Source organism: Eptesicus fuscus, chromosome 14 (assembly GCF_027574615.1).
Source record: "Eptesicus fuscus isolate TK198812 chromosome 14, DD_ASM_mEF_20220401, whole genome shotgun sequence".
Taxonomy (NCBI): domain Eukaryota; kingdom Metazoa; phylum Chordata; class Mammalia; order Chiroptera; family Vespertilionidae; genus Eptesicus; species Eptesicus fuscus.
In genome coordinates, this window is record NC_072486.1 from 5,851,933 (window position 1) to 5,905,020 (window position 53,088).

The window sequence follows — 53,088 nt, forward strand, 5'->3', positions numbered from 1 at the left end:
TGTGAGTAGTAGCATGATATAATTAACCACGTGCACTATTGATGAGGACTTGGCTTCCCTCTGTACCACTTGATATTCAGCGAAATAAATAATGGTGATAATTGTCAGATTCCTAACAAAGACATCTGCTAAACCAGACAACTCAGGCAAAGCTGTTTGCTACTGACAGCTTGCTTCAAATGTGAATGTTGCCATTAAGAAAAAATAGAGTTTCTGTATTTATCACATTACCTAATCTGTTGTGTCGGCGGTGTTTCATCTGGGGACCGAAAGACCTGATAATTAAATTCAACATTTAAACCTCTACATTTGCTTAAGGGACTATTAGAAGATCTTTCCTTTTGTTGTTGTTTCAGTATAAATGCAATATATCTACATGATAAAAATAAAATCTAACAATGAAGTATGGTAGCAACTGAAGAGTAAAAGTCTTAAACCATTCTCCCTACTACCATTCCTCCACTCTAGAGATTATCTTTTGAATCATATGCTATGTAAAAATCACATGATAAAATCCTATCTAATAAAAGAGAAACATGCCGAAACCGGTTTGGCTCAGTGGATAGAGCGTCAGTCTGCGGACTGGAAGGTCCCAGGTTCGATTCCGGTCAAGGGCATGTACATTGGTTGCGGGCACATCCCCCGGTGGGGGGGGTGCAGGAGGCAGCTGGTCGATGTCTCTCTCTCATCGATGTTTCTAGCTCTCTATCCCTCTCCCTTCCTCTCTGTGAAAAATCAATAAAATATATATTAAAAAAAAGAGAAACATGCAAATTGGCTGTACCTCCGCTACGCCCACAAGCCACACCCACCAGCCAATCAGGAGTGAGTATGCAAATTAACCCAACAAATATGGCGGCAGCCACAGAGCTGGAGAGAGCAGGAGGCTTGGGTTGCCTCTGGCAATGGAGGAAGCCAAGCTTCCCGCCTGCCCTGGCCTGCCCTGGCCTCCACTCAAAGCTACAAAGTTTCAATTATAGAAGATAAATAAATCCCAGATACCAGGGCCTCCGCTTGGGTCGCCAGGGGGCGTGGCCAGCCTGCAAACCACCAAAGGCCTCTTGCCCAAGGGAACCCCCACCCTGATCTGGGACACGCTTCAGGGCAAACCAGCTGCCCCCACCAGGACACCAGGCCTCTATCCTATCTAACAAAAGAGTAATATGCAAATTAACCATCACTCCAACACACAAGATGGCTGCCCCCATGTTGTCAAAGATGGCTGCCCCCATGTGGACACAAGATGGCTGCCACAAAATGGGTAGCAGGGGAGGGCAGTTGGGAGGGACCAGGCCTGCAAGGTAGGGCAGTTAGGGGTGACCAGGCTGGCAGAGGAGGGAAGTTGGGGGTGACCAGGCCTGCAAGGGGAGGCAGTTAGGGGTGACCAGGCCTTCAGGGGAGGACAGTTAGGGGTGACTAGGCCTGCAGAGGAGGGCAGTTAGGGGCAATCAGGCTGGCAGGGGAGTAGTTAGGCATCAATCAAGCTGGCAGGGGAGTGGTTAGGGGGTGATCAGGCTGGCAGGCAGGCGAGCAGTTGGGATCCAGCAGTCCTGGATTGTGAGAGGGGTCCCAGATTGGAGAGGGTGCAGGCTGGGCTGAGGGACATACACCCTCGTGCACAAATTTTGTGCACTGAGCCTCTAGAAAAAATAATAAAAATCAACCAATGCCACCTTATTTTATATATGGCCTTGAATTTCAGAAAACTCCAATGGAGCATAAAGACTAAGACAGATCATTACATCTTTAGATTTTTCTCTACTTGTCAATCTCATCATTGAAAAGGTCTCCATGTCAAAGTGTTATTTCAAAGGACCAGAAGAAAGGAAAGGCTTACTTACTCTCTCTTTCCTCATCTGATGATCAATCACTGAGAAGTAGCTGAAACAGGTTCATCCTCAGACCAGATGAGAAAGGTCCTTCATCCTGGGCTGGAAATTGTTGAGGATCCTCCTCTTGCCTTCCTTTGGCCCAGCCCCTCCCATGGATGAGATAACATGCCCACTCAGAGCCTGTGCCCTCTACCAGACTATATTTGGGGTCACCTGGATAGAAGAATGAATTCCTAACTCACATGGTCCAAGCAACTTCCATGGCTTCTTCCCACCTCTTTCCTCACAAGGATGGGGAGACCATGGGCAGGGGGCCAAGTCCCCGTCCCCTCCTCCTCCTCTTCCTCCTCCTTGCTATTTTTTGGTATGGATCGAACTCTGAAGACTCTGAGAAATCTAAATTCAGCCCTAAGCTTTTAGGTTGTTATGAAGATGTCAAGGGAGGAGGATTTGAATATTTATTTAACAATTTTTTAGCTTGACCTATAGCTTTAAAGTATTGAGTTCATTATATTCTTTTGAACTGGGGCTGCCTTTAATGTTAGGAGGTGGGCCTGATTTGAAGATAATAGCATTGTGAAGCTCACGTAGTTAAATGCCTTACCATTTGAGTTGTGCTTCTAACAGTTCTTTGAAATGAAGGCAAAATAAATCTAACTCATTTTTTTTTAATGAATAACTTTCAATTTCAAATTATTCAGCCCCTCTTATATATCTACAGTTGAAATATTCAGTGAAGGGATATTCTACTAGAGGTAGAACATAAAATGACTTTGTTAATCTTTTTAGAAAGTAACAAACATTCATAGTTTGCACTTCATTTCAAATAGTTATTTATGGATCTCTCATTTTTCCTCCTATCCATTAATTATATTTCTTTCAATCAATAATAAGAGTTTTTGAAAACAGAAAATTTTATTTAGACCTACCCTCATTTTACTGAAAAAGAAAAGGGCAATACTATGGAAGGGTCACATGATTTTTTTAAGCAAAGCCATTTAGGAGTTTTGGTTCATAAAAAGTTTGGCAGGCTGAAATCAGCTGGATTTTCACTTTGTACTTATTTTTTAAATGAATCCATAGAGATGTAAGGGGTGGAAAGATTAATCATTTGGGGAAGGGACTTGTTTTTTTAACAATAATCACATTTATCCAGGGATCCATTTCTTTGCTTATTCATAGAGGGTTCAATAGGCAGGGTTTGTGTTTTTTTTCCTCCTCATGCTGTTCTCCATCACCCTGCTATTCCCACTCTAGCCCTGACATATGACCACAATTGCTAGGTACTTGTGTGTGCATGCAGGTTTCTTTAGGCAAATACAAGGTCTTACAGTATATGACTGCTTTTTTTCACTTAACAGCCTTGCAGATCTTTCCTTATCAGTTCAGAGAGCTTCCTATTCTTTCTTGAAGAGTGCATAGAATTTATTCCATTATATGACTATTCAATAATTTATTTTTATTAATAACTTTGATTTCTTAAGAACTGTTTTACATTTACAAAAAAATTATGAAGACAGTACAGAGAATTTCCCTCTTTTATTAACATTTTATTTTAGCATGGTATTCATTACAATTATTGACACATTATTATTAACTAAAGTTTGTACTTTGTTCGGATTGCTTTAGTTTTACTATTATTATTAACTAAAGTTTATACTGTGTTCTAATTGCTTTAGCATACCATTTTCTGTTCCAGAAGCTTATATTACATTAGTCATCATGTCTCCATAGGCTCCTCTCGGCTGTGACAGTTTCTTAGACTTTCTTTGGTTTTCTTGGCCTTGACAGTTTTAAGGAGTAACTGGTCATGTATTTTGTAAAGAGTCCCTCAGTTGAGATTTATTTTTATACAAATGTATTTTCCACAAAGAAGTCTTTGGATGAATGCTTGATTTTTTTTCTAATCGTTTGCTATTACCAACAGTGCTTCCTCAGTAGCAGCACACCTCACACGTTGCCCCTGCAGTGTTGCGTCAGCCACTTCGCATATCTCAGGTAGAGGAGATAAATTCCCAAGGTGGCATTCAGGTTAAACGGGAAATGCTTTTGTAATTCTGACACTATTGTCAAATTGTCTTTCATTAGGACTGTGCTGGTTTATACTGTATGCCCATTTCTTGACAGCTTTGCCAACAGAGTATGTTGTAAAACTTTCAGAGTTTTGCCTGTCTGATGGGGAGAGTTGGTATCTCAGCATGTTTTTTTTTTAACGTTTATTATAAATGAGGATGGAGTATTTTTATACATATTATTGCTTATTGTCAATAGATTTTCTTCCATTATATTTGCTAAGCATCTTTTCCTCGTGAATATAAAAGCTATTGATTTCTGTATAATAATTTCACAAGTTAGATATTTCAGTTGAAGGATGCTTGTCATGCACCCCATGTTCAATCTTGTACTCATATTAAACATATGGAAATTCTAAGACACAAAATTTTAATTTAAAAATAAGACTTTAATTTAAAAAATTAATAAGATAAGGTTGAACATAGATGAAGGTGGCAGAATGTTTTCCCCCTTAAAATTTGGCTGCTATTGGAATTAGTAGTTCTCTCAGTGCTAGGTTGATAGCACGTAGTCATCAGATGATCACATTATATCATTGAGCAGTAGAGGCATGTTACATTTCAGGTGAATAATAATACAATTCACGGCATAAAGGTCAATAGCGTATACTCTAGAGGCAGATTGACTGGGCTCAAATTCTAGCTTAATGTCACTCACTAGCAATGTGACATTAGGCAAGTTAATTAATGTCTCTGAGTTCTTGGCACCTACTAAGTATAAAAATGTACCACTACTTTACAGTGCTCTTTAAATCTTACCAAGGACTTTCATTAATTCACTTATATCACCAATAGCACTTGGTATATGACTGCTTCAATTCATTGTCCCTAATGTGGGCTATGAGATTAGGGGATGTGTTACTGTCCTGTACCCACTGCTGGGCCATGTTGCTCTCTCATACTACCTCTAAGCACTAACCTGGAAATGTATAAGCCATCCATTCCTTCCTTAGCCATCTGTAGGCCGTAAGTGTCTATAGACACAAGTGGCGGACCTTTTTTAATTAAGTTCAAAATATCGTGGCAGTTAACTGGTTAAATATAAGGGTGATCGGGGGCATTTTGTCACATTTCTATTTATCATAAGTAGAATTATGAATAATTATTGATATTATAGAATGTTCTCAAAACATGATTCATAATGAATTCAACTTTGGCCCTTTTTATTGTTTGTTTAGTTTGTTTGTTTTCTCAACTTTGGCCTTTTATAGACAATGGCTATTCTTCTGTCAGGAATGTCCTCTTGATTAGCACGGATGTCCCTCTGGAGCGGCTGTGGCCTGGGGAGGCTGCCCTGAGATAACGCTGGCTTGGGATGCAGCGCTCCCTGAATTCATCTTCCTCTTGAAGGCACTTCAAATTTTCACTTTCCCCATGAAGGTACTTTCCCCCACATTTGATCTATGCTCTGCATTTCTCGACTTCATCGCTTAATTCAATGGCAATTCAAAAAATCTTCCCAGGTTGGTAAGTTTGATCTTTGGGTGAAAGATAAACATATATGCTTTTCCTCTCTCTGGCTGGGCCTCGCTCTTCAGCTAAGACACAGAGCATATGTCTTACATTAGAGAATCTTATCAGGCTCAGAAGATGCACTCCCATTTCCTGTTCATACCACGCTTACGTGCTGCAGAGCTAAAGTATAATCATAGCCGCTGTGCTATTTTTAAAGTGCAGTTACAGTTGGAGTCATTGGCTTCCTTCTAAAACCATGACCATACTGCCACTCTCCTCGCAGGCACTATTGTACAGTGTCTCTGTGCTGAAATAAGAAACATTTTAGTGCTAACATCCAATAACCCTTGCTGCCTTGCTGAGAAGCTTATTTGATAAATGAGATGTACAAGAAGTCTCTTCGAAAACTGAGTAACGTGCTTCCATGTCTAAGTTGCATTCACTTGTCCAACTGAGGGACGGGGTGGGGGTGGGTAGTTAATCTGACAAACTAATAAAAAAAACAAACCTTGTTCTGGAATGAAGCAACAACCTTGATGTATCCTTTAAGCCAAGCAAAGCCGAGGTTTGCCATTTATCTGGGGAAAAAAAGGAGCTTGCAAAGTCGAGACTGCTTACTTATTGTTGTGGGAGTTGGTGTTGGCTGGTTTTTGTTTGCTTGCTTGAAATATCTGGCTTGCTGATTACAGCGTTTAAATAAGCTAGATAATGCTGTGCCGTGTAGGTTCCACTGTGACCTGTTGCTGGTTTTCACATGTGAGAGTCTGGGCATAAATCATGCTCAGAAGAGTCCTCCTCCTGGTTTCATAATTCAGCTGAGAGACAGAGTGCTCAAAGGGGAGAGGAAGGAGATTGAAGTCAGACCCAGAACAGAGACCTGCATTTTCGTTATTAATATTTCCATTTGACAGAAATTTTTATCGCTTAGAATATAAATGGGCACAGATCAAAGGATAGGTCAGCCAGCCACAGAATCAATCTCTTTCAACTCAGCCTGGAGCAGAGTCACTGAAGTTGTTCCTCATATGTTGCGCTCTGACGTTCCTCTTCAGAGTCCTAATTTTGGCATCAGAAGTTGGATCATTTGGGTTCAAACATCTGTTGTTTCTGGATGGCTTTAAAATTCCATTGCGAGCTCAAAAATGCTCAAATTGCAAGGCATATCCTTCTGAGAAGTATCTTTTGGTGTATGTCTGCTCTTCTCTCTCACGGATCTTCCGCGAACACTTCATCTGGGCCTCCAATTTCTGCTCTTTTTCTATGTGGGATAGTAACATAAAGTGTTTGTTTCTTGCACTTGGATCTCATGGAATGCCTTTCCCTGCTAAGTTTATTCTTTATATGTTTGGAATGCTCTGGAATGTATGCTAATACTTTTCAGAGTCATCACTTGCTGTTTTTCCCTTTCCTGCTTGCCATTGCCTGACTGCGCCATACCAATTTCTGTTAGAACATTGCAAGTTCTAGCAAGATATTTTGTTTTTTAGAGAAAGATAAATGCAATCAGATAACCCTTAAAGGGCAAATGTAGTACAACTCTTTTTTCTGAGAAAGCCTTATAGCTTTTTCCCATTCCATGAAGCACCCCAACTAAGAGGTATGATTACAGGCAGAAACTGAGTTAGCACAATAAATGTCCTCATGTTGGAAAAACATATTTGATGAACAGATATTGAAGAGGGTCAAGTTCTTGTGACTTTCCCACCAAGCCACTGAACTCCCTAGCTCTGCATTCTTCCAAAACTGTTGGATACGTCTTAAAGACAAAATGCAGAGTAGCATTTCAGTTGGGGAGACCACACCATTGCTGATCTGACTGGGGTTCAGAGTCATTTAAAAACAGCTGGAGCTAGGACGACCCTTCACGAGTGAGTCTTGGCTCCCTGGCTGGTTTGTTCAGTGGTTAGAGCATTGGCCCACCGACCCAACAGTGGAGGATTCCATTCCTGGTCAGGACATGTATCTTGGTTGTGGGCTTTACCCCTGGCCCCCATCAGGGTGTGAATGGGAGGCAACCAATCGATGTGTCTCTCTCACTTTGATGTTTCTCTCTCTCTCTCTCCCCCCCTCTGTCTTCCGCTCCCTTCTCTCTAAAAAAAATCAATGGGAAAAATATTCTTAGGTGAGGATTAAAAAAAAAAAGAGTGAATCTTGGCGTTGGTCTCCCACACGAAGTCAGATATCTAAAGAAAACAATTTGGGAGATTTTTTTATTTATTTTGTATACAAACTTCGTGTTTTCTCTCTCAACTCTCTAATCGTCATAAATTATTATAGGATGTACTATCCTAAGAACGACAGTTTATTAAGTAAGTGATTTATAGGAAAACTAAATAAACCCAGGGAAGGTCTCAGCGTTGGAGGGCCCTCTGGTCTTAGCGGCTAATTCTTGACTTCTCAGTATCCGTGCCATTCCCATGGTAGCAGCTGCTCCTCCAGGGCCGGGGTGACTGCCACGTGGGCCATTAATCTTGGCTTGGCCCCTCTGACTCCTTTATCTCTAGATGCACATAACACACTTTAAACCCACTCGGCCACTGACTTCTTGGACTCCCCGCCCTCCTCACCCCCCCTCAGTCTCAGCTCTGCTTTTTCACAGAGTAATTGTGATATCTGGAAGGCTGCCTGCCCATCAGAGAATGCAGTATGGTTTCCACTTTCCTCCAAGCTCTTTTAGAAAACATCGCACACACATTAAAGGGGTAATCTTCTTAAGCAATTTACTGTTGGACCTGAGAATGTCCTATCAGGTTCGCATCCCGCCTGTTTTTGTTACGTGTAAAAATACTGCCTACTGGATCCCGAGTACCTTGCTGAGCTGTTTCATCTTAGTCTTTGGCAGGAATGGCCAGGCGCTGGTCACCAGGAGCAGAAGGGTTGAGAGCTTACGCCCTGACGTGAGGCCCACCTGTACTGGAGAGCTGGCTCTGCCACGTCCTCGTAAGTGACAGGTGGCCCTTGATTAGCCCTAGAAGCTTTGGTCAAACAAGATACTGTGTCTAAACCACTTAGCATGTGTTTTGTGCAGAGTCCTTACTCACAGTGCTAGCCAGTGGAAGTTGTGTGGATCTCTGCGTGGAACCGAAGGGAGGAGGGAGAATCTGACCTTCACCATTTCTGGAGCAGGAAGAGTGTTTCTACAGAAGAGCCCAAGCAAACCTCTGATGTAAATTATTTACACTGATAGCACATGTTTATACAGACCAGCCCACAAAATCTACGGGGCAGCTGTTTCTTAACACTGCTCCTAAAATTAATAACTGCTCTTTTCAAATCCAAGTGACCATGTGCACGGACAGCCCCAGCTCAGGTGGAGCCTGTGAGTCTGTGACGTGGTCAGTGGCTGCACAGTGACCTCAGGCAGCGGCCGGGTGGCCGGGATATCAGCCACCTGCTTGGCCTTTGAATCTGGGGCTGGCAAATCTGTGTGGCAAGGAAACTTTTCTAAAGCATGGACCCTTGAAGAATGTGGAGAAAGCTATGCCTAGATAAACATATGTGGTAGGAGGCAGGCGATGGGGGAGAGAGAAGGGAGACAGAGACTCTGGTAAAGACACTGAGAGAAAAGAGAAGGAAGAGATGAGCCACGAAGCCAGAGTGGGAGCAAACACCAGAGAGGCAACAAAATACCAGGCTCTGGATTCAGACAGACTTGGTTTTAAGTCCTCGTTTGCAAGCTGTGTGATCGTGGGCAAGTTACTTAACTTTCCTACGGCGCAGTGTCCTTCTCTCCAAAAAGACACAACAACACCCACTTCCGGAGGCTGCCGTGAGGCTCAGGTGAGGGCGTGCACTGGAAAGCATGGGGCCCAGTGGGCGTACTGTTTTCTAACTTTCTCACCTCATGGCACATGGAAGACCCTGCCTCATATACGGCATTTATGTTTATCTATTTACTTAGGTGTTAGTTTTATTAGCAAGAGGCATCCCTAGAACCAAATGCACATGGTCCTGTCAATCTGGACAGGTTCTTATTGCTGTTTTCGCAGGAACAATTGCAGATACGTGATGCTAGGCAGCTTGTATCTCCTCTAAGGGCTGGCTGTTCCTTTTTAAAAAATGTTGATGAATTGGTTCAAACACCAAAACAGGAGTCACGAGGCATTCATGTATTCATTCATTTATCCTGAGGTCAGAAAGAAATTCGGTTTTTAGCATCTGGTGATTTTAGACTAGTAAAGATTTCTGAATACAAGGTACAGCCAACAGAAAGTGGGGTCCTCATTTATCCTATTTGCTAGCTAATACCTAGGATGAAATGGGAGAGGGAGAAAGAATGTGGAGAGAGGGATGCCTGTGGACACATCAGCAAGAACTCGGTCACTTCTCACCTTCTTACCTCCCCTCTGCTGTGGGATCACCCACGCCTCTGCGGGGATTTGAAGCATGGCCTGTTATTTATAGGTTGGAACCAGGGTAGCAGGGTGAGGCGCCAGGTCTACTTTCAGCCTCAGTCTCTAACGAAGTAGAAGTTGTGTCCCATTTGCTGCCTTCCCATCACTTCAGAGTACGCATGAGGTTCACAGACCTGTTCTCTCCGGCTCCGGCTTCCTCTGGGGCAGATAAAGCTGAGACTGCACCATCACAAGCAGTTCAACCAATCGTTACGTATAAACCGCAGCCCTTTTACAACAGACAGGGAAGCTCACAGCCTGTTGTAGTCCCAACTCGTCTGCGGCATCAGGGCCAAGGGCCCCTCTCTCCTTGGAAGTACAATCTCTGCTCTGGTGGTAAGCCAGTGCCCTCCTTCGGGAAAGTATTTCCTGAAGGTGGAGTGTGCAGGTGATGTACAAACACCTATAATCACTTTAGAAGGGAACTGTCGACTGCACGCTGGGAAGCTGGAGCGCGGGAAGACTGAATGTCTAGATCGCGCCACAGTCTCAGGAGAAGCAGTGCGTGCTCGGGCCTGGGATCCTGTATCCCGGCCATGAGGAGCAGAGCCCCTGTGAAGAAAAGACCGGCGAGTTTTCCAGCAGGACATGGTGTTTTGTTTCACCATAGCCGGCGGCTGGGAAATCCCTGGAGGCCCTGGCAGCTGCGTCTTGTCTTTAGTATGAAGCCCTGGGTGGGGGCAGAGACTCATAACTCACAAGAGGCACAGCCTCAGGAAAGCCATTCTGAGTAACTGAATCAGACAGAGGGGGAGCCGCCAGTCCATTCCTAAGTCAAGAATGCTTTTTGTCTTTCCTTCTCTCCCTACGGGCTGTGTCCTCATGAAAAGATCATTTATGGCTGTGGGAACGAGGGCATCAGAGCCAGCTTCTGGTTCTCCCTTTTTCTTCTCCCATCGCACTGTCCTGCTCAAAAGACCTTTTGTTAAAGACAAACAGCAGATGCAGCTCAGATATCATCAATAATTTGGGGTGGGGGGCTCTAATACCATTTAGACCAATTCAAGATACCTTATCTTGAATTGGTCTAATACCATTTTTGTGTTGAAAGTATAAATATTCTAGGAAGTTGAGAGACCCATACCAAAGTAGTATTTTTTATATGTATCTCTTTAAAATGATGTAATTCAGGAAGAACTGATCATGTCACTTCAATGATATACAGAAAAAATGGACATACAAGGGCATCACAGGCTGGAGTGAATCAGGGAGGCCTTGTGGAAGAGGTAAGACTAATAGGAAGTGCTGGGTAAACATGAGTAGAGGCATGTAGCTATGAATGGGCTTAGCGGGTGCAAAAGTAAGGCTTGTTGATTAGGAACCTTGAGTTAGAAGTCAGGTAGAAGAAAAAGGTGGTCAGGTGCTGCAGAGACTAGAAATTAGGTTTAAGATTTGAGACTGTTTCAGTAATCAATTAGTTGTTATCCAATGAGTCCCTATTCACATATATGTGAAAAATATTTTAAATATAGGTCATAAAAAGTGCAATCATTTACAATCTCACCAGGCTTAGGACAATGGCGGTGAACATTCTGGTGCATTTTCTTTCACAGATTTGTTAGTAAAATTCCTGTCCTAGTTTAGGTGCCCCAGAGGCAGATCCTGAGACTAGGATTGAAGTGCAAGTAGTCTGTTTAGGAGCTGATTCCAGGAAAGGCCAGCAGAGGAGTGAGTGTAATAAGACAGGGAAGGCAAGGAAGCCCCAAAAGTGCATGTTCTCAAATGCATCAGTTGGAATGCAGTCGTGTGGGGAGCTCAGAATTATCCCACTGGGGGACCAGGCAGCTGGAGTATTTATTCACTAACTCCTGTCAGTTGAGAGTTGATTTTGGGGGGCATTAACTCTGAAAGGGTCTCCCTTGTTTAGAAAAAGAACCCTAAGCAGAGAGTTGCAGGTTTTTGCAGCCAAGAGCCCTCAGTGTGTTGTGGGGATATGGGTGCTACATGAATATACCCAATTTATATTTTACTTATAAAAAAATAAGCTTTCTGTGCACCAGGCTTTGTACTATTTGTTTTACTTGTGTTAGCTCATCTAATTCTCATAGAAGCCCTGTAAGGTAGACGCTGCTCTTTCCCCCTGAAGGTTTGAGTCTGGGATTCCAGGCTGGTAGTAGATAGGAATGTCATACTCCCAGAGAGTAAACATCCGAAATCACAAACATGACGCACAGAAGAGCTTTAATGACGGCCTTATTCACTCAGCTCCTTTCTTCTGCATATTTTTTCGTCCTTCTGTCAACACAGAGTTTTTCCTTTGCAACTGTAATGTCTCCTCTGTTTTTAGAGACATTTGTTGGAAAACAAAACAAAACCTTGAGACATAAAGGACTGTAATGAATGCCTGTCAATGGTGTCTGTTCAGCATCTCCTTTCCCATCTTCTTCTGGCACAGCACCTTCTTTCATTGGGGAGAAATGATCCACTCCTTTTCCTTGTGGTTTTAAGGGCTGCCAAGCCAGTCTTCAGTCTACAGGGGTGAACTTGAGGTCCAGACTTGGCCAACTATAGTCTCCATCAACTTGGCCACAGTGTTAAGCTAGAAATGTGTTTGTGCATCAAGCTGAACTAACTGGAGTCTTTCCCTGGGACTTTGTATCAGGCTTTCAGAGAAGAAAGCTGATGTCACTGGACTGAGATGATAGAACCAGGAATTGTCTGAACCATGCTCCACTTCCTCTCCACAGCAAGGGTAGAACAAGCCTATCTGCAATAGGAGAAAATGTAAACAGAGCAGAAAGATGGGAATAGAGGTAGGTAAGTAGATAGGTAGGTAGGTAGGTAGGTAGATAGATAGATAGATAGATAGATCTATCGATCTGACTGTTGGCTAAGTCCCTGCAAACCCCTGGGGTCTACTCCTCCTGGACTCCCCATTGCATGAACAAAATAAACAATAACCTTCTTTCTTCCATTCTTCTTTCTTTCCTTCATGCTTGTTTACTTACTTGTTCATTTGTTTGCTTGTTTAAGCTGGTTTGACGTGGATTTCTGTTTCTTGCAACCACAGAATCTTGACTAATTCAGGACCTAGTGCATTCTGACCAGGAAGTGTGTTTGTGGCCCATCAGTTATAAATTGGTGTAAGAAAGCAGGGATGTGGAGAGAATCAAGTTAAGATAGGACAAGAGTGAATTTTTTCCATCCTTCATAATGTTATTTGTCTCCATGATTCCCAGGTCAATTCCAACTCTCTGAGGCATGAAGGAGGCATCTGCCCCTGGGAAGTTTTGAATTGCAATAGCATCATGAAGCACAGTTTTGTATCGACTGCTGCCTTTGCCTGCAGCTAGTGATGGCATTCATCAATTCAAAGTTAACCAATTTGTTTGTTCCCTTCTACTCTTGCCACTCAAGGACATGGAGAACTCTGGTTTTAGGAGCATAAACTGGTGGTTCTATGAGTTCTAACCTTGCCTCAAGCAGTCTTTGGCTTGTGTGATCCTCCAAAGATTCAGCAGATCTAAGGTCTCAGCATGCTGTTATTCCTCTGGAAGCTAGAAGACATACTTGAAGTAATAGCTGTCCTTTATTAAGCACTTACTATATTCTGGCCCTGTGCACTTGATCCTGCAAAGTGAGTGTTAACCCACAAGGTATCTGCGAGACCAATAGGGGAGCTCCAGAGCCCAGATGGCTGGCCCCTTAGAGTTCTTGTGCTGGTGGAAATAGCTGGGCTTTGTCCGCCAGCCTTGCTCAGTCATTGGCTGGGGTTGTCCTGAAAGGAATGTACCCTTTGCTGGAAAGCTAAGGAAGACCCTAAGGAATCTCAGCTGCCACATTCCTCCCCGCTGGGCAGCCAGTACTTTCTTGAAGGAGGTATTTGAGCAGCACTTTTCTAAGTCAACCACCTCACTCAGCCCATTGTACAAAAGGGTATTATTGCCTTAGGCCAGTGGTCGGCAAACTCATTAGTCAACAGAGCCAAATATCAACAGTACAACCATTGAAATTTCTTTTGAGAGCCAATTTTTTTAAACTTAAACTTCTTCTAACACCACTTCTTCAAAATAGACTCACCCAGGCCGTGGTATTTTGTGGAAGAGCCACACTCAAGGGGCCAAAGAGCCACATGTGGCTTGTGAGCCACGGTTTGCCCACCACTGCCTTAGGCCATGAAAATCTCCCCTTGGACCAAACAAGGGCATACACTGAAATATTGGTTTGGTCAAGAAAGAGAGGTTGCTCTAGATCAGTGTTTTTCAACCATTTAAAAAAACTAATATTGCTCATTGCCCCAACCCCAGGAGCAATTTTAGACATTTTTTTCCTAATTGTTTTTCCACCATGAAAATTTAATATCAGAGGTATACTATTATCGACATAAGAAACATCCAAACCTGTAGAGAATTTTTGTAAGCATTTATTTGAGCCAAACTGATGACATTGCCAGGAAGCAAGATCTCAAATGCTCTGGAGAACGACAGTTTTTATGCATTTGAAATTAAGGAGGGAATGTAAGGAAGATTACATGATGGTGGGAGAGAGCAAGGTGAGGATTGGGTTATAGAATAGTTAACAAGATTATGTGCTCACTTGAGGGTGGTTTCAGACCTGGGGGTCTGAAAAAGAGGCATTTTGCCGAAACCGGTTTGGCTCAATGGATAGAGCGTCGGCCTGCGGACTCAAGGGTCCCAGGTTCGATTCCGGTCAAGGGCATGTACCTTGGTTGCAGGCACATCCCCAGTAGGGGGTGTGCAAGAGGCAGCTGATCGATGTTTCTCTCTCATCGATGTTTCTAACTCTCTATCCCTCTCTCTTCCTCTCTGTAAAAAAATCAATAAAATGTATTTTTTAAAAAAGAATATATAAAAGAGGCATTTTAAAGGTGTGTTAATCTAGATGCACAAGAACAATGGACAGGGCTTGCTGAAGTAAAAGATAAACCTTTTTCTCAGCAAGTCATAGGCCTGGGCATGGCTATCCACAATGAACTGCCCAGTTAGAAATTTATGATCACATCGGCCTGTGAGGTTAATTTTGGTTAAATTTATTATAATAAATCTAACTGTGTGTATATGTTTATGTACTATATGGATATCTGTGCTTTGTGTATAAAAAGAGTTAAATTTTTTTCATTTCCCAAGAACCAATTTTCACTTCCTTGGAGACAATATCACCCTTCTAAGAATGCATGTTCTAGATTAAAAGAGACTCAAGGGCTATAACTATCAAATATAATGTATGGCCCAGAGTTGGACCCTGGGTTGGATAAGCCAGCTATAATGGGAATTTTGGGGATATGTGGGAACTTTTAATATGGACCAGATACTTTTGTTAGGTGTGACAGTGCTCTATTTTGGATGTGTAGGAAAACATTATTATCCTATATAATAAAAGGCTAATATGCAAATTGACCAGACAGTGGAACGACTGGTCGCTATAACACGCACTGATTACCAGAGGGCAGATGCTCAACACAGGAGCTGCCCTCTGGTGGTCAGTGCACTCCCACAGGGGGAGCGCCACTCAGCCAGAAGCCAGGCTCATGGCTGTTGTGCGCAGCAGCGGTGGTTGGAGCCTCTCCTGCCTCCACAGCAGCGTTAAGGATGTGCAATTGACGGCTTAGGCCCACTCCCTGCGGGAAGCCATCAGTCAGACATCCCCTGAGGGCTCCTGGACTGCAAGAGAGTGCAGGCCGGGCTGAGGGACCCCCCCACCCCAAGTGCACAAATTTTGTGCACCAGGCCTCTGGCATATATATAAAAGGCTAATATGCTAATGTCTGCCTAACCAGTAGCTATGAAATGCACTGACCAGTAGGGGGCAGATGCTCAACACAGGAACTGCTGAGCTGCAATAACTTGGCAGTGGCAGTTCTCAGGTGACTCACCCTGAAATCAGAGAGGAGGGAGCCCGATTCCTTGCGGGGCCAAGCAATTCCACATTCAGCCGTGGGTTATGTTGTTGCTAGGGCACTGTTGGCCCCAAATCTGGTTTACTGCACACTTGCTTTTGGGTTCCACATCCTGTACGACAGCAACTTTGCAGAGTGCCCTCTCGCACTCCGGGACCCCTCAGGGGATGTCGGAGAGACGATTTCAGCCCCATCCCCGCAGGCCAGGCCGAGGGACCCCACCTGCCAAAGGGACCCCACTCACACAGCAAATGCCCTTCGAGCCACAGCGCCACCCCAGGTGCGGTCTGCTAGGGAGAGACCGCACGGGAGGTTGGCTCCAGGGCATGTCTGGCCCATCTTATCCAATCACACCCCACCAGCCACCTTCTAATTAATTTCCTTTCAATGTACACGAATTCATGCACCGGGTCACTAGTTTTTTATATATGCATATGGAAGTAAAAAACAAGAAAGAAATATTGGCTTTTGAAGACACCTGTATTTGTTATTAATCAAGTTCCCTTACATGCATGGGACTTCCTTCCTTGCCGATCTTATACATATTTCTGTTACCAGTGAAGTTTGGCATCAGAAGTGGAATAATTGGCCTTTGTGGATTTGGAATATCTGAGTATTGTAAGTTAGTGATGCTGGTTCTCTTAAAGTGAACTGAAATGTCTTGTAAGAAAAACGGTCTTTTTGCAAAACACTGGATAAAACTGGTTTATAAAACTTTTCCATGCTTTCTTTAAGATTTGGGTGTTTTAGTCATTAGGAAGTTAAAACCTATTTTATCAAATAGTGTCATGAAATATTTATCCCAATTATCATCCATCATCATCTTATCTTATGATGAAAACTTTTAGATGACAACATAACATATGTGAGGAATTACAGGGGTTTAAAAAATTCTTTTGTGCGTTATGTAAGCAACATGCTTAAAGATTCCTGGACTAAAATCATACATTTCCAGGAAAGGAGGCTCTCTCTTTTTGCATCCTTCCAGTCTCTTTCCTTCCCAGGAGCCAGTCGCTAATTATAGGCACACAACCCACCTGGTCAGGACTCCAGGCAAAATGGCAGCCCTTTGCTTTTGTCAGTGAGAACCATTTTTATTTCAATAACATTTCTCATTCTTTTCTCTCAGTGGTCGATATCCATGGTGACACAGCTCTAAGCACATCAGCAGAACTCAAGCAGCTCACCTAAAGCTGTGACTGCTTCCTGCAACTTTTCTCACTGTGGTTTACAAACCTCACGCTCAGTGTTCACAGACCCGCTTCCCATGTGCTGCTGGGTGCATGAAAAATCATTCCAAATGGCAAAGAGATGACTCTTATTCCTTCCAATCAGTGTTACGTCGAACAGTCAAATGTGAAGGGCTGTACATTTTCTCAGGCAGGATGAACCGTGGGCATGCTGCTTCTGAAGGGTGTCTAAATCATCTCACACGTTTAAACAAAAGCCCGAGCATCTGGCGGAAAAATGCACGTTCTCCCAGATCTCCTGAGAGTCTGAGCTTCTCAAGGCACGCCGTGACCCACCTTTCTGGGTTCCTCTCCTACTTAATTGGTTGGCGTGTCTCCCTGTCAGGTCTTGCATATAATTCTCCTTACTGCTGACTTTGATTGTCTAGTCTTGGCCTAAGCTTGGAAAATTCCAAAGAGGAATGCTCTACCAGTTTGAGGCCAGAAGTAAAATTCTAACAAGATCTGTTTATTGCTCACAGAGTCTGCGATTCCTGGAAGATGATTACAATCAGCTGTCGGGGTTTAGACAGGCTACACCCCCCAAATCTCAAGCCCTCACCCATCTCTTAACTCCAACTGTTCGCTGAGCATGTTCCTTGAGAAGACCCACAGTGATGTCAAACTCAGGCTGTCGGGGCTAGAACTGCCATCCCTCCCTTTAATGCTTCCTGCCTGGGCTGCTCTGAGACCAAGCTTCCTGTAGTGCTGTTTTGATCTTGTCACCTCTTGCGCAGAAGCCTTCAGTTGTTCACATTGTCTGCAACATGAAATACAAACTCTTTTCCTCATATTCTAGGGCCTGTTACTCAGGTTAGACGGAGCCCAAGCAAGCTTTCTATCTCATGCTCCAGATTTTTTGGTCAAATGTTCCCACATTCTGGAATGTTCTGTCTACTTTTTTCCATTTATTTTTCCTACAAATATTTATATTGCTCTTCAAATTTAACTCAGATAGCTGCATGTGGCTTTTCCCTCATTTCCTTGAAGTCTGCTCAAATGTCACATCTTGCCGCCACTCCCCCCACTTCCTATCCCCATTCCCTGCTTTATTTTACTCCGTGGCACTTATCACCATACATAATTTATTCATGTGTTGTCCATAGGCCTCCCTGGGGGACAGGGATTTTGTTAATGCTGTTCCTTGTTGTATCCTCATCAGCTAGAAGGGGGCCTGGCACAGAACAGGGAGACAATCAGTATTTATGAATTAAGTGAATGGATGAAGGAACTCTGAGAATATTTAAGGGCATTTAACATGTGGCTGGCACTCTCCTGGGCCCTATAGAGAGGGATATAAATGAAAATGGGGTTCTTCTATTTTATTTATTTATTTATTTTTAAATATATTTTTATTGATTTCAGAGAGAGGAAGGGACAGGGAGAGATAGAAACATCAGTGATGAAAGAGAATCATTGATCTGTTGCCTCCTGCATGCCCCCTGCTGGGGATCAAGTGGCGACCTGGGCATGTGCCCTGATCGGGAATTGAACTGTGACCTCCTGGTTCATAGGTCAACTCTTAACCAATGAGCCACACTGGTCGGGCTATTTTACTTTATTTTTAAAAAACACTCGCCCAAGGATAGTTTTTTTTTTTTTTTTTTTTTTCATTGATTTTAGAGAGAGGAAGGGTAGGGGGAGAGAGACATATGGATGTGAAAGAGAAACATTGATTGGTTGCTTCCCGTATGTGCCTGCACCAGGGATCAAACCCACAACCTATGTAAGTGCCCTGACCAGGAATTGAACCTCCAACCGTTTTGTTGTACAGAACAATGCTCCAATCAACTGAGCCACTCAGCTGTGCCAAATGGAGTTCTTTTAGAAATCCACAATCTTGTGGGGGTGGGAAATGAGAATTGCAAAAATGAAACTGAGGCAGGATAGTAAGAAGCCAGGAAAATTTCTTGACAAGTAGAATGGGGAAACTGAGACAAATAGCTCATTCAAACTCTGGCCTCAGCCAGCTCCTTGACTCACCTGCCTCCTTCTCCCTTGTACAAACCACTCCTTTAAGCATTAAGCCCTCAGGACGACGAGGTCCTGATCAGCATCAAATAATCTTAGGAACAAAGCTTCAGGATTGTTGACCACAGAGACAGAGTTTTGGTCAAAATAGAGATAGCATCTAGGCCTCCTTTGTGTTTCAGCTCCAGGCTCAGAAAAGCAGAAAAACCAGATGAAGCCATACCATGGCTGACATCAAGACCAGATGCACTGATCAGCTACCCAGTAGCCTAATGCTGACCAATTAGTAGAGACCATGACCCTGATTCTATCCCCTTATTTTTATGAATCAGCATATTAAAGAACACACCTAGAAAGCTGATGAATATTCTATTGAGATCCTCCCTTGAGGCCTCCCCTAAAATCCCTGCCTTTAGAAAATGGACAAATACTCTTAAGACAAAGGACCCAGGGCCTGCTCTGTCTCTAGAGCACACCCACATCACCTTTGATTTCTTCCTCCTAAGCTCGAAAGGTTCCCACGAGGTTTGCAACCAGGGGAGCAGTGGGCAGGGGCAGCTCATCCCGGGCTACCCCTCTAAACCTGTCTTCAAGGGGCCTTCTTTTGCCTCTGTAACTTGTTTGCTGAGTCCACACAGCCCAGCTGGCTCACTTCTTCCTCTGTGACTTCCTTTCTAAAAGGCCAAGGCAGCTTTCTCGAATCTTCTCTTTGGGTGAACTTTTGCTTTGCAAGCTAAATGAAGTTTCTCTTGTGCTAGAGCTCTTGGCTCTGAATTCTTTCTTTGCCAAACTCAAGAACCGAAAGCCGAAATCACCAATAACAAAACCAAGTTGAAGTGGAACATGGTGTAGGAAAGAGAAAGGAATTAACGTTATAGAACTCCTATGTGCAAGGTATGTATGTATCTGGTCTCATTTAAGCCTCACAGTGATGCAGTCTGGTAGGTTTTATTTCCAATTTTGAAGATAAGAATACTGAAACTCAGGAGAGTTAAGTAATTTTTCCCAAAGTTTTATTCTAATAGGTGGTTAAAATAAGGGATTTACACCCAGGTCTTCTCATGCAAATATGAGTACACTTTGCATTATATTAGATTGCCTCTCAAGTCATTAAGGAGCAGATATATTTAGTTTAGCCTGAGGATGGCATAAAGAGTATATGCTGCCGAAACCGGTTTGGCTCAGTGGATAGAGCGTCGGCCTGCGGACTCAAGGGTCCCAGATTCGATTCCGGTCAAGGGCATGTACCTTGGTTGCAGGCACATCCCCAGTAGGGGGTGTGCAAGAGGCAGCTGATCGATGTTTCTCTCTCATCGATGTTTCTGACTCTCTATCCCTCTCTCTTCCTCTCTGTAAAAAATCAATAAAATGTATTAAAAAAAAAAAAGAAAATACATGGAAGAAATGTAAATAAAAAATTAAAAAAAAGAGTATATGCTATTTGAGTGATTAATGAGAAGTGCATCAAAGCAGATAAGAGATGGCAAGATAGTCATAAACTTCCCACCTCACTACATCCCATGGGCCTTCCCCTCTGACCTTTTATTCTCTTCTGTAATATTCATTCATTCAGTAAATATTTATTAAATACTTGCTGTGTGCCAAGCAATGTTCTATACCCTGGTGCTATAGTAGTGAATAAAACAAAGTCCCTGTCTCCAAGGAGATTTCATTCTCTAAATATTTTATGTGACATTGGGAGAAAACAGAATATTTCAAATTTAGAGAGCTCTCAGATTAAAGTTATGACTTCATCATAGTCTAGCTGAGGACTTTGGAGAAGGAGCACATTTAAACTTTCTGAACCTCAGTTTTATATTTGGAATAGGAATAACTACCCATCTCACCAAAATATGATATTGTGAGGCCCAAATAAGATGAAAATAGTTTGAACCATGAAGCACTAGATATTGTGTTTTATTAAATCTAACATGCCATTGATTTTAAGAAACACTCTTCATTTATGTTCCATTGAGAAAAGAAATTCCACCAATTATGATATGCCATAGATTATAAAGCCCATTCTAATTTCAGAATACCAAAATGTGGGAAAAAATTATGCATCTTAGTTAAAATATGGTATAAGAGAGCTATTATTATCATTCTGTATGGTGCATGGCATATGGTACATGTTCAGAGAGGAATGGATTTAGCAAGATACATTAAAGTAGATCAATAAGACAAGTGATAGAATATTTCTTATAGATATTCAAGGGTCTATCTGTCTTTGGATACCATTTTTTCCAACGTTTCACTATAAAAATTTTTAAGTACCTAGAAAAGATGAAATAATTTTATAGTTAACACTCATATACCCACCATCTGGATTCCATAGTTAACCTTTTCCTGTACTTTCATTACTAGACAGTTATATCAATTATTTTTTTTATATATTTCAAAGTAAGTTGCAAATATCTATACACTTTACCCCTAAACATTTTAGTATGCACATCATTAAAGTTCAATATTTGGTTATATTTTTGTTTGTTTTTTTGAGGTAAATTTTACGTTTAACAAAGTGCACACACCTCACATGTACCATTCAATTGACAAATGGATACACTTGTGTAACACAAATCCTTACCAAGATACAGAATATTCCCATCAACCCAGCAAGTTCCTTCATGGTTCTTATTCCTTCCCCACGACTTCAGAGGCAACTACTGTTCTGATTTTTTTTTTCCGCACCATAATTAGTTTTGCCTATTTTAGAACTTCATATAAATGGAGTCACACATGTACTCTTATATAATCTTTTACTCAGCATAATGTTTTAAAGGTTTATCCACACTCTTATGTGTTTCAGAATTTGTTCTTTATTTTGTTGGTGAGTATTCTATTGTATGAATATACCTCAGTTTGTTGAGCAATCAGGGCTGCCATGGATGTTTTGTAGAAGTCTCTTTGTGGCAATGCTCTCAGAGCTCTTGGCTACATACCTAGGAGTGGAATTTCTGGGCCAGAGGGTACGTGCATGTTTAGTTTTACTAGAAACTGTCAGACCTTTTCCCAAAGTGATTGTATCATCAACCCCCGTGTATGAGAGTGTAGGTTGTTCTGTGCCCTCCAAACATTTAATGCCGTCAGTCTGTTTTAAATTTTAGCCACTCATGTGGGTAGCAGTATCTCATAGTTGCGTTAATTTGTAACTCCCTGATGAATAATGATATTGAGCATCTTTAAACAACTCTTCCTTTGTGAAATGTCTGTTCAAGTCAATCCACATTGAGGTGTTGTTGTTTTTTAAAATTCTTGAGGTAGGGGAGTTCTTTACATATCCTAGGTACTAATTTTTTGACAGATATATGTTTGTCAAATATTGTATATCAGTTTGTGGATTTCTTCTGTATTTCATGAACATTGTCTTTTTATGAGCAAGAACTTTACTTTTGGTATAATCTAGTTATTCAATTTTGAAATGGTAATTGCTCCTTTTATCCTAAGAAGCTGTTGCTTACCCTAAATTGTGAAGATTCCCTTCCTTTTTATTCCAGAAGATTTATGTTTTCCTTTTTACATTTAGGCCTGTGATCCCTCTTAAATTATCATGGGAATCAGGGCATCATGGTTTTTCCATTTGGGTACCCAGTTCTAGTACCTAGTCTATTTATAAATGTATTATATACATTTTTGTAAGGTCCCTCAAATGTTTTTTGGAACAAGCAATAAATGGATTCTGCCTAACGGCCAGAGGATGGCCTCATGAGTCCCCTTGAGCACTGTGATGAGTAATATTCCCTCAGCATAGCCGCGTCCAAATGTGATCCCCTCCTCCCAGTAAAAAGTGCTCTGTGTTCCCTTTCGCCTTGGCCTTGTTATTCACATCGCTGCCTCTCAGAAGTGGGGAGAGGCCGCTGTGTACTCACTTGCCTGTGATGGTTAGCTTGCTCCTACCTGGTGTTTGGGGATGGAGATGAGGCAGGAAGAGGCTTAGGACTGCCGGGGAAGGGGAGGAGGGAGTTAAGGGAGGGTCTGGAGCAATCTCTGTGGGTGTCTATAGGCCTCCAGGGCTATCTTTTTGAAGGTAGAGATGTTAGACTCTGATGCGCTCTGGAGACAGAGCAAAGCTGTGCTCTGGCTCTTTTGGTGAATTTGGTTTCTCGTTTCTGAATGGATACCAGTGGCTAAGAGGAGCCTTTCCTTTATCCCCTTCTAAACCTTTTTTTTCCTATTTTTCTCCCCTTTGCTCAGCAAAGAGCTTTGAAAACAGATGTTGTATATATGTGTGTATGTATGTAGTATGTACTTATATATTTACTTACATATTTTCATAAAAGTAGTATAAATTCATTGTTGAAAACCTTGCTAGTACAAATAATGTATAAAGAAGAAAGCACAAACTAGCTATAATCTAACATCCCGAGGTAAGCCATGGTGACATTTTTTGTCAACTTGGATTTTGAATCTGTGCTCTGCCTCTTACCAGCCTGATACCTGTTTGAGTGTCTTCCCCACCTGGGAAATGGGGAAGCCTTCTTCGTGGACAAGCTGAAAAAAATCAAAGAAGATATACGTAAAAGATTTGGCAAATAGTAGATACTTATATATATTAAGGATGGTATTCAAGGATGTAGGAAGTGAGTGGGAGGTAGGAAAAAAATCTCAGTTCCTCCCTCCTCCCCATTTTAAGTTTCGTTATTAAATTAAATACCTTTAAAGCAGGCAAAACTAGAGGAACAGGAAACAGAATAGTGGTTGCCAGGAGCTCAGGGTGAGGGAGGAGTTGATTACCAAGGGGCCAGAGGGCACGTGGGGGATGATGACACTGTTCTATATCTTTGTCATGGTAGCTACACAACTGGATGTGATGTTTAAAATGCATAGAGCTCTCCACTAAGAGGGTACGTTTTATTGTGGAAGTTATAATCCTGTAAACCTGACTTAAAAAAATACTCTTTAAACCAACATCTTCGAACCTTCATTAAGATTGGTCTTTTCTCTCCTTTCAGGCTTCCTTCTCCGGTTCACCTCTTCTCTAGCCTCTTCCTGACGGTGGTCTGAAAGGGTGTTCAGCTCCCCTGTTCATTGTCATACTGGATTCTTTGTTCCTTGCCTCCCAACTCGGCTGCATATTTTATTTCCCTCTTTTGAATTGACACTCTGTTGAGCTGGGCTCAGCTGCGCTTGACAAACAAAATGTATGGCTGTTTCACTTGCTCTTTTTGTGCCAGTAGATGTCTGATCAGGGCAACGCATTCATTATACCGAGTGAGATAAGAGAAAAGCTGATCCAGGGTCCTTGTGGCAGTGGTTGAACAGAAATCCTTTAAAATCCTCTAGATTGTTCTTTCTACTATGAGCAAAGGACTTGGAACAGTTTTTATGCTGAAAAAACCAGCATCACCCAAGGTCACAGTGGAACTCGTTATAGCTACTTGTCGTAGCTCCTTTAAAACAGACACAGTTATTTTGAGGTATATGCTGATTATCTATCCTGAACTTTCCAGGTCGGTCTGGATTTCAAGTAGTTCATGCCGAGTCTCTCTAGGACACTCATATTCTGTAGAACAGACAGTGTGTCTTGATTTTGGCTCATAAAATACAGATGTCAGACTCAGAAGTTAGATACATTCATTCATTTTTCCTTTCTGTAAGTATTTAATGAGCACCTACTACTGAGTGCCAGGCTCTCGGGTAGGCTCTGGAGAAACAGATAAGTAAAATCATCCTTAAGAAACTAGTGCTGTGCAGTCCGGAGGATGGACAAGCTAACAAATGCATTCAGTTTCTCCAGAGAGCAACTGCGTACAGGAAAAGGCAGAGACTAGGCAGTTCATATACGATATAGCTTATTGAGACAAATTTTAAACTGTATTGTATGTATCTAAATTGCATAAGTTATCTAGACTTGTTTTCCAACACCAGTATTAGCACGATTTCATTAGACAGCTGTCTATAAAAATGCGTCCACATGTATAATATTGCGTGTACTTATATATTTTTCATAGGCGAGCTTGTGCTCTGTGCGCTGGTATGACTTTTGGTTAGAAATCTTCCTCTGACTGGCTTAACTACATGGCAGTTACTTCCAATAACAGCTGGTGTGTCCTGTGTTCTGCCAGGTAGTTTGCAACACTCTTTTTGCTCATTCAATGCAGTGGAGGATGCATCGCTCTCCCTATTTCACAGACTGGGTGGAAAGTGGGTGCTAGAGAGGGTGAGTGGCCCCTGCGTGCGCCCGGCCGACAGGAGGTGGAGGGAGATGTGATCTGCCCGCCTGACTGGGGCAGTGTGCTCTCCTCCAAGCACACAGCCCTCCATTGTTGGGGCGCTTTTAACTGCCTATCGGGCACCCATTTACTCAGATCTCCGTGGCTACCGGAAAGGAGGGTGAGAAAGGGGAAGTCACTCGGATGCAGCCCGGGTAACCCAATATTCTCACAGCAGCCGGAGCAATCTGTGTAAAATGCCATTTGCACGATTTCTTTCCCCTCCTCAGAACCTTCTGGGGCTCCCATTGGTTTTAGGTCCGACAGCCTGTTCCTATCATTCCAGCCCCGACCTGCCCGGGAGCTGCCCCAGCACCCAGCCTCTTTTTATTTTTCTCCCCCTACAGCTCTGCCTGTCCTGGGCCTTTGTCCTGCAGCTCCTTTTGCCGAGAACCGTGGTCGGCAAACTGCAGCTCGCGAGCCACATGTGGCTCTTTGGCCCCTTGAGTGTGGCTCTTCCACAAAATACCATGGCCTGGGCGAGTCTATTTTGAAGAAGTGGTGTTAGAAGAAGTTTAAGTTTAAAAAATTTGGCTCTCAAAAGAAATTTCAGTGGTTGTGCTGTTGATATTTGGCTCTGTTGACTAATGAGTTTGCCGACCACTGGCCTAGACGATTCCCCCTAGCCCTCCCCCTTGTCACCCACTGGTTAGCACTGCCTCTGGTCCTCAGTGCCCTGGGCCTCTTCTGACACCTGTCCTATCTGCCAGCCCTCCTGCATACTCCCTGCCCTCTAGGCACCTGCACTGCCCTCCCTGGAGGCCACCATCAGGTTGTCATTGACAGACCGATGCAGTCGGAATCTGTGACCCCGGCTCCCCCAGCAGACAGCTTCTGCTCATCGTTAGCTTAGTGGCAGCGCCTGTGGGCAAAGAATAGTCCCATAAATAACTGCTGGGAGAATGAATCCTTGTGTCTTTCCTGTCACCTTCACTAGTTTAGGACCCCTCCTCCCATACCCTTAGCAGGACCTGAATTTTTTCTCGCTAGCCCAGTAACTACAGACTTGGCTAATTGCTGGGTTATGTGTCTCTTCCCCTGAGGGCCCATAAAAGTAGGGTTGGGGCTTACTTGTGAGCTTAGCAGTGCCCACATAGAGTATGCGCTCAGTACATTTTTGTACTGAGGACAAACTTGGGGCCTGTTTACTTAAAAAGGAGTGATTCCATGTCTTAGTGTTCAGGCTACACGAAGTGGCTCATTATCTACTAATTCAAATTTGTATGCATTTAATAAATTACCTAGTAATGCTATGAGCAGCTTCCAAGCTGAATGAAGCGTTATGGTCACAACAGTGGCCCCAGGGAACCCTGCACACTGGCCTGAAGCCCCCTCCTCAGCTGGGACAGCTCTCTGGCCAGTGAAGTTCAAGTCCCTCTGTTCTAGGCAGAGGCAGATTTTCCATGGGAGGCTTACGCTTCAGGAGCCTTCACCTATAACACCACCCAGGGCCTGGGAGAGGTCTAGCAATTGTGCACAGAATCATGGGTTCTAGTAAAATTAGCAATAGAGATTTAAAATTACAATCAGTCAAGGCCCTGTCTCTCTCTTCTCTGACGTCCCTTCTGTCACCTGATCAGGGGGACTAGAATGGCCATGATATCTTAGGGCTCTCTCTATGGGAAAGTTGAGCTGGGGACACATTGAGTTAAGCTTTAATGGGATGCATTCTTGTGATTTTTGAGACACTTCTATGTCTAGTTAAGTCATGGCTGGTAGTCCTATTGTCAGAGTGGCTTCTGGGAATACCCCTCCTGCCCTCTGTGACAATTTACCCCATATTGTGACACCAAATGGCAGCTAGTACCAATGAGGTTCCTTCTGAGAATCTTTTGCTTTGGTGCTGAAGGTTGTAGGGTTACTGGCATGGTTTGCCTATACTTCCTGATTTCCTGCAAATGGCCTTTTGATCTTTGCTCTCCTGGTCTATCCAGTGATCGTGTCAGCCTCGAACTCCCTGCCTCAGCAACCTTTCAGGAATCCCCTGAAACACCCATTGGGGCTCCCTTTCTGGCTGACCTCTGGGCAGGCTATTCTGCTGTGGCACCAGCGCAACCCTCTTGCAAAGCCCTCTCTTGGGCACCTTCCGTTCCTGCCTCCCTCATCCTTCTGATGTGCCCTGTGGAACCAACAAGCCAAGAGGTACACTGCTGTCTCCCCAAGACTCAAGACCACCCCCCAGGACTGTGCCCTGGAAGAACAGACCATTCCTAGGAGTAAAGAAGGGCAGACAGAAGACTGAGCAGGAGGCAGAGGAAGAGGGAAAGGGGGAGAAGATTAGGAGCAGAGTGGTAGGAGGACAGTGATGATGGCAGCAGACGGAGGGCTGAGAAAGTTGCAGGAAAGAACCAAGCCGAGGTCTTCCCTGCCAGATCTTCCCTCTGTGTAGATTCAGGTCACAGACTTGGTTCATGTCAGGCACCACATTAAGGACATCCCATACTTCATCTCTCACCTTGCTCACTGCAGTGGTTTCCACCCTGGTTTCCCAGTGTCCTCCCTCGCCCTCCTAAACCTGTCCTCAACCCAGCAGCCCAGTGATCCCATTCAAATGTGAGTCAGAGATGCCACTCCCTGGCTCTCTCACTCTCTGACCTCATTTCCCTCCACATGTCCCCACCCTCCGAGGCAGACACACTGTTCCTCAAACATACTTGGTCTGCTCCTGCCTCAGGGTGTCCCTCTGTCTGGAAGGCTGCCCCTCTGCATGTCCACCTACTGCTACATCACAATCACCTAGTCACCTCCTCACTCGGCTCTTCTGGTCAGTCCATCTAAAACAGCAACGCTGCCAACACTGCCTAGCCCCTTTCCTTTCTAACATAATATACTAATATAATCTATTTGTTCATTTTTGTTGTCTATCTTCTTCCACTGGAATGTAGCTCTGTGTAAGGACAGGAATCTTTGTTCCCTGTTATAGCTCTCTCTTCAAGAATAGTGCCTGGCACTTGGTAGGAGTATATCTGATGTTGGTGGAAAGAATGACCTCTGTAGAATGTCCACATTCTGTAGAGGATAAAGCTTGGGCTCAGCAGTGTAAAGTAACTTGCCCAAGATCATGTGGCCAAATGAAAGGCCACAAGTCGAACCAGCCACGTCTATTTCAAAAGCCTGTGTTCATCAGCACTCTGCCGTAATACGGTCTTCCTCTTGCCACGAGCTGCTGAAGCCAGTACAAGGAAATCATTCCTCACGTCAGCCTTCCTTTACGGTTAACCAGACCTTCAGGCCTTCAGATGACCTTCCTGAGTTGCAAGGTGAGCGTATTGACAGAAAGAGATAAAGATCAGAATCGCAGTGCATGTGCTGTGTGGGGAAGTGAAGGGACAGGTCTGAGTCCACTTGGTTAAAAATAGGAACATGAACTTGTTGAGGACAGCCTCCGCTGGGTGTCTTGGCGTGTGCAAAGGGGCTGCCCCCTCGGGGCAGGATCACCTGCAGGCCGCCAACACGTGTGTGGGGCACCCCCAATGCTAGGGCACCCAAAGGATGAGAAAAACATTATGTGGGTAATGGTCGGCTCTTTGAAAGTTGCAAAAACATATAAAAGGAGGTGTGTGGGAAGAGACGAGACTTTGCTGGACTCAGAGGCATTTGAGGGCACGGCTCTCATATTAAAGTACACGTGGGGAGCAATATACAGATGGTGTAGACTTGCACACCTGAAACCTATATAGTTTTCTTAACCAATGTCATCCCAATAAATTCAATCAAAAACTACGCGTGGGGATCATCATACCTTTTCGGTCTCTGAAGGTCAATCTGGCCCTGCTGATCCTGATCGATGGGGCCAGTGGACTCATTTTATCTGTCACTTTAAAAAAAATGTTAGGTATGTGTGGTTTCCATTGCACAACGGGAGGTAAGTAGGGCAAGAACGGTTGCTTTGTAAATCCTTGAGGAGTAACAGTGGTGTTTCAGGCAAGGTTGGTTAATGCTGCTGTTTTAAAATTGGAGTTGGAGCTCCTAGTCCTCCTTCTACACCTTCTCTGATGTCGCCCTTGTGCAGCCTTCTCTGTGCCCACACCTGAGCTGCCCTCCCCAGCAATGACTCACTCCTCCTCCGTGCCACCGATCTCATTATATTTACCACATTGCAGCAGCATCATCTGAATCGCTCCTGATCCCCCGTGAGACTGAGAACTCCTGGAGGCCCAGGCTCGTTCCTTAATGCATTTTATTCATCTTTGCGTCTAGCACATGCTGAAGGTTCCACAGTTTTGCCAAAGGCCATTAAATGCAGACTCTGGAGGCTGGAGGCGCTTCTAAGGAAAAGGTCTCCTTTGGCGCTTCCCTCTGTAAGACATGCCAGGTGCCCAGACACTACAAACCAGGTTGTGTGGAGCAGCTGCTTCCAGAGCCCCTCCTTTCTCGCCAGAGCTTCTCTGCGGGGCTGCTCGGTGCTCAACTGTCTTCCAGCGCCTCCCCGCCATGCCCCATGAAGCAAAAGATGTCAAGAAACAGGCGTTTGTCCTTTGGGCTGCTGGGGCCTCCCCCATCACTTCTCTGCGTTTTGGTTCCTCATTTGGCAGAAGTCATGAGTTGAAACCTGAGTTCTCTGAGGTCTAAAATCTCTGACTCCTTGACCATGACCCCGCCTCCTTCCCACTCTCTGCTGAGCAGGCCTGGCCTGGCTGCCTTGGAACCAGACCTGCACCCACACCTGTCCTCTGAGCTACCACTGTGACCTGCCTTTCCCTCCGCTGGGAGTGCATTTCTCCTGCACACACCTCCCTGCTGCCGCCTCGCTCTGTGCTCCGCTGCTGTACCCGATTCGGTGAATCAAGCTGCTCCCCACGGCATTTTAGCTAGATTTCATCCCTGTAAAAATGATGTGATACATTTAGAACATTGCAGACATCCTGATGCTATTTATGTATTTTATTTTAAACTGCACCTGCTGGGGTTTTGTCCGTTTGCTCTCAGATCTATTCTCTGCTCCCTCAATCTGGGCTTTGCATCCCTGGGAGCTATTTTCCTAGATGCCCTTACAGAACTGGCCTGTGGTGGAACACTGAGAATGAGGAGGGGAGAAGCCAGGCTCTTTCTCCCCCTCTGCTTCTGATGGTGTCAGGCAGCATCTTGTCCATGTCCCCAGCCCCTGCTGTACAGCGTCAGCACTGGGCTCCAGTAACACTGCCTTCTCCTTCAGCCCTTGAGCCTCAGGTGGATGGTGGGCTATCTCTGGCCTCTCACCTCGTCCATCACCTGTATTAAACTCCCTCTGCAGCATCTATCACTGCTTCTGCCTTCTGATTAGACTCTCACTAAAACACTCTGAATGTGTTACCCTTTTTTAAAGTAGCTTGATTGTGGCATAATTTACATATATAAGACCATCACTTTCATATTTATGTGTTGTTAGAATATTTTAGAGATCATGTATTCACTTATTGCTTATATAATATTAAAACAATATTCATAGCAGCCTTGACCAGTGTTTCTCAGTGGTTTGGGCGGTGGCCTGTGAACCTAAGGGTCACAGGTTCAATTTCCAGTCAAGAGCATGTACCTGGGTTGTAGGTTCGATCGGTATGCAGGAGGCAACAAATCAATGCCCTTCTCTCACATTGATGTCTCTCTCTCTCTCTCTCTCTCTCTCTCTCTCTCTCTCTCTCTCTCTCCTCTCTCCCTCCCTCCTTCCCTTCTTCCCTTCCCATCATGTATTCACTATTGCTTATATAATATTAAAACAATATTTATGGCAGCCTTGGCCAGTGTTTCTCAGTGGTTTGGGCAGTGGCCTGTGAACCTAAGGGTCACAGGTTCAATTTCCAGTCAAGAGCATGTACCTGGGTTGTAGGTTCGATCGGTATGCAGGAGGCAACAAATCAATGCCCTTCTCTCACATTGATGTCTCTCTCTCTCTCTCTCTCTCTCTCTCTCTCTCTCTCTCTCTCCCTCTCTCCCTCCCTCCCTCCCTCCTTCTTCCCTCCCTCCTCCTTTCCACTCTCTCTAAAAATCAATGGAAAAAATATCCTCAGGTGAGGATTAAGAACAAAAACAAAATATTGCAGAAGTGGGACAAATGAGGCGAAGCATCAAGTGCGTTAGCCGAAGCCTTAGGCCATGTAGGGAGAGCTCTGCAGATGTCGTTAACATTCGTTCATGCAACACATGCTTTTTACTTACCACGTGCCAGGCACCGAGGGTCCATTGGTGAACAATATGGGCACGATCCTTGTCCGTATTACCTGCAGTAGTTCAGTACACAGTTATTTCAATTTTAACTAATGGTACGCATGAGGAAGTAAAGGGGGCAATGCAAGGCTAGCCTAGTCAGGGAAGGCTTTCCTGAGGACGTCGCTTACCAGCCAAGAGCCGGAGGGTGAGCGATACTAGTAAAGCTCAGTTGCAAGAGGAAGTGGGCCAACAGTATGGGATGGTCCAGCTGGGCTGCCGCTGAGTGCTTCCCTGCTTCTGTTCTCAGGGAAGCTGCTCTCACAGTAGAGAGTTTGCTGGAAGGTGTTTCTCATCGGAACCCACAGTGGGATGCCAGAGGGCTGGAGGCTTTTCCAGGGCTGTAGCCATGCCTTCTGACATGTGCGACCCATCGTCTGCACCCCACGTGGCTCTTACCGGAGGAGAGGGAGCTATGTGTCCTGTGGGAGTTGACAGGACTGGTTTGGAAGTGGCTCAAAAGCTAAAGACACCCTGGGCTCAGTAGTGGTACCAAAGTACCCACATCCATCCACCCCTCATCCTTTGATGGGTACTGACATTTTCTCAGTCTTAAGTAGAGTGGAAATGCCCAAGACAAGTCCTCCATTTATTTTCCATCCATATTTCCACTCCCAAGTTCTTGGAAAGACATGCTGGGACTTGTGGTAAAAAAGTACCCAAGTTTCATTCTTCCCACGTTCTGTATTAGTCTCTTTTTGTATCACCTAGTACAGATTCTTTAGCCTGTGTCTCAGTCTGGGCAATGGCAATATTCTCCTTGTTTTATTGTAAGCCGCCAATTACTCTGTGGACTAGGTGACTTATAAACTAGCCTATTAATTGCAATTACAGTTCAGCTACAGCATGTCCAGGTCTCCCAGACTCCGTGAAATCAGGTTCCCTTTCCTTTGATGTCCAGATTATAGAGGTAACAACAGATCTCCACTCAACCTCCATGTCCTCCAGCTACTTCTGGGCGTCCCCGACAGGATGTGTCATTCTTGCTCACACACCCGCAGATTCACCTGCTCCTTTCTCCTGCTCTGGCTCCTCCAGGCCTGCTTCCTGCGGGGCCACGAGGACAGTGGCAGGGCTGTCACTGCCGTGGGGGTCAGGCAGGGGAGGGCCCCTTCCTGTGGCTCGGAGCTCTGCTGTGTCACCTGGGATCTGAAGCAGCGATGCTTAGGACTGAGAGCCATGAAGATTTTGTGTGACGTTTCCCTCCTTCTGGGCCTCACCCATCGAAGCACTGGGGCTTAACACCAAGTCCTAAAATCTAAGTCCTAGCACCATCCCTCATGCCTCCTCGGTTCTTAGCCATCCCAGCAACTACACTTGGGACTACACTCCAAGTCACAAAAGGTCCCAGCCATATCCACAGAGGCAAGCAGGTGTATCATGTCTGGCAGCGGTGCTGATACCTGTGGATGCTAACAGTCTAAAATTAGACTCATGCCCGACCAGCATGGCTCAGTGGTTGAACGTTGACCTGTGCACCAGGAGGTCCCGGTTGGATTCCTGGTCAGGGCACATGCCTGGGTTGCAGGCTCAATCCCCAGTGTGGGGCATGCAGGAGGCAGCTGACCAGTGATTCTCTCTCATCATTGATGTTTCTTTCTCTCCCTCTCCCTTCCTCTCTGAAATCAATAAAAATATTTTTAAAAGATAAAGTCACGATTTAAAAAATAAATAAAATTAGGCTCAACATATGTTACGTAGTACTTAATTGTTTTAATTGACCTACTATTTGAAATACCTAGTTATAGATTGTGAAGAGAAACACCCCCATATCACAATGTCTTCCCCACAAAAATACCGAATATATATGCACATTTATGTCAAAAAATTCACAAGAGCTGGTCAGGGGAGAGCCTGTGTGTCACTGAACCACACAAGAGCTCCTCCCTAGCTGTCCTGCAAGGTCGGGGTGAGCCACGGTTTCAGAGCGAGGCCTGTGGTCCCCACTGTGCTTGCCTTATGTGAGGCCCCGTTTTACCTCAAGACACAGCCTCTGCTGTTTCCCCAGGAAACTAGAAATACTGAGAGTAGGTGTGGGTGGGACATTGACCTCTCAAGACATTTATCATTCTCTCATTCAACATTCACTGCGTCTCCTCCTCTTAGGGACTTTGGTGAATAAAAAAAAAAAAGTGTAAAACATTCTCTTTATTTTTTTAAAAAAGATTTTTATTGATTTTGAGGGCAAGGGAGAGAGAGATAGAAACATCAATGATGAGAGAGAACCATTGATCGGCTGCCTCCTGCATGCCCCACACTGGGGATCCAGCCTGCAACCTGAGCATATGCCCTGATCAGGAATGGACCGTGACCTCCTGGTTCATAGGTCGACACTCAACCACTGAGGCATGCTGGCCAGGTTCAAACATTTTCTTTAGAAGTCTACAATGAAGTTATACCTGAAGGCTTCCTGGTACACCTGCCTATGTCCATTAATATGGATGCCCTGGTGGTCCCAGGTAGATTTTTGTTTGGCCAGCTGCAATTTCAGGAGGAGGAAAAGGACAAGAGGAGAAATTCACGCTGTGGATTTACTTATTTACTTTAATGAAATTCTTTATTCTAAGGTAATTGCAGAGTCACCTGCAGTTGGGAGAAATAACAGAGAGAGCCTGTGTGCCCTGTACCCAGTTTCCCCCAGTTGTGACATCCTGCAAAGCTACAGGCCAATACCAGAGCCAGGAGATGCTCATGGGTACAAGCCGCCCATCTTTCCGACAGCACCAGTTTTACAGGTGCCCCTTTGTGTAGGTGTGCGTTCTGCTCTATGCAGTTTCATCACACGTGTAGGTTTGTAGATTCACCATCACAGTCAAGCTACAGAGAAGGTGAGACTTAACATTTTTAGGGAATTTTTGAACTTTTCTACCCTTTTGGCGTCTCTTCCAGTGCTTTTCCACTGTGCTCCTTGGAGTCCTTGGAGTTCTATCTCCACCTCCGCCTCCGTTCGGTCGGTCAGAGCAGGTCCATGCATGTGTATTGTATAGTCTGGGCTTCATCTGGAGAATACTAGTAAATTCCTAGCTTAAAAACAAAAAAGAGGCCCAGCCAGCATGGCTCAGTGGTTGAGTATCAACCTATGAACCAGGAGGTCACAGTTCCATTCCCTGTCAGGGCACATGCCCAGGCTGTGGGCTCAATCCCCAGTGTGGGGCGTGCAGGAGGCAGTCGATCAATGATTCTCTCTCATCATTGATGTTACTATCTCTCTCTCCCTCTCCTTTCCTCTCTCTCAAGTCAATAAAAATACCCTATATTAAAAAACAAAGAATGAATGGAATGGATAGAAATAAAACTAATAAATGCTAGACACCTTTGAAATTCAAATAATGTTAGCTGTTATACATTTTCCAGGCACTTTCCTGTTCATTATCTCTTAAGTTCATACAGCTTTGATTGACTAAATGAATGGAGACATGAAACAAACATCTGTACAGTCAGTCAGTAGTTGAGGGAGGTTTCAGATAGACAGGGTCAGGGTCAGGGTCAGGGTCAGGGTCACGGAGGAGCCAAGCTGCTGGAGAAGGCGCCCTGGAGTTCCTTGGCACCGCCTTTGTACTCCCGCTAGGACAGGCTGCAGACTCCCTCCCTCGGCAACCCCACCAGAACTGAAAATTAAATCCTTTTTGCGAAGGACAGGAGTTCTAGAACGGGTGATCTCAGCCTTGCGCGTGCAGTGTCACAGAAGCTGGGAAGCACTGCTGTGTAAGACGGATCCTCACGTGCTCGTCACTGTCGTGCAGCCGGGCCTCTGATGAATCCATGAGACCTCGTGGGCTTCACTGGGAAACTTACACGCAAGAACAAATGAGAGAGAGGAGAGTTCTCTGCGGGACACGTCATGGGCGGCCATCCAGGGAAGGGCCCCTGCCCCTGCTGCTCTCCTCTAGGGCAAGACTGAGAAAGACGTGGCCGGTGGGATGGAGTCAGACTTCTTGGAATCATCCAGTCTGGGGCTGGATGTTAGCTTTTTACAGTATCTCCCTGGCACAGCAGCTGTCCAGCACCCGAGGTTCTGGGTCCTATGGAAGGAAGACACGGGTCCCTTGCGAAGTTTGGGTGCAACACCCCTGGAGGGAGGGTGAGGAACCCGGGTCCCAGCTGGGTTGTTGTCCAGAATGATTTACCTACGTCAGTTTTGGACCATCCTGACTGTGGGCCCATGAGTCTCATTCACCTTTACACCCAGCACTGAGCACACAACCGGCACAGGATAGGTCTCTGAGCAGTGCTGTCAGTTTAATGAGCAAATGCACTTCTGTGCCAATTGAAACAGCTCACTTTGTTCTTGCCGACGAAATGAGGGAGGTTGGTAATAGATGCTGTTGCCCACATTTCTCGACCCTGTGGAAGTGAGGTGCACGCTCTGCCTGGGCCCTGGAGGATCTGCCACGCCAGGACAGGGCCCCCAGCTTCCGGCTCCGGGAGAAGGCCCCCGGCTTCCGGCTCCGGGAGAAGGCCCCCGGCTCCCGGCTCCGGGAGAAGGCCCCCGGCTTCCGGCTCCAGGAGAAGGACCCTGGCTCCAGGACGGGGCTTCCGGCTTCCGGCTCCGGGAGAAGGACCCTGGCTCCAGGACAGGGCCCCCGGCTTCCGGCTCCAGGAGAAGGACCCTGGCTCCAGGACGGGGCTTCCGGCTCCCGGCTCAGCAAGGTTTGCCTCTACTGGTTGCTACCATTCCCTGCAGCCCCAGCCAAGAGGCAAGGTCTCAAATCCGGGACACTCCACAAGGAAGTCCCTGTGGACACACAGGCCTGGAATTTTCCATGGCCTCTCCCAGGGCAGTCTTTTCAAATATCCAGGACTCCCATGAATTAGATGCAGAGTTTAATGGGAGGTTAGCCACTGTTTGTCAGTTTTTAATGAAAATAATTGGAAAAACTACACCCCTTAAACACTTTTCTCTATGATAGAATGTTTTATTCCACTTCTCACTGAAAACCCCTTTTAATAGGATTGTCCCCATAGAAGGTCTGTTTTGAAAGACTTTGTTTATAAGCAAACACATTTGTTCCATAATAACGAATTTATTTTTTTAAGAGGAAACTAGAGTGAAGATTTTTTTTCCTAACTAAAAGTCATCCTTGAGGTCTCATTTTGAGTAAACAATTACTTTTGTGCTTCCTGAAAAACTGAAAGCTGCTGGAGGAATGCTCCCAAACTGCTAGGCTTCTAGGTTGTAATTCCGGGTTCCAGAAGGCACCGGGCACACGGCACAAAACTCACAACAGCCTGCGCCTGCTCCCCCTCCTGCTGCCAGCCCACCTCCTCAGCTAATGCGTGCTCAACTCTGGAGGTAGTCCTTCCTGCCTCAAGTTCTCCCAGTCCAGGTGGCCTGCTGAGTGACGGGGTTTTTGTCTGCCAGGCCGGAGAGGCCAGACTTTAGCCCCAGCTCTTTGTTCACATGACATCACACGAGAAATGGTCAACAAGTAAGCTGGCACATTCCGCCCTCCCACCTACGGAGCTGTCCCTTTGAGAGTTAGAATAAGTCACCTGTCTTCCTGGAGGAACCTTTCCACCGTGGTTGTGCTTGACTGTGGTATGAAGCTGTTACTTTGGGATGGGGGAGCTTTGCAAGCAAGAGCGTAATACAGCAGTAGCACTTTTCTAAAAGAAAAAAAAGAGCGAGTTTTTATTGCCTTTGTTCATTGCCATAGCACTTTTGGGGGGAAATACCAGAATAAATAGGAGTTGAAAATCTGACCTTGGCTGTGTAAGAACAGCGAGAATCTGGTACATCTTCATTTCCCATTCAGGTCCTCAGTATACCAGGAAGCAGTTTGCTCAAGTTTCTTTTCTGCATTTAGCTCTCCTGAATGCCCAGCCTCAGTGCCCAGTTCCTGCTGCCAAGGGTCCTGCTGGCGCATTCAGCTGCCGCTCCAGGACACAGCCCCCCCTCTCCCCCCCCCCCCTGACCGCCTCACCCCTCGAAGTCTGTCTTCCAGCACAAAACAGGTGGAGGGACATTCCGCCTCTGGAGCCTGGCCCGCATGTCTTGCTACTTCTCTTGCCCAATGCCAAGAATGACAAAAATCTTTTGTGTTTGCTTGGGGGTGGGAAAGACTAGATAGAACTGTGGATAGCAGTGAACTTGCTCGTTGGACAAGATTCCCAGGGCAGCTGTTGTATCTCAGACACTTGGCTCTATTGCTAGGATGGATGAATAGAAACTTTGGACAAATCATTTAAAAAAATTATGCTCCCGTGATAACTGTTGAATATATCATGGATCATCTTAAAGACTGAATATTTGCTAATGTCATAATAAGGAAGTTATTTGCTAATATGATCCTGGACTTGGGTGTGTTTACACTTTCAATTCCATTCTAACTATCCTGTTTTCAGTAAAGTCATTAGTATCTGTTGGCAAAATTTGATGTGACACAAGATTTACAATCTATAGCTACAACTGAGACACAGTTATCATTTTAAAAAATGTCTTTATTAATTTCAGAGAAAAGAAGGGAGAGGAGAGATAGAAACACCAATGGTGAGAGAGAATCATTTATCGGTCGCCTCTTGCACACCCCCTACTGAGGATCAAGTGCACAACCCAGGCATGTGTCCTGACCAGGAATCGAAACATGACCTCCTGGTTCATAGGTTGACACTCAACTGCTGAGCCACACTGGCCTGGCAGGGTTATCTTTTTAAAAAAATTATTTATTTATGGATTTAAAGAGATAGAGGAAGGGAGAAAGATCGAGAGAAACACTGACTTGTTCCTCTTATTTATGCATTCACTGATTGATTTTTGTATGTGCCCTGACTGGGGATGGATCCCGCAACCTTGGCGTATCAGGACGATGCTCTAACCAACTGAGCTACCCGGCCAGGCCCAGGGTTATCTTTTTTATGTGCTGACATTCTTAGTTACACTAGCAAGTTAGTTAAATTCACTATGGAATTATAAATTCTAACTTAAGAATTTGCCCATTGTTTGTTCTCAGCCAAAGACTTTAACCTATGTTTGATTCAGTCTTGATGCATAATAATCTTCTTTATTTTGTGTATAAAGAACAAGATTACATTAGTATTCAATTGGTAGTTATTTCTACTAAGTTAAATGTACACTTTAGTGGAAGATAAAAATGTGACTAACTGAGATGTTATTCCTGGAAAATAAAGTCTCTGTGAATTTCAACACTGTCAGTTACATTTCCTCAAGATCCCCTAAACTGGATTAATGTACTTCAGTTTAAAAATATAGAGTTGAGTGGTTCTGCCTTCATCTTCTCCTTTTGGTTGAACCTATCCAGACTAATAATAACAGAGACAATTGCCCCCACTTCAGAGTGGGTTTCGCATGGGCATTATTGATATAGCTACAGGTCCTGTATCACCAGCAAAGCATAGATTAAAATTGGCCTTGACTTAAATGGACTTAACGTTTTGTTTTGTTTTTTAATATATTTTTATTGATTTTAGAGAGGAAGGGAGAGGAGAGAGAGAGAGAGAAATATCAATGATGAGAGAGATCATTGATCAGCTGCCTCCTGCATGCCCCACACTGGGGATAGAGCCTGCAACCCTGGCATGTGCCCTGACTGGGGATCGAACTCTGACCTCCTGGTTCATAGGTTGATGATCTATCACTGAGCTACACCCGCCAGGCTGGACTTACCATTTAATTTGGTTCTTGGATTGCAGCCAGCAAGTTGGCTCCACAGCATCAGCCATCTGGCCTGGCCTGCCCTGTCTCGGTTCACGCTGACCATTCACTGCCTCGGCTTGCTACTGCGTCTCTTCTACTCTCTCCTAACTCCTCCACCCGAGTCAAAGCCCAACACGACTTCAGCTCTGGTTCTGGCCAACCTGGTCCGTCCTGCTCAGCAGCTGACACTCACCTGTGCCAGCCTTCCTGTCATTCCTGGTGCCTGCTCCTGCCCAGCAGTCTCTGCCAGTTTTGCTACTTACGAACCCACGCCTCAACCACTCCCATGGCTTCTCCTTCTGCCACCACTTTTTCTCCGACCCTCCTGCTGTCTGTCTACCTGTGTTGGCCGCTCTCGGCTCAGCTGCTGGCACCTGCATGAGCCACATACTGATAGAGCCAAAACACAAGGTCAACGTGGCCCTGCCAGGCTGACTTCGGTCCTTCCTCCAACCCCGTGGACGTGGCACTGGCACTTGATCTCCTTGGGATTCCAGTCTTGGTTTTCTACTCTTTCCTGGAGTTCGTTTCCCCTTGGTGCCTCCGGGGAGCACCCTCCACATTCCTTCTCCTCCACCTTTGCGCGGGGTGCCCAGCAGGTCCCCAGGCCTCGCCCAGATTCACTGGGATGCTCTCTTACCACCTGCTTATCTACCCTGCACAATCGCAGCACTTTTTGGACAGGTAGATAGTGTTGCCTCTGTTCACCTGCCCAGGGTTTAAGGCAAAATACACCTACAGCCCAATCAGCATGGCTCAGTGGTTAAGATTCAACCTATGAACCAGGAGGTCATGGTTCAATTCCTGGTCAGGGCACATGCCCAGGTTGTGGGCTCGATCCCCAATGTGGGGCGTACAGGAGGCAGCCGATCAATGATTCTCTCTCATCATCGATGTTTCTATCTCTCTCTCTCTCCCCTTCCTCTCTGAAATCAATAAAAATATATTTAAAAAAACGCCTACAGATCAGGGCAGCTGCGACTCAAGATAAGTGGGAAAGATGACACTTATGGTGAGGAAAGAGTTATGGGGAAGGAGATGGGGTGAGAGAATCTGAGTGGAGTTCTGAGTAGGAGGAGGTAAGAATAAATATGAGGGAAATGAAAGACGTGTGTGGGGGGGCAGGGGGTGTATGAGAACGAGATTGAGTATTGAGAGAGCTGTGCTGAGCCATGAGATCTACCTGCTCAGAGCCCTGCCGTTTGACTAGTACCATGCCTTTCACATGCAGTGGGGGAAGTTTAATGAATGTCACAAAACAGGCAACTTTAAAAACACAATGTTAAGTTAAAAAAAGCAAACTTAACAGCCTGCAGAAGGCTATATGCAGTATGTTGCTATTTCATAAAAGGTTAAAATATTCTCATATATATTGTTTAGGAATTCATGCCTTTGTTGTCAGACTATAAAAACATTCTTGGAATGATAAACGCCAGATTCATGCTGGTGGTTACTTCCAGGGAAGGGTAATGGGGACAGAGCTTGGGAGAGATGGCACCGGGATTTCACCTGCACCTGAAATGTTTTCATTGATTTTAAAAATCCCAAGTAAGGTGCTCAGGCAAATAAGGAAGATGTTAAACTTTGAGTTGGCTGATGGGTACCTGGAAGTTCACTATAGAATTCTTTATAGTTTTCTGTATTTTGGAAACACCTCATTATTAAAATAAAGAGGAAGAACAGTGGATTCAAGTTGCTGCAAGATGGACCTGCATATTTGCACAGATACATTAAGTATTTGGGAATATTTAAATACATTTCATAAATATTCTCACTGGAAGATATGTTTTTATCGATTTTCAGAGAGAGAGAAGGGGAGAGAGAGATAGAGAGAGAAATATTGATGTGAGAGAAACAGCAATCGGTCGCCTCCTGTATGAGCCCCACTGGGGATCTAACCCGAAACCTAGGTATGTGCCTTGACTGGGAATTGAACCAGTTGCATGGGAAAACGCTGGCCACACTGAGCAACACTGGCCAGGGCTTTAAATATATTTTTAATCTAAATCTTTATCGACACAAGTCTATTTATGGATGAAGAGTATTTTAGATTTAGCCCCATTTGAGACTCAAATATAACTCAAATGTAACCTACATATAACCTAGTGTCCCATGGGGCCCAGCCACTGCAGTCTCATTCAAAAAAACACGTTTAACCCCAGCAACCTTGGGAGAGAGGGAAGCCTCCGCGGTGGGGGTAGCTGCTGCCACTTGGATCGCACACTCTGGAAATATCCCTGTTTTTGACGGGAGATAGCACTATTGACATATGGGACGGACAGAAAAGGGATCTGACCTACCTTAAGGATAGATGACCTGCCTGGGCTTTTAGGGTTTTTGTAGATTTATCTGCTCTTGGTCCGATGATAGCTGAGATTAACCTCTTCCCCTGGTCAGTCAGCAATCATATTCTTTACTCCTCTTCCCTGCCTTCTGCAGAGAACAATGTGAATTCCATGACATTAAATCATTCCCAACCCTGGGACTCAAGATCCCCCATTACTTCTTCTTCCTCACCTATTTGAATATATTTTAATATGATGTATTCTTTAACTTATGACTATTTTTTTCCCTGAGACGGTGAACTTGATATTTAAATTATACTTTCTTACTCAGAGTTCTATCATCTACAGCAAGTTCTGATTTTAGTTCCTCTATTTATAGTTTGTAGAATCAAAAATATGATCTCTCCAATTTCACTGCTGTTTGAATTCAAATGTTTGTCATCTGATTCCACCATTTGTTAGTTTCCCCAGGCAGATAAGTAAATCCATTACACAGCTAATGTATTAAATAATAGTGATTTCTAGCTCAAGCATTGAATTGTATTCACGTCCAGGGACGCCTCAAATTCTGAACCATTTATGCTAGATTTCTGGAATTCCTTTCCTCTGATGGAATGATTCAGGGCTAAAGTAGAATTTTTAAAATAATGACTCTCATTCAAAAATTATACACTCAACCTAGCAAATGAAAAGGGACGGCAAAAAAGAAAAAAAAATTAAAATGGGGATAGGAGCCCAGCTGAAGTGGCTCAATGGTTGAGCACTGACCTATGAACCAGGAGGTCACAGTTTGGTTCCTGTTTGGGGGATATGCCTGGGTTGTGGGCTGGATCCCCTGTGTGGGGTGTGCAGGAGGCAGCCAATCAATGATTCTCTTTCATCATCAATTTTCTACTTCTCTCTCCCTCTCCCCTCCTCTCTAAAATCAATAAAAAATATATTTTAAACAAATGGAGATAGGAGATTGCAAATGGAACAAAGAACACAGAAGAAAGTGGTAGGTTTGGGGGAGAAATATTACACTAAAAGAAGGCAGGATGGAGCAAAAGTTTATCGTAAAGGCACAAAATGTTAGTGTCATGGCATACTGAAATATAAATGGAGGTCAAGTTTCTAAGTAATGGCCAGACTCAAGGTGTAGATCTGTGACCTTAGGGAGAAGTAGCCTTAAAGATCCTTTACCCAGAGGTCAATTGCACATCTGTGGTGTGGGTTACTCCGCCTTTCTTCTATTCACTAGCCCTTTCCAGAGCACATGACATCTGTACAGGAAGAGGCCAACACCAATCAGCTTTCCACCTTTCCAAAAGGATGTTTTATTCTATTCCTGTCTAGAGATAACTTTGTAAAAGTTATTTTTAAAAATATATATTTTATTGATTTTTTTACAGAGAGGAAGGAAGAGGGATAGAGAGTTAGAAACATTGATGAGAGAGAAACATCGATCAGCTGCCTCCTGCACACTCCCTACTGGGTATGTGCTTGCAACCAAGGTACATGCCCTTGACCGGAATCGAACCTGAGACCCTTGAGTTCGCAGGCCGACGCTCTATCCACTGAGCCAAACCAGTTAGGGCTTAAACATTATTTTTAATCTTCACCCAAGGATATTTTTTCCATTGATTTTTAGAGAGAATGGAAGAGAGAGGGAAAGACAAAGAGAAATATCGATGTTAGAGAAACACATTGATTGGTTACCTCCTGCATGCACCCAGACCAGAGCCTGGGAGGAGCCTGCAACTGAGGTATTGAACCCCGGGGGCCTTAGGACTTCAGGCCAACACTCTATCCACTGAGCCAAACTGGCTAGGGCTAATGGTAACGTTTTATTGTTGTTTTCACTTGAGTTATTTTAGGACTCTGGAAATGACAGCTCTGAAGCTAGCCAAGATGTCACACAGGAAGAAATTTTGGTTCTGATGAAAACATTGGAATAGGAAATGATGAGATATTAAGGGACAAAGAGAGCTTTCCCCCTCTTCTTGTTGGCAAATCAAATGCCCAGTTATCAAAGAGCATAAGAAAATACTGCGTACATGAGCAGAACTGCTTCTGAATAAAATGTCTAGAACGTAAATGCTGCATCAGTTCCCAGTTAAGCATTCTGTAAATAAAGCCTCGCTCTTCCTCTGTGTTCCTGGAAACTTCCATGGGAGACAGAGAGTGGAGCGAAGCAGTGGAGCCACCCAGTGGTTAAGTGGGTAACCACAGCCATCGTGCGCTTCCTGGTGCATTTTGTCTGTTTCCTGTGTTACAGGAATATACTGTGTATATACACCTATACTGTGTATATTTCCTCTTGGAAATATGACACTAAATACTTCTAATAAGAAATTTAATAATGGAATGGTAAATGGGAGATCTATAACTTGAATATCACTCTCAAATTCTTCACATGAAAGTCTGAAAACTTTGTGAGCAAGCAACTTTTAAAAATAGAAGCTTCTACAGAGATTTTGAAAAAGCTGGAGAGCCGATACATAAATGGTGGGGAGCAAAGATCATCTCCATTTGAACAGAGAAAAAGCACCCATTTATGCTGGGCTTTCTTTCCCTTCTTGAAACTCCTTTACTTTCGTAGGTCCCTGGCGTCCTCGCAAATGTGGGAGTTTATAAGGCGGTGCCCCGCGCTTTTCCCTTCCTGGAGTGCTACTCATAAGCTGCAATTTGGGACAAGAGTGAAAAAGAAATGGCTGTTAACCAAAGAATGACTTTCATAGACAAAATAAAAAGCTGTAAGCATATAATTATAGGAGATTCCAGTCATTTGTGCAATAAAAAATAATAGATTAAAATACTGAGTTTGGCTGAAGAGTGAGCAGGAAAATGCCTGTGGTATGGCCAATTATGAAATGGCAGAAGAAAATGTAGAAGAGATAAGAATCAGGCACAATGCAGAGATTCCTGTGGTTGTTCTTCTGGGTGGATAACCAGCAAGTTAATTGGGGCATGCTGCTTTTAGCTACCTGGGGTTCCTAGCAGATGTCTGAAGAATGATGTCCCTCCCCCAATAGTTTTTGCTACCCACAGTACCGCTCCTCAGTGTGGCCAGATTTCTGTCCTGGAGTTCTCCCAGACACTCTGCTGTCTATTATGGCACCGTGAAAGAGGACATAGATGGTAACACCAAAATCCTACAGAAACGGAAACTAGAAGCAGTGTTAAATAGAAACAAACAGGGAATGCCATCAATTTCGTGGGCTTTTGCATCAACAGCTCTATCGATTATTGTGACCTTGAGCACATTACTTAACTTCTCTATAGCTCATTTCTCTTCTCTGTAAAATGCATATTATCATCTAGTCAATAATATTTATTGTTATTATACAGCAGGAATTGTTCTGGGCAGCAGTGATGAAAATAGGGTTAAGGAATAACATCTAGCCTCAAGGAGCTGTCTAGTGAGAGAGACGGACTTATAGAAAGACAATTAGCACATGGTAAATGCAGTACGTGTCACTCGGAAGCATTGAGAAAACAGCTAAGGATGGGGCAGGGTGAGTTTGAAAGTGGGGACATCGAGTTTATCTTGAAGGGATTCAAAGAGCTCCCTAGATAAAAGCACCTAGCACCGCCCCCGCCCCCCCCCCCCCCACACACACATTGGTAATAGGCACCCTGCTAACGTTAAGCTGCCTTGCCTTCATTCCGGGGTGATCTTAGTTGCAGCTTCTTGCAACAGAACTGAGCATTTTGCACTGGGAAACGTCAAAGTTGTGAAACATAAACCCCTTCGGGGAGATAAAATCCTGCATTCTTTACCAATGAGTATTACAAAGACTATACTCAAGAAGCTGTCCCATGACTCCCTAAAGCCTGGAATTTAACAAGTTTTCTTGGTCAAAGCCAGCTTGCTATTTCAAAGACTCAAGCTAGTTTTAAACCCTAAGGAGTCATGAGCAGTAATATACAAAGAAATAAATTAAGAAGGGGAAAGAAATATGAAATCAGCCAAGATTTTTCTTAAGAACTTTGGCCTTTTCTCTTGACCAATTATGCAACTATTTAAAAATTGTTAGGCATAAAGTTTGGAAATATTTTTTAATAAAACATTAAAAGCATAAAATCTTTGGAGTGCAAAATGCTTTGAATGAATGAATGAATGAATGAGTGCGTGAAATGGGTTTCTAGTGTACAGTATTTAAAGTACTTGACTTAGTTGTCATTCCTCTTTCCTCTCCCTTGTCAGTCAAACCAACCCATTATTCTCATGATCCAAGATCTGGCCTCGGAATCTTAACACAATTAGTAAGGAAGGCACTACTAATATAAAGAAATTGTTGCCCTGGCCGGTGTGCACAGTGGTTAGAGCATTGGCCCCTGCATGCAAAGGTTTCGGGTTCAATTCCAAGTCAAAGGCATGTACTTGGGGTGCAGGTTTAATCCCCAGCCCCTGTTGGAGCACATGTGGGGGAGAAGGGGGCAACCAATCGATTGTATCTCACATCAATGTTTCTCTCTCTCTCTCTCTCTCCTCTCCTGCCCCTCCCTTCTACTCTCTCTAAAAATCAATGAGGAAAAAATATACTCAGGGAAGGTTAACAACAACAAAATTGTAGTTACTGTAGGTGAACCTGGCGGGATGGTGGAGAGTGGGTGAGGGTGAGGCTCTTTAAGAATGGCGCAGCGAGCCCTAGCTGGTTTGGCTCCGTGGATAGAGTGTTGGCCTGTGGTTGGAAGGGTCCCAGGTTCAACTCCGGTCAAGGGCACATGCCCGAGTTGCAGGCTTGATCCCCAGTAGGGGGCATGCAGGAGGCAGCCGATCAATGATTCTCTCTCATCATTGATGTTTCTGTCTCTCTATTTCTCTCCCTTCCTCTCTGAAATCAATTAAAAAAAAAAAAAAAGGCACAGTGAAATGCAGGCCTTGAGAAGGCACACATGACGGCCTGGTAGTGTGGGGCCCCCGTCTTATGTCTTATCTCCTCAGCACAGCTGGACCTCGCCCTGGTGGCTGAACTGAGCATCTCAGCTGGGCCGGGGAAAGGCAGGGGTGGGGTTTTGAAGAACACAACCTCCGGGGGAAGTGTGAGGAAGGTTGGAAAAGGCCAAGGAAAGCAAGAACCATGTAAACTACTGTTTGCCTTTGCACATCGCCCAGCCCACTTGGACATGGCAGATTACACACTTCCCCTCACTTTCCTCCTCTGCTTTTGGAGCTGGGTCCCAGAAGCGCCTGGGGCACCTCCCCTACTCCCTTGTCTCTTACAGTCACTTACGTGCTTACTTTTCCCGGCGAAATTGCAACCTCCTTGAAGGCAGCTACATCTTCCTACTCTTTGTGTCCTCTGCAAAGTGAATAGCACAGCTATTCTTAACGCCAGTGGTGGACATGAACTGTTTTCGCAGTTGAGCTAATGACCCACATGCCTCTCTGTGCGTAATGGTCTCTGATTGAAAGCGTACACGGCATCCTATAAGACAGACCCCACCCTTTCCGGTGTGTCTCCCAACTGGCACTTCAACTGGGGAGTTCATCCCAATGGTAGCATCCCCTTCTGCCATACCAGGTCTACCAATGAGAGTAACCCCCGAGCTTGATAAGGATGGGGTGCTCCCTTCACTAACATATTTTCTGGGTCTTCTCATGGAATGTTGGAGGGGTAGAGTGGATGTGCAGGTAACACACATGGTATGGTTTTAACATTCCTATCTGCCTGGCCCCAGGATTCCTTGATCTACATTGTGTCAGGAAAACTCTGGTATCTCAGCTATATTACATGTAGGCCATGGGTCCGAGTCTCAGTCAATCAATCAATCAATCAATCAGTCAATCAGTCAGTCAGTCAATTCTGAGAGTCACCTTTAGCTTCATGAACTCACACATTAAATCCGGAATCTCTAGTAAGTGTATTCGTATCAATTAATTGCTCCAATCCAGTGTCCTATGTCACCGTCCTCGATCTTACATTCAGAATACATTCCCACGCAGGCTCCTGGTTTCTGCTGGGACATATTAGCAGAGTTTGTCATTATTTTCTCTGAAAGCTGTTTCTTCCTGGGTCACAGTGTGCACTTGCCCCTGAGCATGCTGACATTTAACCCAGGTTATAGGGCTGGTGGGTCTGGAGGAGAATAAAGATCCTTTTTCAAGGAACTGCCCCCAGGTTGGGTTATCACAGAGTTTTCCAGCAAAGGGCTGGCTACATCCACTGACAGAGGAGGCTCAGAGTGACATAGTTTCCAGATTGTCAGTGTCATTTGGGTCTAAGCCGATGTCCCCATTCCAATGATCAGGATCCCAGTCTTTTCCGTGTAATACTCTAACTGTCACAAAAATGTGATGGGTCTGTGAATTCAATTATTGCTGTAATTCAGCAACCCTTAAGTTAAAATGTTGTGCTTGATTTTCAACGATATTACTGCTGTGCCGAGAGAACTAAATGGTTCCTTATTCCTGTCAGGGAAGCATTCTGGTCTCTGACTGTGACCTGAGCTGAAAGTTGAAAGACATGAGCTCGTCATTTTCTTCCTACGAGGGCTAAGGTGCTCTCAGAAGAATCGATCTCCTACCCCTGTCCTTATAGACACCTTAACTGGCATGATGGTCCGGTGCGGCCACTGCTTGGGCAATCCCTGGCTTCAGCTGGCTCATCATCACTGTCAACCACAGATGAGAGTTTGACGAACTGCCTCATTTCCCACTGGGGAGGAGCGTGGCCAAAGGGCATGGCCACAGCAATCCTCCAAGTCCCTGCGTATCTGTCTCCTAGGATCACTACTGAGGCAATTCTGTGTCGGTCAGGGGCCAGTTAGGAGGCAGAAACGATATTATGAATATGGGAGGTTAAATACAAAAATTCTTACTTATAACAGGGAATTGGAAAGATAGGGAGATGCGGGTAAGGAGCAAAGAGAATGCTGAGGAATGTAAGAAAATCAGATAGAGGGATCAGCTATTGCCCGAGGCGAGGGCTGAGATGGAATGTTGGAGGGGTAGAGTGGATGTGCAGGTAACACACATCCTTGAAGAGGTCTGGTGACTGTGACTCATCTCACATCAGAGAAGTTCACTGAGGGTGCAGAGCTGCTAAGGGGGTGGAGGAAAGCTGTTTGAGGAGGGTGTTGTACTGATGGTCCTTCACGGGGGTGCCCCTGGAGGGGCTGTGGGAGAAGCTGTTCATGGAAGGGGCTGCGCACTGCTGGCCACTGGGCATGGCCGGAAGGGGCCACAGCAGCAGGCACGGCCTGGGAGAGCTGCCTAAGAAGACACTGCACGCTCAGGCCAGGATCTCTCCCTCCTTGGGGTCCCTCCTCTGCCCTCCGCTGTCAGAGCTTATTTCACCACAACTCGAAAAGGAGAACTATTTAAAGAATTTATCCCTATCATCATAAAGCAGGCAGTGAACTGTTTGGGGACCCTTTAGGCAATAATGTAATAATCAGATCAATAAATCTGTGTCCTTTAACTGGGAAAACATTACAGGGAAGACTGGATTTAATGGGGCTATGGGAGGTGTTACGAATGGCCCCCTGAGGAGCTGGTAAAAGCCATGGACTCTCCCTCTGGATAACTGCACACGTGTGCATACATACAGTCTCATAGACAGTCCAGAGTAACTATCTGAGCCCAGATTAAGAAACCCAGGTTAGGCCAATGACTGTTCCCCGTGTTCAAATCAGTGACTTATTTATTTGCACTTAGAGTAGCAAATTTAATATCCCAAATTCAGCAACAAAGATAAATATTTGAGAAACATAGCCACGTGCTAGCTAGTTCTATTTTGTGGGGAGGAACTTGGTGAAATTTATCTGGAAAAGAGAGGCTGAATACCAGAGGAAAGGCAAGCATTGTGAAACAATTGCAAGACCACCATTGGGATTTGGACTTGGGTAGTTGCCTGTAGAGGGAACGGGGTATCTATCCTGACCTGCTATGCTTTGGGAAGGCATGTTATGGCAGCTGGCCTCAAACACGACACGGATGGTCCTTACCATGCTCATGTCTTCTCTCCTCCCACGCCGACTCAGAGCTGGTGTTTGTGACCAAGAGCACCGTGCAGGTGACAGGGTGATTTCTGAGACTAAGTCATGAATGCCATTTCTGCTTTTGCCTTGGTCCATTGGGTCTCTTTCTGGGGGAATCCAGCCACCATGTTGTGAGAAACTCAAGCAGTGCTGTGGAGAGATCCACAGGGAGAGGCGCTGAGACTTTGCACCAAGAACCAGCTGCCTTGCCAGCTTTGTGGTGAGCCACCGAGCCACCTTGGAAGTAGATCCTCCAGTCCCACTGGGGCCTTCAGATAACTGAATGCCATCTGCAATCTTGACTCCAGTGTCACGAGACATTGAACCAGAACCATCAGCTAAGCTGCTCCCAATGTTGTGACCCACAGTTTTGGGGTAATTTGTTTTGCAGCATTTGACAACGAATGTATAACATTTAGGTCAAAATTCTCTAAAGGGTGGAAAATATAAGGGATTGGGCGCTTCTCAACCCCCCACCCACCCCGGTCTCTCTGGTCAACTGAAGGAGAAGTCAGTATAGCTATTTAGCTACATTTTTTTCAACCATTATCATAAATAAGTCACTCAGTAGAATCATCAGAGAAATAACAGATTTCTGTGTTGGTCAAATGGTCACTCTAAGTCAGGGGTGGGGAACCCTTTTTCTGCCAAGGGCCATTTGGATATTTATAATTCGCGGGCCATACAAATTTATCAACTTAAAAATTAGCCTGCCAAATTTGTTCAAATGTTTAGTTAATTCACCCCTAATGCCTTGGCAGGGCCAGACCAAATGATTTCATGGGCCTTATGCGGCCCGAGGGCCAGACATTCCCTACCCCTGCCTAAGTACTGACTGGACATGTAGTTTCCGAAAAGCAGGAAATCCAACTGCTAAACCAGCTTATGAAGATTTCTATTGATGCATAAATTTATAGAAATAACAGATGTGTCCTTATGAAGATTGTTCTAAAGTCACAGTGTGTCTAAATGCTCATTACGGCTGCCATAATTGATGAAGGATATACAAAAGAGTGTGTGCCCAGGTGAGTGAGTATTCTGAAGGAGCCGGAAACTAAGCTGGAGGACTGTTGAAGGATCTGGGGCTCTTTAGTTTGGAGAAGATGAGAGAGAGAGAGAGAGAGAGAGAGAGAGAGAGAGAGAGAGAGAGAGAGAGAGAGGGATTTAACAGGCACACATTTGAAGGGCTGGCATGTGGAATAAGAGTCATATTTTGGGTTGGTCAAGAGGAGAAAAGTGGCTTAATGAGAAATTATAGGAATGCAGTTTCTACTTCACTTAGAACCATAGCTGTTGAGCAACAGGTCATGCTGTAGTGAAAACTAGGGCATCTCCTCTCCTTGGAGGGGTTTAATCTGAAACTGGCCGATTGCCCTTCAGAGATGTGGTAAGAGTGATCCCGGCAGTACTTGGGAAACTGATCTAGGGGACCTCGAAGATGTTGTGCCTGAAAACCTTTCCCTCCTAAATGTGTCTTCTTACGCATGAACATCTCTAAATAAGAACGTTCAGGGTAGTGGGAAGTGTGTGCCTTACAGAGGAGTCAGAACTCTATTTGAAAGTTACTAGCTATGTGACTGTGGGCAAGACATTTAGCATTTCCCAGCATCACTGTCCTTACTACCTTTGAGGGTTGTTCTGAGATTTCATTCAGTGACACATCACTCTAATCACTCACTTGCCTTTTGATGCATATGTGGATTTCTTTCTTCCATTTTCAATGGTATGGTTCATAATCAAACATCTGGGACCCATTAAGATTTTGAGAGTTGAAATGAGCTAATTCTCCTAGGCTTTAACTGTAGGATTTCATTTGTTTTTCAAATAACAAACTTGATTAATATTTGATTAGATGCTTTGTGGCACAGCATCTTTTTTTTTTTAAAAAAAAGGGAAGACAAGTTTGTTGTGTATAAAAATAGAAGGAATCAGAAGGCAGATGGCCAACATCATCTTTGAAATTTGCAACTGCAAGATCATCACTTGACTAAAGTCTTTCCTCCCAAGAGTTTATAAAAAAAAAAAAAAATCACACCAAAAACAAAACCAAAACCAAAACATCACAAACTAGATTATTCAACATCAATAAAGTATTTTACTTTCCTGAGAGGTATTCCAAATTTCAGCAACAAACAAACCCCAGTAACAAAGACTTTATTTTCTTTAAAATAGTAAAAGAAATTGGAATCTAGCAGACTGAGTCAGTATAGGCTTTTCTAGCTGCTCTTCCCACCCCAAAGATTATAATAATTGGAAGTAAATAAACCTCACAAATACTGGAGTCGGTTTTTATTATTTACAAATAATTTTTTAAATCTTTGTTTTTCTTTGTTAACAAAGAAAGCTACTGTAATGGCAGATCAATCCAAATTCTTGAACTAGCCACTAAGATGACGTGTACTGAATTAATTAATAGTCTTAAGTAGATTCAGTCTTAATGATCACCAATTCTTTGTTATCTATTAGCATCTTTTAAGCACTCTCACTACAGGCTGTCCTTAAGTAACAAATGGAAGCTGAGCTATGCAATCCTTCTTTCACATTTCCTTTTCCTTTTCTATATATATATATATATATATATATATATATATATATATATATTGATTTCAGAGAAGAAGGGAGAGGGAGAGAGATAGAAACATCAATGATGTGAGAGAATCATTGATTGGCTGCCTCCTGCACGCCCCCCAATGGGGATGGAGCCCTCAACCCGGCCTGTACCCTGACCAGGAATTGGTGACTTCTTATTTCATGGGTCAATGCTCAACCCCTGAGCCACACCGGCCAGGCTACACTTCCTTTTCTTATCTGTGACACATACAGTGACTCAGTGGTCGGCACACTCATTAGTCAACAGAGCCAAATATCAACAGTACAACTATTGAAATTTCTTTTGAGAGCCAATTTTTTAAAACTTAAACTTCTTCTAACGCCACTTCTTCAAAATAAGACTCGCCCAGGCCGTGGTATTTTGTGGAAGAGCCACACTCAAGGGGCCAAAGAGCCGCATGTGGCTCGCGAGCTGCAGTTTGCCGACCACTGCAGTGACTGAACTAGGCAGTCCAAGGCACACAGCAGCCTCTGAGTAACTGCTAAATTGCATCCCCTCAATGCTATCTATTTTTCCTACTGGAAGTTCCAAGTTAAACACTAACAATATTCTGGGAACCACTTTCATACATGGTTCTATACATATACACATAATTTAACAAAAATGGGATATTTACGTACAGTTTTTATTGTGACCAAGTTCAACTGCATCAAAAGCATTTTTAGGTACTTAATTCAGATGGCTATAAAGTAAAAAAAAAATCATTTTCAGACCCTATATATATCATTTTTATATCCATATATTTCAATCTCTTGAATGTTCATTACACTTTAAAATATTTTTCCTCATCCCCCCATTGCCATCCCACCCCTCTCCCCACGCATGCCCCAATCCCCTGTTGAACTTAACCGTTGGATAGGCTTATATGCATGCATAGAGGTCCTTTGGTTGAACTCTCCCCTTCCCCCCACCCTCCCCCTACCCTCCCCTCTCCTCCCTCTGAGGCCAGATAGTCCGATCGATGCCTCCTTGCTCTGGTTCTGTTCTTGTTCCTCAGTCTAGGTTGTTCCTCATTTCCTCTAGATGATCGAGATCAAATGTCACTAGATATATACTAATCAGAACTGAATGTGAGACGAGCAATCATATTTATGCTGACAGCCAAATGAATCACTCTGTAGCGAGCTTCACCCTGGACCAACAGTTCTTTTGAGACCCAATTTCGCTGTCCAGTAGTTCCTTAGGTGTACATGTCAGCACTGACCCCTCACTCTGGATGGTGGACAAATGGTGGTAATGGAGGTCAGACTCCCTCTGGTTTGGTCTCGGCCAGACCCAGGGGCACGGCGTCACCTGGACTAAGGGGCACGAGGCCTCACCCATACCCAGGGGCGCGTGGTCTCACCCGGACCTGGGACGCTTGGCCTC

General features: G+C 44.4%; 1 long non-coding RNA gene across 1 annotated transcript; it reads right to left on the reverse strand.

The window, feature by feature from the left end:
* Positions 1-31,153: 31,153 nt before the first annotated feature.
* On the reverse strand, positions 31,154-36,927 carry LOC129151476 (uncharacterized). Its single transcript, XR_008558164.1, has 3 exons — positions 36,907-36,927; positions 36,696-36,809; positions 31,154-31,216 (listed from the first exon to the last, which is right to left on the reverse strand). It is a non-coding gene; the product is annotated as an uncharacterized LOC129151476 (long non-coding RNA).
* Between the last annotated feature and the right edge of the window lie 16,161 nt (positions 36,928-53,088).